The sequence below is a fragment of the Setaria viridis genome, chromosome 9 (assembly GCF_005286985.2).
Source record: "Setaria viridis chromosome 9, Setaria_viridis_v4.0, whole genome shotgun sequence".
Lineage (NCBI taxonomy): Eukaryota > Viridiplantae > Streptophyta > Magnoliopsida > Poales > Poaceae > Setaria > Setaria viridis.
In genome coordinates, this window is record NC_048271.2 from 52,683,282 (window position 1) to 52,744,922 (window position 61,641).

At 47.0% G+C, this 61,641-nt stretch overlaps 10 protein-coding genes across 15 annotated transcripts; 4 read left to right on the forward strand and 6 right to left on the reverse strand.

Annotated features, from left to right (window-relative positions):
* Positions 1–1,022: 1,022 nt before the first annotated feature.
* LOC140221346 (uncharacterized) lies at positions 1,023–3,236 on the reverse strand. Its single transcript, XM_072290866.1, has one exon. The coding sequence runs from the start codon at positions 3,171–3,173 to the stop codon at positions 1,101–1,103; it is 2,073 nt and encodes a 690-aa protein (XP_072146967.1). The 5' UTR covers positions 3,174–3,236; the 3' UTR covers positions 1,023–1,100.
* Positions 3,237–14,024: 10,788 nt separating this feature from the next.
* On the forward strand, positions 14,025–14,935 carry LOC117840081 (uncharacterized). Its single transcript, XM_034720537.2, has one exon. It carries the CDS (start codon positions 14,204–14,206, stop codon positions 14,576–14,578), a length of 375 nt encoding a protein of 124 aa, XP_034576428.1. The 5' UTR covers positions 14,025–14,203; the 3' UTR covers positions 14,579–14,935.
* A 1,284-nt stretch (positions 14,936–16,219) lies between these two features.
* Positions 16,220–17,215, forward strand: LOC117840778 (cysteine proteinase inhibitor 5). The gene has a single exon (XM_034721311.2). It carries the CDS (start codon positions 16,595–16,597, stop codon positions 16,964–16,966), a length of 372 nt encoding a protein of 123 aa, XP_034577202.1. The 5' UTR covers positions 16,220–16,594; the 3' UTR covers positions 16,967–17,215.
* An 8,035-nt stretch (positions 17,216–25,250) lies between these two features.
* Positions 25,251–26,408, forward strand: LOC140221343 (uncharacterized). Its single transcript, XM_072290857.1, has one exon. The coding sequence runs from the start codon at positions 25,352–25,354 to the stop codon at positions 26,153–26,155; it is 804 nt and encodes a 267-aa protein (XP_072146958.1). The 5' UTR covers positions 25,251–25,351; the 3' UTR covers positions 26,156–26,408.
* Positions 26,409–28,752: 2,344 nt separating this feature from the next.
* Positions 28,753–32,543, forward strand: LOC117840046 (putative MO25-like protein At5g47540). The gene is made up of 11 exons (XM_034720498.2): positions 28,753–29,483; positions 30,266–30,433; positions 30,554–30,672; positions 30,858–30,932; positions 31,006–31,099; positions 31,225–31,284; positions 31,429–31,500; positions 31,660–31,758; positions 31,903–31,947; positions 32,041–32,143; positions 32,248–32,543. The coding sequence occupies exons 1-11, from the start codon at positions 29,286–29,288 to the stop codon at positions 32,319–32,321; spliced, it is 1,107 nt and encodes a 368-aa protein (XP_034576389.1). The 5' UTR covers positions 28,753–29,285; the 3' UTR covers positions 32,322–32,543.
* A 349-nt stretch (positions 32,544–32,892) lies between these two features.
* Positions 32,893–33,500, reverse strand: LOC117839343 (uncharacterized). Its single transcript, XM_034719647.2, has one exon. It carries the CDS (start codon positions 33,301–33,303, stop codon positions 33,046–33,048), a length of 258 nt encoding a protein of 85 aa, XP_034575538.1. The 5' UTR covers positions 33,304–33,500; the 3' UTR covers positions 32,893–33,045.
* Positions 33,501–34,802: 1,302 nt separating this feature from the next.
* Positions 34,803–39,881, reverse strand: LOC117835957 (nuclear pore complex protein NUP96). Of its 2 annotated transcripts, none has more exons than XM_034715295.2 (6): positions 39,595–39,881; positions 36,582–39,139; positions 36,302–36,425; positions 35,862–36,007; positions 35,687–35,784; positions 34,803–35,385 (listed from the first exon to the last, which is right to left on the reverse strand). In XM_034715295.2, the coding sequence occupies exons 2-6, from the start codon at positions 39,042–39,044 to the stop codon at positions 35,199–35,201; spliced, it is 3,018 nt and encodes a 1,005-aa protein (XP_034571186.1). In that variant the 5' UTR covers positions 39,045–39,139; positions 39,595–39,881; the 3' UTR covers positions 34,803–35,198. The 2 variants fall into 2 exon arrangements, with proteins under 2 accessions (XP_034571186.1, XP_034571184.1); XM_034715293.2 differs by having other exon boundaries at positions 39,546–39,881.
* Positions 39,882–40,678: 797 nt separating this feature from the next.
* Positions 40,679–43,662, reverse strand: LOC117835958 (alanine--glyoxylate aminotransferase 2 homolog 1, mitochondrial). The gene is made up of 9 exons (XM_034715296.2): positions 43,339–43,662; positions 42,759–42,989; positions 42,496–42,666; positions 42,088–42,231; positions 41,808–41,987; positions 41,477–41,702; positions 41,238–41,351; positions 41,051–41,137; positions 40,679–40,959 (listed from the first exon to the last, which is right to left on the reverse strand). The coding sequence occupies exons 1-9, from the start codon at positions 43,567–43,569 to the stop codon at positions 40,916–40,918; spliced, it is 1,428 nt and encodes a 475-aa protein (XP_034571187.1). The 5' UTR covers positions 43,570–43,662; the 3' UTR covers positions 40,679–40,915.
* A 5,016-nt stretch (positions 43,663–48,678) lies between these two features.
* LOC117837965 (transcription factor ILI3) lies at positions 48,679–50,002 on the reverse strand. Its single transcript, XM_034717799.2, has 2 exons — positions 49,497–50,002; positions 48,679–49,344 (listed from the first exon to the last, which is right to left on the reverse strand). The coding sequence occupies exons 1-2, from the start codon at positions 49,599–49,601 to the stop codon at positions 49,192–49,194; spliced, it is 258 nt and encodes an 85-aa protein (XP_034573690.1). The 5' UTR covers positions 49,602–50,002; the 3' UTR covers positions 48,679–49,191.
* A 7,558-nt stretch (positions 50,003–57,560) lies between these two features.
* On the reverse strand, positions 57,561–60,115 carry LOC117837963 (F-box/kelch-repeat protein SKIP11). Of its 5 annotated transcripts, none has more exons than XM_034717796.2 (3): positions 59,625–60,115; positions 59,461–59,524; positions 57,561–59,302 (listed from the first exon to the last, which is right to left on the reverse strand). In XM_034717796.2, the coding sequence occupies exon 3, from the start codon at positions 59,228–59,230 to the stop codon at positions 57,944–57,946; it is 1,287 nt and encodes a 428-aa protein (XP_034573687.1). In that variant the 5' UTR covers positions 59,231–59,302; positions 59,461–59,524; positions 59,625–60,115; the 3' UTR covers positions 57,561–57,943. The 5 variants fall into 5 exon arrangements, with proteins under 5 accessions (XP_034573687.1, XP_034573685.1, XP_034573689.1 ...); XM_034717794.2 differs by having other exon boundaries at positions 57,561–59,354; XM_034717798.2 differs by lacking the exon at positions 59,461–59,524 and having other exon boundaries at positions 59,838–60,115.
* Between the last annotated feature and the right edge of the window lie 1,526 nt (positions 60,116–61,641).

Consider the following 61,641-nt stretch of genomic DNA (forward strand, 5'->3'; position numbering starts at 1 on the left):
TTTTTCAGTATCTGGATCTGACTAGCTGAGATATGTTGGTCGTTGCTCAAATTTGTGTTAAAAGTTCAGGAACTTGTTAGGTTAATTAACAAAGTTTCCGTATGCGAGATTTGTGTTAAATTTGTACACATGAAATTGGATAAATGAGATTAGGGCTGCATGCATGAAAAATAAATAATATGACTGGGCAATACTTTGAGATCGAACATGAATACTAAAAGAGACTAATTAATCATTTACCTCATCACAGAAGCAATTGGTACTAACCTGTAGATTAAGATTTAGTTGAACCGAATAAAAGTTATGTTGTATTTTCAGAGGATTCATCTAGTCCTTCATTTGCGTGGTTTGGCATGAAGCTGAGATTGTAACTTGTAACTCATGCAGAAAGTCGTTAAGTTTAAAAGGTAGTCACTGACACAATTTCATAAGCAACCTTTTTTCCAAAGAAAATAAAGGAGGATGTGGATTACATATGAAACTAACCAATATTAATTAACATAAGAATATAAGATTATCCAATATAATATATTCAATCATAAAACTCAAAAAATCCTGCCAAAACCATGGCCATATGCCCATATCAAAGGCAACCAACTAACCAAGTGTCAAAATCTGTTGGGATTAGGCGTATCTAGCCAAACAGGTTGACCCTTGCAGATGGATATGTAGTTACGCAAATGAAGAGGTATATGCCTGAACGGTATATAGGCATACAGCTACTCCTTTTATCAAAACATATATCCATTTAAAAGAGTACACTGATATTTGGTCATCAAGATCTAAGCATTTACCAATGGTGTCTACACTGGTACTCGGCAAATTATGTAAGGACGCGAGTGAGCAGATTAACATATGACCACCAAGACATGAAACGGAAGCATATTCCTCTTTTTAAGTATGAGAATATCAAGACCCCAACCAGTTACCATTTTCTCCATAGAAACCATAAAGAGTGTCATACTGATACTTGAACTCAAATTTTAGATATGCTAGATTAAATGGGTCTAAACAGCAACCAATTAAATTCGCCAACGCTGTCATAAGAAGATAGGATTCACACTTCCATAGGCATGTGAGAAGGTCAACAATGACCAGGATTAATATTCAAATAGCTGGACAATGTACATGAACGATACTCCAAATGCTTTCACTTTCAGTGCCTTCTTTGCAAGGTTAACAGCAACCACCCGTCCATTCTGACCACTCAATTTCAGATAGGACTTGAGGTAAAAAAGGTCATCACCACCCATGCTCAAGGTCGGCCAAGCTGAATACATGCTCCTGAATGTCAAGCTCCCAAGAGATCCATCCCTTTGGCCAGACAACAATAACGAATATGCTGACTCGTCGACCAAGATTTCATCAACATCAATAGCACATTCCTTGAACCAGCAGTTGGACTCTATCGCTCTAGTCCACATTACGGCCCTCCAACCATTCATCGACTGCAGCTTCTTGGGCTTCCTGTCCACGTGTTTTTGCTTTTGAGACATGATCAGGTCTGAATCATATAGCACATCCTTGAGGCTGGGGTCACTTGGCTTTTCAGTACTAATATCTCTAATCTCTCTTATGACAATGCGGTGTTCCATCTCAATAAACTTGATCGCACCGTTGGTACAGGTGAGATCCCTAAAGCACTTCAGGTCAGCTCTCCGTTGGGAGGATTCCAGTTTCTTTCTGTTTTCAGGCAAGAGCTCAGGCAGTGGGATGTAGCGTGCAGTAGGGGGCTCTTGAAGCAAGTTGCACACCAGCATGCCTTGCCGGAAATTGACCCAGCCTAGCACACCTTCTCCAAGCGTGATCACCTTGTCAAACAAAATCGTCTGGACCCCAGGCAATGGATTGAGCAGTTGCTTGGTCCTCCACCTTTCGTCCTCGGATGAGTAGACGCGAAGCTCACAGTCCAACGAGGCCCTGGCATCACAGAGGGCAGCCAGGTGATAATGGCCCCCGTTACCGAGGGGCACGATGCTGAACTCGATGGCTCCGAATAGATCATCATCATCGGGAGGCTTAATCAGATCGAGCGACGACGCCGACCCGCCGTCGCCGGCCCTGCACACGAAGTATTCGAACTCGCCGTGGCCGGAGGCGAATAGCGCGCGGAGGAGGACGAACTGACCCTCCGCGCCGACCACCTGAGGCTGGTTCTCGAATTCGGCGGCCGTGGATTTGGAGTCCGGGCAGTGGACGCTGAAATAGGACACGGCCGGCGGATCGGTGATCCAGAAGGAGACCTCGACGGTGCAGCCGTCGCTGGAGGCGGATGTAGCCGTGGTCCCGTTTCTCCGGTCGGTGATGTACACCTGCTGCCCGAGGAGGATCGATAGAGGTCGGCGGGTGGGCGGGCTGGGTGGGGAGGACGGACTGGAGGGCTCGCGGGGCAAGATCATCGATCTGGAGTTCTGGACGCCGTTGGCGGCGACGGCGTGCAAGCGGGGAACGACGTGCGACCGAACAGCACGAGCGCCAGATTGGATGGGCCTTGCGCCAGAACGGAACTCTCGCAAACAAATGGGCCCATTTTGAACTGGCTTTTGGTCCACGGAGAAGGACGCAGGCCCAGTATGAATCCGATCCAGTTTACAAGAGCCCAGATATTCGCTAAAAAAGAAAAGAAAAGAACACGAAAGAAAGACAGATCGCACAGGCAAGTTCATCTTCCCCAAATCGTCGGCTGCCTTCCTCATCAATCGGGAAAATCTAATCAATCCCCCAAACGCGACGTCAAACCCCAGAATCCACACCCTGATGGCGCCCGGATCTATCGACTCGGTTGATTCCCCTCGCGCTGCCGCCAGCAACTCCCGCCGTCTGGCCCCCATTCTCCTCGACCGGCAGCAGGCGCACTTCACAGACAGTAGGAACGAGACCACGGCCACGGCCAGATCGAAGGGCGGCCATACCATGGCTGTCTCCTTCTGGCTGGCCGACCCACCGGATGTCTCCTTCTCCGTCCACTGCTTGAAGCCCCCCAACCATGGGACGAAAGCATGGAGCACTAGGACGAAAGCATGGAGCACTAGGGCGAGTCGCCGTCGCTCGAATGGGTTCCTGTTCCCGCTGATGGTAATTATGGCAGTCTGGGGACGGTTAAGGAGTTCGGCATTGTGCCCCGTGACCACAGGGACCATTATCTCCTGGCCGCTCTCTGTGATGCCCATCATGGCTCATCGGATTATCTGCTTCAAATCTACTCGTCCGAGACGAAAGCATGGAACACTAGGACACTGCTCAATCCATGTCCGGGGCTACAGAAGATTATACCTGAGAAGGTGATCATGCTTGGAGAAGGCTTGCTAGGCTGGGTTGACTTCTCAAGAGGCTTGGTGGCATGTGACTTGCGTCATGACCCCCCTGGTGTGCATTTCATCCCGTTGCCCGAGCCATTGCCTGAAAACAGAGACAAACTAAAAGGATCCGTCCCAGGAGTTGCTGCAAGGTCGTTACGGGATCTAGCATGCGTCGATGGTGTGCTCAAGTTTATCGAGATGGAGCATCATGTGACTGAAAAGCCAGGTGACCCCAGTGACAAGGATTTTCTCTACGATTCAGACTTGATCATGTCACTCAAGCGCAAAGATAGGGACGAGAACCCCAAGCCGAGGGATGGTTGGAGGGCCGTGACATGGACTCGGACGTTTTCGTCCAATGGTTGGAGCAAGGAATGCACGGTTGGTGTTGCTGACATCTTGGTCGACGAGTCAACAAATGTGCCATCCTTGTCTGTACATAGGGGTGAAACTGTCGGGAAATTGACATTCAGGGACCTGTACTCAGCTTTCCCCACCTTGAGCATGGATGGTGACGATGTTCTTTACCTCAAATCCGTGGCAGCACCCAATGATCGAAATGGATGGGTGGTCGCTATTGACCTTAGAAACAAGACAGTGAAACCACTTGGAGCGTATTCCTTTGAAGGCCATGACCCTACCAAGCAAGCTTTCTCCTACTGTACACTGTCCCGTCACCTGAACATGACTGCAGGTATTGTAAATGTTAATCACCCTTATCATGTACATGCTATTCGCTGCTTACCATCCTTAATGTTCTTCTTATGATTTCCTTGGCAAATTAACCTGGGCGCTGTTTGGGCCCACCCTGCATCTTTGTTTGTCTAGTTTCCTCATCTTTGCCAGTACTGAAAACGTTTCCCATTTGTTAGTTGCTCACGAATATAGGTAGTGTTTGGTTGGCTCAAATGTAACGTAATCTGATTACTGAAGGTAATGAATCCCATTACATATGTTTGGTTGCGGTGGTTTGTAATCAATTGACACTGTAATCGAATCCCTTATCTAAATAATATCTATACAAGCTTGTTACCCCTCCTCCCCCACCGTAATCAGATATAGCACCCACACAGTAATCTGATTACGTTACCAGAGTGCAACCAAACAAAGAGGGCAATCACCTATTCCACCTCTAAATACACTGTAATCTGATTCCCTTTGCGTTTACATTACCTTAGCACGAACCAAACACTATCATAGTGGTTTCTGTAGGCATTGAAGTCTCTGCATGTCTCAAGATTACACAGGCGGGCAGCTATGTAAATGATCCAAACAATACTTCAGTGAGTATTTCGTATCGCTTTTTATTTCAAACAATTGCTGCCAACTAACTTTCTGTTCTGGTCAGGCCATTGGCTAAGGAAACTAACCATGGACAGCTTGAAGCTCAGAGTATTGCGCAGAATGATGATATTTCACTGCCTTTTCCTTTTCCAAGCAATCATGTAGAATCAATGAAGAAGATCCAAAGGCAAGTTTCTCAGTCTCTTATGGGACCTCTGTTCTGTACTTCTGTTACGGCATTTTTTGCACTAATGATCCTGTTTAGACCCGTTCAATCTATTTTGATACCTATACTGCTAATTAGGTTTACCTTATGTTGAGATATTTTGTTTATTGGACTACTATTCGCCAGGGTGATAGTGGCTGAGAAAATCAAGCGTGCACGAAATGAAGCTCAGAGTATTGTACAGATTGATGATATCTCACAGGTCAATCGTGTTCAAAATAATCTCATATGTTGTTTTCCATATGGCCTGGCCTATTTCCCATGCATCCATTTTCTCATTTCTATACAACAAGATTAACTAAAAGGTGACGTTCCAGCCAGCGCAGCAATGCTTCAACAAGCCGGATGGACCCTAACACCCAGGGGTGCTCCGTCGGCACCTGTACCTAACATCAAGTATGCACTGTGACAGTAGCCTGTAGCCCCCACCATCAAGGCAGCAGCTGATGCCTAGCAATGAGTTTGGACCTCATGAGGTAAAGCATCGGTGAAGCACCAAGGAGGCCTGGGTTCGACTCCACGTGGGAGCGAATTAAATGTATTTGGAATAAAAAAAATTATATAAAAAATATGTAGGGGCTTCCCCTTGCTGATTTCGGTAAAAAAAGCATCGGTGAAGCTTAATACTACAAAAAGCAGCTGCGTATAATTGAAAGCAAAGTAGCCCGTTAGTTGTATCCTAAAGAATTTCAATAAAAAAATAATGCCTTCATTACCCAATTAAACGTTATTTATGATTCCCTACTTTAAAGGCTTATTCACCTTGCTTCCAGGTAGATTTTCACCAAATGATGTACTTTCCAGGAATACTTATATCATCAATTGAGGTACTTAAAATTCTTTAAATTGACATTGTCAAAATCAGGTCTTTTATTTCAAAACAGTAATCGATCCTAAAGCTATGTTATAGAGAAACAATTTTCAATTAAAGAAAAAAAGGGTTTGACTTAAACTGCATGCTCGAACTGCTATTTCACACTCAAATCTAGGTATAATCAAGAAAACTCAGTAGATAGCTTATTTTGCAAAGAAGTTTTTTTTTTCTCTTTTTCAGGTAAGGATGGCGTGTTATGTTAAATAGTTGTTTTAATATTAATTGTACTGGTTGGTTGAGGTTCTTTTGGACATAAACATTGCTCTAATGGATTACTTTTGATCTGAATGTCATTCATGATAAGATTAGGTGAAATGGTAACCTGAATAAGTCTTGATCTGTTGCATGCATATGTTTTCAGTTTCAGTTTAGGTCATTGATGATGCCATGCATACGGTGCAAATTCAGCATTTGTTTTCAAATGAAGTTTTCAAATTGAGAGAAGATAGAAAATCTAAAGGGAGATAAGAGAGCTCGGGCACCAGTTTTAAGTTTGGAAATTTTGAATAGCTAACCTTTCTCCCACTGCTGATTTAATTAGTAAATGGCCATTATTTCCTCTCAAATTTTGTCAGGACATACAAACATGCATACTACTCATCTACAGACATGCACTTCAGATGTCCTGCCATTGTTGCTACAATTTTTTTTTAACAAAAGTAGGGCACATTACATTGTGGAATTGATTGACCGAGGAATTCTAAAACAGATAGTTGAGCTTGAGTAGAACTAGCCTGTATAAGTGTGTGACTAATTCTTACCCAATATACCATCATATGTTTACATCTACTTAAAAATTTCTATCTAAATAAAACAATTATTTCCAAATATTCAGTTCAGATTATTCTTTCTATGGTTACCTAATACACAAGAGATAGCTCTGATGGAGAGGACGTGAAATGGTAATTGCAGTAGGATTTCTTAGCTGAGAGTTGCAAAACAGCGCATGCATATATTTTCCAATTTATCTTTTATTTATTCCTGCGCAGACAAGCGCTTGTACCCCTTAGGATTTAAGACCACCGAATAAAATACTCTCCCTATTCGGTTTACATTGCAATAGAAACATAGATATGCAACTTCAAGTTTGCTGGATCTCAGTTCTTGTTCACTTTGCAGGATATCAACAATGTTTACATAGCAAAGTTCTTCACTTCCACTCATACTTGTAAGTTTCAGATATGTTCAAATTCTAAGGATGAACTATATTTTTGCAGCGTAAATTCCCTGCGAATGATCAACTGTTTCATGAATTGAATGTGCTAAAGAACATCTGAAGTTCCACTATACTTTTTCCAAGTGCACAGACTATACACTCCTAATGCAAGGAATGCAACTACCAATCGCACATGTGTATGATGGAGATTGACAAACAGATCGGTGACTCAAGGTAGGCGATCCATGTTGGCTAATTGCTCTGTTCCCTGGTTCATGCTGGTAGAAAATGCACATGTTCATGATATCTCCAGTAAAGACCGAAATGTGGAGATGGAGACTGATTCTATCATGCTGGTTCAAGCGACCAAGGGAGCAGATTACATACTTGCACCGACGGGATGAATTGTGCATGAAATCAAGAGTATGACAGATCCATTTTTTTTTGTATCTTTTAATCTAGGGCATTGTCCCCGTATCTGTATCTCAGTAGCCCATGCACCAACTTGCCGGCGATCTTGCCGTGCTTTCCGTTTGATGGAAGTTCATTCCTCTAAAAAAAGATAGTGCGAAATGTGCAAAAAGGAGAATTCCTGCAGCTACAACAATGCAAAGCGCGGTCAGATGCAGAGCAGACGGAAAAAGGGCCTAGAATCCTTTGAACGCATGAACGATTTTTGTTTATTTTTCCGAACAATATCGGGGTTAAGATCCCCACCTACTTTTTCGATTGATCGAAGAGATTGTTTACAATACACATTCCTGGCATACCAGGGGAGATTACAAGAGGCAGAGAGGGAGATGGGCCTCAGAATTTAGCAACGTGTGAAAAGAAAATCCCGCCAAGCAAGGATGTGCGGGCGTAGTTTCCTGTAGCGGCAGCTCCAGACTTCGACATCGCGTGCTGCCCGACGGATCACTTCTTGAGGTGTGAGTACGAGTTGCTCAAAAATTTTGGCATTACGAGCTTTCCAAATGTGCCAGAGAATTAGAATGGCAATGTCAGTGCGAATCTGATCAGGCAACGGTAGCGCGCAGCCCAGAAGCCAAGGCATGGTGTGGCCCCGCGGATCTACCGTGATTCCTAACCTCGCCCAAGAGTCCTGCGCTCGGGGACAGTTGACGAAAATGTGATCGTCTGTCTCCAAGGTTCCTGGACAGAACTCACAGTAGGACTCGTCGACCGAGCGGATTCGTTTGTGGTAAAGGTTGGCCCTGGTGTTTAGTCGCTCGTGGTAGAGCAGCCAACCAAAGAATTTAACCTTGACAGAGAGTTTGGTGTTCCAAATTCTGGCCGCATCGGGGTCTCGACTGTCGTTGGCATGGAGAGCAAGGTAGGCACCTCGACTGGTGAATTCAGTGTGAGGTTGGCCATCCAGGAAACGACGGTCATCCCTGTCACTGAGAGAGGTGAACTGCAGGCAACTGCAGAGAATCGCCTGTTCTTCGACGGCAGCTAGTGTCAGACGCGGCCTGAGGTGGCGAGAAATTGCGTAGGCTGATTCGCTCGTTTCAGTGTAGTGAGAGTACAAAGCAGGGAAAGTGTCAGCGATGGTTGTTCCCAGGAGCCACTTATCATGCCAGAACGAAGTGAGCTTCCCATCTCCTAGCTGAACCGAGGTCAAGGCGTGATACCGAGGCAACTCAGCCTCTACCAACCGCCCAAGATAGGAATCATCGTTGGCCGTGGCAGAGTGCCAAAGGAACCAGTCTTTCCAAGGCAGGGGAGAGGGATCATGAACGATTTTTGTGAACACCGAGATCATGTTTGCACACCCAAACCGTCGCTAGCTATTGTAGCTAGCACGTTCTACAAATCTACAGCTATCACATTGCCTATCCTGCTACTCGCCACCGTTTCCGTGGCGTCCAGGCCTGAGTCGCATTGCCGCCGCCGGACCCAACGGGGCACTGCTCGGGTGCTCCGGGGCGCTGGTGCGCCGCCTGAGCCTGCGCGGGCAGAATGCCAGGCTGATGCGCGTGCGCGTCGTCGGCGTGTCCAGGCAACTGGCCTGGGTAGCGCATGCCATGCCAAGCCAAGTTAGGCGCAGGGGCACCGTAATGGCCGTAGCCACCGGAGAAGTTGGCAGGGCCCCACTGGTTCTGGTAACCGGCTGCGTTCCAGTGATGCTGGTTGACACCGGGCGTGTATGAAGGGTCTTGGTAGCCGGCTACTTCGTTCCATGGCTGGGAGATGTTCTGCTGAGGCGGCCATGGCTGGTAACAACTTCCCGGCAATCTTATGGCATAGAGAGGATTGGGATTGTTTGTGTATGGGTGATTTTGGTAGCTGACTCGTTCCACTGGCTCACAGCTTGCTGGAATGGCTGTGGAGGAAAGCTTGTGCTGGTTAATCCTGTTCCTGTTGCGTGCATAGGATTGGCATCTTGTGCATTTGGATGGGTGCCTGCTCCGCTCCACTGGGCGTCTGGGCGACGTTTTGCGGCGGAGGCAGCATGGGAAGGCAGCCTCCGGTTGATATTGCTGCAGCATGGAGAGGATTCACGTCGTCGTGTGTATTTGAACCGTTGCCTGCTCCATTCAACTGGTTGGTGTCTGGCTGTGAAGGAGGTTGTGGAAGGCAACTTGCGCTTTCCGGCAGCGACAGGGCATTCGAATCACGGCATTCCTGATTGTTTTGGTCATTGAGATTATGTTCTTGAGCTTTTAGTGACACCTGCTCTAGGAGTCCAATCTTAGGTACATGTGCACATGAGGCTTCCTCGGCGTTTGACCTGAAGCACTCAGATTCATTCACAATAGTTAGTGGAGGTGAAGGAAAACTTGATTTCGCTATTGTAACAGTTTGGTGGCAACACTTCTTGAAATGGGAAAGAACAGAATTTACTTACTGTTTAATTATCAGAGGATCCATGGAGTCCTTTGCTTTCGTAGTTTGGCTTGAATCTGCTATAAGACATGTAGAAAGCAGTTAATTCAAACACAAACAAAGTCTCAGACAAAAAGAACATACTGATCGTAAGCAGGCAGTTAGCAGTGCATTAACAGCATAATTACGTTCATGGTAGGAGCAGCTCAAACAATTACCTGAAGCCATGTTCAGATAGTTGGACAGTGAACAAAGACGGAAAGCATAGACGCAGGGGTCAAGTTGTCGTGCAAAAGAATACGATCCAATAGCTGTCAGTGTCTTCTTTGCAAGGTCAAGAGCAACCACCCATCCATTTGTTTCGTTGGCTTTCACCGTAGACTTGAGGTAAACAAGATCATCAACGTCCGTGCTCAGGGTGGGGAAAGCTGAGTACATGTTCCTGAACTTTAAGCTCTTGTCATGTTCCTCCCCTAGCCCAGGCATCAACGACGAATAAATTGCGTCATCGACCGAAATTTCATCGATATCGATAACACAGCCCTTGTGCCAACAGTTGGACGAAATTGTCCGGCTCCATGTCACGGCCCTCCATCCATCCCCTTTGCGTATCTGCTTGGGCTTCTCGTCCACATCCTTGCATTTGCGCTCCATAATCAGGTCTGAATCGTAGAGGACATCCTTCTCGCTGGGGTCGATCGGCTTCGGCTTCTCCGGAACAATCGTCGTCACGATCCAACGATGCTCCACCTCGATGAACTTGATCACGCCATTGCTGAAGGTGACATCCCGGAGCTGCATCGCGGGATCTCCCAGGTGGAATTCTTTCAACCTCTCTCTGTTCTTAGGCAACGGCGAGGGCAACGGGATGAAACGGACATCAAAGGGCTCACGGAGCACGTCGCAGACCAAGACGCCTTTCCGGAAATCGACCTATCCTAGCACGCCTTCTCCAAGCGTGATCACCTTCTCCTCTGCAATGTGCTCTGCGCCAGGAGCATCTGGCAGTAACTTGATGCTCCATGCTTGATCTACTGACGAGTACATGTGAAGTTTATCCTCGCGTGGGACCAGCCTACCGAGAGTGCGAGCGACGAGGAGGTACTGGCCCTCGTCGCCGCGGGGCACGATGCCGAACTCCGTCACCCGGGGCAAACGGTGAGTGCGGGGGAGCGGGACCGGCTCGAGCGACGGGGTGTCCGGGTCGCCCCTGTACATGAAGTACCCGTCGCTTGAAGCCGAAGTCGTCCTCGGATTTGGCGGCGCAGGGGCAGTGGACGCACAGGTAGGACATGGCCGGCGGGTCGGCGGCCCAGAAGGAGACCTGGACGGTGTGGTCCTCGCTCGAGGTGGCCGTAGCCGTGGTCGTGTTGCTGCGATCCGGCGGGGATGGCGAGCGCGGGATTTGCGGTTGCGCGATTGGGGAACGGAAGAGTTTTATGTTCGAACTCGCGATACGATCTGGACTTCCTTTTCTTCTCCGATCAGAATTTGGGCCGTATCAGGATATACGTGGGCTTCATCGAGTTTTCCGCGTGGACCGAGCCCCGTATCTATTCGGGCCTCGCCCATGTCACCATCATGTGGAATGTAATTTTGTTGCCCATATCTTACTCCAAAAATGTGTCTTTATATAATTTTCAAGCAAAGCAGTATGTATGAGATCCCTATTTTCCTGAGAAACTAAGGTTACCACTGCACACAAAGTCGCAAAACCTTCCTTCCCGCCATTTCACTCTTCGCAGCCGCAGCTGTATAAAAGCCAACTCGCTAGGCCACCAAATCACCTCAGGCATAAACACACACCAACAGCTCGCTCGCGAGTAAATTTTTGTAGCTTTGCTAGTAGTTTTACTAGCTTAGCTATTCACACAACACCGCCGTAGCTTATAGTATCACCCAAAAAAAAAAGAACAAAAAAGATGAGGTCACCAGCTGCCGTCCTCTTCGTCGTCCTCGCTGCCCTCGTCGCCGGCGCGGCGTCGGCGAGGTCCGTGGTTCCGCATGCCACCGACGTGCCGATGGGCACCCACCCGCCTCAGATCGCGCGCTTCGCCGTGCTGGTGTACAGCATGAACCGGGGCGCCAAGCTCAAGTACGTCGGCGTGTCCGACAGCGACGTGCGCCCTCACCAGGGCGGCATGAGGTACAAGATGGTGGTCACGGCGGCGGACGCCGGCGGCGCCACCGCGCAGTACCACGTGCTGGTCTGGGGGGTCCCTGCGACTTACCAGTGGATGCTTCTGGAGTTCAAGAAGATCAAAATGAATTAAGGAGCAGGACATGCGTGCGTCGTGGCGGATGGTTTAAGCATAACCCGTATATGTTTGTATGCTAGAAAAGCAAATAAATTGTGCCCACGTCCGTGGAGAGGGAGGACTATTGTCTTATTGTCTAAGCGCGTATGCCAGAAAAGAGAGGCCAGTTAATAAGAAGAAAACTATTTACCATTTCGCTATCGATATTTATTGTCACTATATATATACTAGTGGTCCACGGTTCGTATTGTTTACTATTTTTCTTGAGTGCCGCCCCGACCATAATATTTCTAGCATAATTTTTTTTCCTCGTGACAGTAATAACAAACAATCTCATTTCACTAATACTTAGATATTTCACAAAATTACATATTTTTAGTCACATCCAAATAAAATCTATCGGGAAATTTTATTCAACATTTAGTCCTGTAGTTTACACACATTATTTTTATTAGTATCTGCTTTGCTCATTCAAAATTAGCACAAGTATTCATGTTAAGCGGCAGCAGTGGTGGAGGCAGAAACTCAAATTTTATTTTAGAGGGGGCAATAGTGTTAAAATTTTCCAAATTTAATAAAAATTTGAATCTCTATAGTACAAATTTGCATGCTGATTACAAAAATTAGGACCGAAAGTGCCACAATTTAGAAAGCCATGACTGCATTTTAGGCAGAGTTGACGACCTGGACCACATCGAGGAATAAATTAAAAACTAGCAGTGCATTTGACTCTACTGGGGTGCATATTTTTTAAATATCATAGTATATTATCAGGAAGAAGAAAAAGGGTCCAACTCATGCGTTTAATGCAGTAAGGCCATATCTTAATTGCATTTCAGAAGATTAGGAGCAGGGTTAGTTTTTAGAGAGAGTATGATCGATGTAGAAACATGTAACCGTTTAAAACACTCAGCTTGCATAGATACTTAAAACAACTTGTTTGAAAGAAGTCAAAAGGCAAAAAACCTAGGACCTACACACATGTACAATTCGGGCCACTATTGACCACCATTTGTCTTTGAAAAAAGCTTTACCAACATGACGAAGCTATGTTGACGTACCGCTGTTCCGTTTAGACACAACAATATCGATTGCATCCAGCTGTTGCATGCTTAATTACTTGTTGCCACTACACGTGTGGTTGCCATATAGTACACGAGATTAGCTATGAGACGCCATAAGGCAACTATACGTGTGGTTGCCGTACATGATACTAGAAGATTCATGATCACTGCGTCCATCTTGGGAGACCTCCAAGCTAGCTAGCTACATAGCTTGCTTTACCTCAATTGCACACTAAAGGAAAACAAAAGGGAACAAGTACGTACATTTATGGGTATTCCAAGACGCAAAGGGAAGCTGCAAAGATCACACATGATCTTCGTGGGAGTTCTCAAGCTCGTATTTTAGGACAATAACCAGCATTTTTTACTACTCATTTGATCACTTCTAAGCAAAAGAAATGTGCATATGCGGTTGAGAAACTCTCAAGTAAAGTGCACTTCAATAACGACAAAACGCTGTTGAGTTGACTCAGCTTCAAATCCCAATTTGTATTAGCAACTTGCATGAATGGACGCCCTAGATAATTGTAAACTTGTAATCATGATCAGGATCGAAGTCCCAAGATTTCTAGGACGTACAGTACAATTTTAGAAACGGCAAGCAAGGTCAGAGGCCTGGGGCGCCCCTTTCCAGGTAGGTGTGCATTGGTATACATCGAGATAGCCACTAAAGAAATGACTTGCAAAGAGTTTACAACCATATACACGCATGCTGACTCCAAATTGACTTGAATTGCCATTGCAGGGTTCTCATCAACCCTACAAAACCACGAGACCGCGTAAAAAAAAAAGAGCAAAAACGTGGCGACTCTCAGTCTCAGGTTCCCAACGCGCCCAAATGCCGCCTCCTGGAAGCAATAATTCAACCTCACCGCCCTCGCAATATCGAGGCCTCGTCATCGTCAAAGCCGGCCATGCTCGCATGCTGAATAATCATGCATGCACGAGCCATGTAAACAACAACCTCACCACACAAATTGACCTACTCCCTGAACCTTGCAGCTGTCTTTCTCTGTACCCGGCCGGTAGGACGCGAGCGTCGGCACTCGCTTCAGATGGGCGCGTCGCTTTACACTTTCCCCTCCCTATAAAGGTCACCGTGTCCTCGCCATGCATGGCAAGCAAAGGTTGACCAAGCAGCTCACTGGCACGAGAAAAAGCCCACAAAGCGACCAAGCTAGTGTCCTCACACCAGCTAGGTAGCTAAGCCACCATGAGGTCGGTGCTCCCACTGCTCGTGGCCACCCTCGTCGTCGCCGTGACGGCCTTCTCGGCGGGGGCGGACGCCGCCTGGACGCCGATCGCCAACCCGAGGAGCCTGGTGATCAGGCAGATCGGCAACTTCGCCGTGATCGTCTACAGCAACGCCGACCCCCGCAAGCTCCGGCCCCTGGCGCTCGTGAGCGTGGTGCGCGGCGAGACCCAGCCGGCAGGCACGGGCGTCACCGACTACCGGCTCGTGCTGAACGTGAGGAACACGGCCACCGGGAGCACGGGGCTGTACCAGTGCGTCGTGCGGGGCAGGCTCGGTTCGCGCGCCACCACGTGGGAGCTCCGCAGCTTCGTGGTGTACAAGCAGGCGATCTAGCACATCGTTGGGTCGGCTTAGGCGCTGCCTCGCGCCATGAAAGTTACATCCTCTTCTTCAACCTACAAGCTAGCGTTACGTACTTACGTACTATGCTCCAGCCAAGTGTTCCTGTCGTTTAGCCAACAGCGCAGGCGTATATGCTACCTACACATAAGTTACGTGTGTGCTTTTGTTGCATTAGGAATAAGATGTCTCTCTCTTCCTAAAGTACACCAGGAGAGAGGCGACTCCATTTTGTTACGATCAATATGATCTGTGAAGGAGTTTAACTTTTGTATCTCCGTATCATGCATCTGTTGATGCTAATGTAAAAGTATATGTTTATGGTTGATGGAATTGATCTTATTTGTGAAAGATGGCCTTGGGGTTTGATTGAATCGGAGGTTTTCTTTGACTACTCTTGTCTCTTGATATTTTACTTGAGAAGTTTATTAGTGAGCTCCCATCAATGTAAGTCACGATTATCTCACTAACTGCCATATAAGACTGACTCCACTCCACATGGGTACAGTGTGCTACTCCGAAGGGAGTAATGTTTATGGTTGCACTTCGGAAAAGCTTAATTAAAAATATATGGGCGTTTCTTCTCCTCTTGACACCTGATTTTTTCCCCTCCCTTCACACTCTATATTCACCGCGTTTTTCATCTCTTAAGAGAGTTCCACTTGTCGTCTTCTCTGTCTCCGGCCGGTCACGAGAAGATTCTCCAGAGCTATAGGGTAGGATTGAGATTTGGAGGTTAGGTGTTTGAAGGTTCGGTCTCCAACGAGGGTTTCTGCATTCCCAGGCTTAGAGTACATGAAGGTCATGGAGAAAAAGGACAGCCCATTGGTGGCTGGTGGGTGCCGGGTGGGCGAGGTGGTCAAACAGCGGAGATGCCACTTGCCAGGGTGGCAAAAGATGACGAGTGAGCAGGCTACGGGCAGCCTCCACGATAGCACAGTTGAAGACAAGTTAGCACAACGGGGTGCTGCTGCACTGCTGTGATAGATCAAGCGTCGAGGGCAGCAAGGAGAGGCCTCACTTTGAAACGAATGGAAGGACAAAGACAAGAAGTAGAACCAAAACCATTGGATTGGTGATCAATGGTTTTGTGGGAGTTTTTTTTGTTTAAGATGTTTTGCCCACTTAATCGATGATTTTATTATGTCAAATGTACTTGTTCCGTTTCTCACAGCATACTCACTCTCTACCCTTTACTTCCCTTTGGTAGTATTGTAGGGTCGTCGAGATCCCTACAATCAATGGGCGATCTTCGTGAAGCTAGCAAGATGGAGTTGAAGCTTCTCAAAGGCGATCTCGAGGTGGGGGCGTCGATCGACCTCACCAACTTGCACTCCTGGAGTGTGTGCTTCAACACTCAACGCGACGAGATTAAGGAAGACGGCTACCTCCCGCACTGAAATCCATACAGTAGCATGTCTCGTATTCACTTCATCATGCAAGTTGGCGTTTACGTGCTCTATTGGATACCGATTTCCATAGACGTGCGCGAACCATGAGTCTAATGGCTTTGACCGGCGTGCGACGTACTAGTACGGTTTGCTATCGATCATCGGATCTCCTTTACACTGCTCACGAGAGTCCAGAATGAACTAGTAGCTGGCAGCAGCAGATCAGAGAAATCCAGTGCCCGGCCCGGCCCCCGACGTGGCTTTCCAGCCTCTACGCCACAAAAACTAAACCAATCCAATTTACGTTACACCCAAAACATTCCCAGCCGTCGGCCCGGCGCGCGGGGCTAGTGGCAATGGCACCCTACCTCTCCGTCGAACTCGCCTCGCCCACGCCGCGCGCTCCAGCTGATGGAGTTGATCATTACGGTCTCATGGATCCACCGACGTGCACAGTGTATGTAACGTCAGGTGGACGCATAGCGATGTCCTTTTTCCTGCACTATAAAATCTCGCATCCGGTGCCCGTCCATGTCACGGCCACAACGATCGATCGAGAAGCCTCGCTCGCTCGTCACGTCATTGCTCCATCAATCCTATAGCCGCCACCGCCACCGCCATGAGATCGCCGCTAGCGGTGTTCCCGCTCGGGGTCGCGCTCCTCCTGCTGACCGCGGCCGCGCTCCCCGCGCCGTCGCGCGGCGAGTGGGCGCCGGTGGCGGACACGAACGACCTGGTGATCAGGCAGGTGGGGCAGTTCGCGCTGCTGGTGTACGGGCTGGCGCACCGCAGGGACCTGGCGTTCGCGGGCGTGGTGCGCGGCCAGACGCAGGACGCCGTGGGCGGCGGCACCAACTACCGCCTCGTCGTCGCCGCGGCCAGGCCCTCCGACGGCACCACCGCCGAGTACGACTGCCTGGTGTGGGGCGTGCCCGGGTCGCGCTCCGACACATGGAAGCTCCGCAGGTTCAGGAAGCTAGCTGGCTACTGATATTGCTCGATCTATCTTCTATCCATATCTATATAGACTATAGTGATAAGTAAGTATCATATGCCGCAGCTGGCGTTACACCTTTTTTTTTTTCATTTGCTCGTTGTAAGCGTCAGGAATAAGGTTTTTAGATCAAAATGATCAAGTTGCAAGGGTTGTTCTCCTTGTTTAGCAGGAGTCATGTAATTTTTTTTTCGCGACCGTGCTTAGCACGTATGGTTATAAAAAAAAATGTATGGTTATCACAGAGCTCTGTGTTGCCACATCAATAATGTCGTCCAAGTATACATGTGAAATATACCGTACGTATTACTGTTGCAGGAGCTACGTTCGTAGCAAAAATCTTGTAAGAAATGCTCTTCCAGTTCCGCCAAAAGCATTAGCTCCGTTCATTTCGCCGAGCATAAACAACAGGCCGAGAGAGTGGGCTGCACTGAGCGGATTTTGGGATGGGCCGCACTGAGGTTGGACTTGATAAACAGGCCGGAGAAGTAGTGTGTGATACTGGGTCCACACACTGCGTAGTGGTTTTCTCACCTTATTTTTTACAATCGAGCACCTCAACGTTTTCTTTTTACAATTTTGAGGACGTTTTCGTGTTTGGTCAACACGAGAAGTAAATTCCAATTTTTGCATGCATGCGTCGGCTTCCCAGACGAGAATAACTGCAGCGGGCCACGTCCCCTTCGTTTATTGGCGCCGGTTAGCCTTCCAAATTTGCATGCAGATCAGCCTGACGCTTCGTCGCCGGCGTTGTCCTTCCCAAACCGCCTCCCCAATTCCAATTTTTCCGTTTGCAGCCTCAATTCCAAATCGCGCGCGCCTTGCCAAAGAACTAAAACCCGGCGCCATGGATCAAAATTAGCTGGCGTCATGGATTAATTTTCACCCCACCGAGCCTTTGGCCGAGCCATGTCTATAAATTGCTCTGCGCATCAGTCTTCCTCATCTCCACTCTTCTTCAGAAGATGAGCTTAAGCCATGGCAGATGCAAGAGCCCGCCAAGATTTAGGCATCGATCTCAATGAGACAGTGCGAGATCATGATGTAGATGATTCCTGTTGTCGCACAAGAACAATTGGGTGCCTTTCAACTTTCATGATTCTTTTCCAGCAGTCCCGGCCCTTCTCACGATCCGTGTGCTGTTGTATGCTTTTAATTTAGTCATTGTGCGCTTATTAGCCTTGTGGGTACTCAATTTTTACTGATCCAGTGTCTACAGGTTTGGATGATGATGGTACCGATTCTCACCTTGATCCTTCTCAAGGCCAATGCAGCAGCTCGAGTAAGTTTGTGCAGCAAATTTTCGTTGCCAAAGTGTCCGAAAGATTAGAAGCTGACGCTTTCTATACTCTTGCTTCTTGCACAGGTGCAGTTGGTATTCGGAGAGCAAGGAAGCAATACAGTGATGACACAAAGCGAGCCGTATACGCGATGCTGTTAGAGGGATCTGTAGGAGGCTGTTTGCCGGATGGATTGTCGCTGCAAGTGTCTTTGGCTATGAATGTGTCCCGAAGATGTGTGCAAGGAACGTCCAAATTATCTCAGCTAAACCGGGTTATCATCCGTTGATCAATCTGACTTAATCAAAATAATCCCGATAGTCCCCGGTATGCGCCTCGAGCATCGCTCAGGAACAACTCGCATACTATTTATACATCATGGCAACTATCATAAGGAAACATATGAGAGCAAAATTTAAACTTTGATTTACAAGTCTTGATCATCTTACAAAAAATTCAGAAATTATAATTTGCAACATATAATAACTAGAACTTAAGAGTTTTCATCAATTAAAAGGGAGGTTCTTATTCAACTTAGATATAGCCAAGGTCCAGTGGCTATCCTATCATATTTTCTTAGATTAAGAGTTTAAATGCAACGGGAAGATATAAAGTAATAAGGTGCAACAATGATGTCCTTGCCCATAAGATACCACCTGCACAAGCTTAGAGCGACATCCACCATTCATTCACTTTGCCGGCTCCGGCGGGATGAATATGGCAATCACTTACAAGAAGGAAACCTGCAAAACAACTTAACGGTAGCACCGTAACCGTAAGTACATTGCGTACTTGCAGGACTTATCCATAATACTATACATTTAGTGGATGCATGAGGCTTGTCAAGTTTTAGCATTAGACCATAAAAATGCTAGCATAATTTATCAAGTGAATAAGCAAAAGACATGGCATCTACTTTATATATCAAGCACCAATACAATTGCATAAGTAGTAAAGTGATCATATATCATGAGCTCAATCTTCCATCAACTCCATTCGGTAACTCTACATTGGAGCAAACCTGAGCATGCTCAATGACTGAGAGCACGGCTATTGCAATAGATTAAAACCCTGCAGGGGTGCACAACTTTTCCGACATGAGGCGCAAGACCAATGACCATACCCTTGGCCTAGGATAAGTGTTGATTCATGCGCCCAACCATTCACATACTCACACCCGGCTATGAACGAATGGTCGAAAATGTATAGATGCACCGGACACAGCCAATCACACCTCATCCCATCTCGCGCCGAATCCGGTCAAGGTAAGGTGCGACTTATGCTACTTGGTTTAGCATTCCCATATTAAGTATGTGGTTTGTACGGAATAGTGCTCAAGAGACCGACGACCAAAGAGACGGGCCTTAATCGACTCAAGCAAGCCTAACCATTTGGATTCCACTCCCAACATGGTCCTACACACCTGCCCAAGTCTCGAATCATCATTCAAGGGTGCTCATCTTTTATACTTTCTCATCTACTCAAGCATAATTAAGCAATCCTCCAATTTCTCGTGAGTGGTGGTGACCTTGCCACCCCTCGACTTCTACCGAGAACTAAGCATGGCTAACAAATTATATTGAGATTTCTAGCAATTCATACTTTTACTAAATAAGTTGGGCTAATACCAAGAGTTGACATGTCTAGTAGGTTCTACACATTGCATATGTCTAGATAGAGCTAAACCCATGCACAACCATTAATAAATAATAGCATTTCGCATTTAAAAAATAGAGTTAAGATACATAGGTGCCTGCCTGAGATTGGTGCTCCAAGCACACGACACTCCGAAACGTCATCATCTACGAAATTAGATGAATGCATGAATTAGAAAAGATGTTATGAATGTGTATTTATGCATATGAGATGAAATGACTCATGAGAAGTAAAGGCTAAGATGATTTCAAGTCATCAAGCAAGCAAGCAATCAAATGTTAGAAATAGGGCACACAAGCATAATAGAGTAAAGGTGTCAAACAATAACTCATACATGTGCACATAACATTCTAAGACAAGTTGTAGTATGAGAAGATTATTAGCACTAGTTGTGCTACTTTTAGTTATCGTATGAACTAACATAATTAAATTGTTACAACATAAAGCATCAAACATGAAAATTATCTCACGATTTCTATCAATATTAAATAGTTGAGCATGCTCATGCAAGCTAGTTAGCCACACTAGTTAAACAAGTTTAGACAATTCAATAATTAATGGGTAGCTAGCACATCACATCTTTGTTAAGAATAGGAACATCACTTTTTAAATAAGGATCTAGCTTTGTACTTTATTAAGACAAGCATCATTATTCTAAGTTATATCATGGAGGTTCCTAATCATAAGAAGCATAGAACCTTTATCTTCAGCTAACAAAGGTGGGTTTATAGTTCATATGAGCACAATTGATTTACTAGGCATTTTACAAGCAAGCTAGTTCTAGAACAAGTATATAATTAAAGTTGTATCCTTACACAATCCTCTCATGAGGGCCGACAATTAAAAATAGCATATCATGATCATAGCATATATCTATATATAATTGATCATGTATTTAACAAGCTAAGAAAGATTATAATCCAACACATCATTAGTTTATATAAGTGTATGATCAATTCATAAGTCATATTAAGTTAAAACAACAGTTGATAGTTAAAGGAAGCTATCAAAGTTGGATCCATAATTTTAAAGCACATATGAGATTATTATGCATTTTACTAATTAACTAGGTTCAAACATATCTAAAATTGTACCAATCTACACACAAGTAGTGCAAACAAGTACTTCCATTGGATTATACATACCATAATTGAACTAGCAAAATTAGTTTCATAATTTTTGGACTAATAGAGAATTAACCGTGCAATTAACAAGATAAACACTCATATATTTAAATCAAATAATTAATTACTTATTTTGTGAGCAAACATATTTTTAACATACATCGTTAGGAAACCATCAAAATTTATTTCACATTAATCCGAGCTATATTCAATTTTATATGAATTATACAAGATGGTACATGTTTATGCATTCAAATAAACAGGGCTGACTAGGTTGGGTACCGTGTACCTACGACCGTCCGCTCATAGGGGTTGGACCGTTCTCCGGTCAAGTACGAGATGGTCTTTAGAAACGTACCGGGTCTGTGCAAACTTTGGAAATGTACTGCGGACCGTCCGCCGCACAAAGACGGGCCGACTGCCAATAAACGAATAGGTTCTATGTAGGTTTTTGGTACAAGTGGCGGACCGTCTGTGGATGACGAGCGGACCGTCTGCACTGCTATCGTGGCTCGCCGGTGAGTTCTCCGGCAGCAACTCCAGCATCGGTTTGGGGTGCATTTTGTTTCTATGAATTCCTGAGAGTGTCTAGAGTTCATCTAGAGAGATAGATTTGATATGCATTAAGGATCCAAAGCTCTAGACCATCAATGGTGATAGGCCAGGGATAGGCTACGGGGCTTGATTGAGGGCAAAAGGGAGAGGGGGAGCGGCGAGGGAGGCTCACCGGCAATGAGTAGAGCACGAGCAAGGGGCCGCTTGTTGGCGTAGGGCGGCGTTGGAGTATATCAGGCCGAGTTCATCCTTGAGGTGCTTGGAGAAGATGAAGTAGAGGAAGATGTTTGGGATGGCCTTCTCCTTGGTCTCCGGTGAGGAAGAGGTGGACGAGGTGGTGGAGAAGCTCGTCAGCGACGTCCTTCAGCAGTCCTTCGACCAACTCCTGTGATGGTGGTAGTGGATTTGGTGGGGAAGATAGGTTCTTCCTCCATGGTCCTGGTTGGGGAAGAAAGAAGGGAGGGAGGGAGCTTCTGGTACGTGTGAGGGAGGCAGCAGCAGGAGGAGGAGGCACAGGGGTGAGGTGGAGGGGTCGGGTGGGGTCAAGGGCACGTGACATTGCATCTCTGCGAGTGCGACACGCACAGGTGTGCTTCTCGTGGAGCGGAAAGTCCATAGAAGAAACTCACGTAACATCCACAGTTATGTATATAAACTTCCCTCTTTGCTCCATACTCCAAACTTGATCTTCTAAGGCTCCAAAAATTCCACCAAAATTATGTTGAAATAAAAAATTAAGAGCAACCCATTTTTCTTGAATCGGGAAGAAAATCTATGGTAGAATTGAAACAAAAATTCTTCTTGGAGTGCTATTTTTGGGTTTTCGGCTGAACTGTTGTTTGGCTTCAAGATGGATTCCTAAAATCCAGAAAAAATCACCTAAATTCATATTTGAGGAAGAAGTATTTTACCAAGTTATGATTGAAAAAGAAAGTTTCTTCACAAGGCATGCATTTTCACTTTATTCAATTATTCAAATTAAAAAGCAAAAGCATTTAACAAGCACAAAAATTTTATACTAGCAAACAATGATGCTCATGATGCAATGCTCAACAATGTAATTATATCTAGGTTGTTACAATGTGTGCAGCGGATATGGAATGAAGGACAACGAGGTGGGGGAATGCATGCGGTTGTAAACAAGAGGGCTAAGAATTGCGGCCATAAAAGAATTGAACTTAGTCATCACCGCCATACCGTTTAAAGATCGCACAACTTTAGAAGGTCTAGCAAGGGGTGTTGGGATGGCCAAGAGCACAGTTTTTAGGCGTCTGAAGGAAGGAAAAATTGAACGGAAAACCCTTTTTTGAGGAAAACAAGAGGACACCATGTTGATCAGAGGTAAAGAGAGCTACCAACAACTTTGTCATGTGATCCCTCCATCATGTAAGAAGCAATAGAGTACAAGAATGTTGATTAACATTCTTGTTTTTTTTCCTTTGTTGCCTATGTGTGATCTTGCAGCTTGCATATTTAATCAATTATGTAATCTCGTTTGCTCTCTGCCTGGTGGAGGAACTTGCCATCTCCTCGGCAAGCAGGAGCAGGACAGACGATGGAGTGAATCTGTACTACACACCCTTCTCCCAAGCTGGGGCCGGCCTGCAAACCCACCGCCAACGTCTAGGATGGGCTTTCTGCTACTGCCGAAAACATGGGCCGCACAGGTTGGAATTGCTAACAGGCGGGAGAAAAGGCCTTATTATATGGTTAAATTAGCAGTGTGTTATTGACTTATTGTTTAGTGCACGTTAAGCAGTTTCGAGGGCCACGACTTTCTTCCGTCCAATACTAGTTACTCAACGTTTCTCAAAAAAATACTAGTTACTCAACGGAGTCAAGCAGAAAATTTCAGTTTCTAAACAGTTTTTATCTACTACCTCGATGGTGATCGTCGTCGTTAGACTTCACTTAAACCAACGTAAATGAGAGATTCAAAAAAGACATCGAAGCGTGTTCGGCTTAATTTACTTGACGAGAAGAGGACACAATGCAAACCTCCCATTGTCTGGTCCCAAGCTGGTGCCGGCCCTGCAGTCTCAAGCATGCTCATCGCCGTCCCATCGGATCGAGCACAACGATGTTTATCAGTTCTGACTTGTGGCTCGAGTAGAATGCTAGCTCTATCGTGCTTGCCGACATCGTCAGATAGATGTGCTCAAATGCAGGTTCGAACTTCGAACAGCATGCATTGCATTTGAACGGAATCAGCTACACGACCCAGAAAAGGCAGCATTTGCTCTGGCAGATATATATAGTACTCCAACATGGACAGATATAGTAGCTGTTAAAGTGTTGACAGATGCAAAGGGCATCTGGCAATGAACTATATGTGCCATTAACAATTATCCACATGTATGTTAAAGTGTATAACTGTAGGGTCGTCTATGATGGAGTGCATTTCCCGGAAGTATTGGCCGCTGACCTGAAAGAGGAAGTCGTCGTCCCTCTACACGATCTGACCGGCGAGGCATGCAGTACTGCGTGGACTTTCGAACGGTGTGCATGAGCGTAATGGAGTGATGAGGTGCTGTTCGTCGAGTACTCGGGTGATGACCGGCCTTTTCTACATCCAACTGGGGTGATTGTCATTCGGCTTTGATAGATGAGGCGTAGACTGGCTGGCTCGTATCATAAACTCGAGTCATTGGCTAGTGTCAGATCTCATCCTAGTCAATAAAGTCTCGTTGACCCCGCAAAAAGAAAAAAAAATACAGGTCAGCTCTTTGCATTATGGTTCGACGAAGTCGTACACCGCTAAAAGCCCTTCAGTGTAATTCGAAGCTCTGCATGAGCAGGGATCAGGGGTGGTAATGGATCGTGACTCTCATTTTTCCTAGATAATCCAATTCAGTCCTATCCATTTTTAGTTATTATTACCTTACCCTTATGAAGATTGATTCTTAAATTTGCTAGACTAAATTCACAGGACATGATAAACGGCCTACAAGTCAAACAAACTAGCTAGAAATCGATCTCAACTCCGCGAGAGGCAATTTAAAACTCGTGTGACGATAGACATTAACGACGATCTTGGTAGATGCAAAGTTCATCATGGAGATAATACATCGTCATAACCTTTAAATTTCAACCCACAGAAATTCAGGTTCCGATACCCACCTATTCAAATGTTTGTAAGTTTAGCGGCCTTGTATAAACAATCCTACCGAGGATCGGAGTTGTTAAAGAGGCCACGAAGTTCCTTCATCATTCATCTAAAAAGATGGGATGAGTTGGAACCGAACCTGCGGGGTGCAAATTGTATAATCACAAATTGATCCCAAGCAAAACAAATGGCCATTCCCTTTTCTTTTCTTTTCTAAAACAGATCGATCCCTGCAATGCAAAGAACAAATGTTTTTCGAGATATGAAAAACATGTGGCTAATATAAAAAATACATGCAATGTATATTCGTGAATACAGTACATCTAAGTCAACCGCAATTTGTTTTCCCAATGCAGCTGGGTAATAAACAGCATGTGTACTACCGTGTTCACTCTCTTTGCCGGAGTGTACTCCACTTACTGCTACAGTTCTTGCAACATGACGCCATGCCGACCTCCCCAGCTGATGACTTCATGCCGATGGGCAGTCGGCACTCGGCATACAGACTAGCTAGCTGCACTATAAATAGACCATACGGCACACAGCTTTCTCACAAGTCACAGCTCTCAAGCACGCTCTAGCAATCAAGTTCAGCAGAGCACTGTGCACACGTTACACACACAAAGCTGCCGGCGGCCGACGAGCCCAGCTAGCGGTCGACATGGCCAGGGCGTCAGTCCTTGTCGTCCTTTCCCTCGTGCTCGCCACCTTGCTTGCCACTGCCAACGCCCAAGATTACACGGCGGCGGCACCGAGCCCATTACCGGACAGCCCGTCTCCTCCTCCGCCACCGCCACAGGATTATTCGCCTCCTCCTACGTCACAGCCACCGGTGTCATCCCCGCCTCCACCTTCACCGCCACCGCCGGAGTCATACCCACCTCCACCTTCGCCACCGCCGCCGGCGTCGTACCCGCCGCCTCCTTCACCACCTCCACCGGCGTCGTACCCGCCGCCACCACCGGCGTCATCCCCGCCTCCACCTTCACCGCCGCCGCCGGAGTCATACCCACCTCCACCTTCGCCACCGCCGCCGGCGTCGTACCCGCCGCCTCCTTCACCACCTCCACCGGCGTCGTACCCGCCTCCACCTTCGCCGCCACCACCGGCGTCATCCCCGCCTCCACCTTCACCGCCGCCACCGGCGCGATCCCCGCCGCCTCCTCCCCCTTCTCCTCCACCGCCGCCACCGGCGTCCAACTGGACTCCCGTGGCGAACGTGAACGACCCGGCGATCCAGCAGGTGGCGCAGTTCGCCGTGCGCATCTACGCGCTCAGCACCAAGGAGCTCAAGATGCAGCTGCTGAGCGTCATCAGCGGCGAGACCCAGCCGTGCGACGGCGGGTACAACTACCGGCTGGTCATCACAGTGACCGGCGGCAAGAAGACGCAGTACGACGCCTTCGTCTGGGGCATCCTGGGGACCATGTCGTGGAAGCTCTGGTCATTCACGCCCCATGTGTAAAATTAAACGAGCCCCATGGCACGCATGCTGACTTCATGCACGCATGCACACTGGCAAGGAGAAACCATGCATACCAGCATAACGTCTAGTTTGATCATTGCTTAGTTTCAGAGAATCCTTTTTTTCATCGTTATTTTGGTTAGTTTGTAGTAGAAGAGTTTTCTTATACTTTTGCTGTTCAGAATGCATCATGCATATTATTGTACTTCTCTCCTATCTTTTCCTCTAGCAATAAAATCACATATTTTGTGTATTATCCGGCTCAAAATCTCCTACTGTCTTGTAGAGATGTTTAATTACATGCATTACTTTTTTAAGAGAGAAATACGTGCACCACTCCAGGTATCATTTACTCACTCCATCCAAATTGTATTTTTTTTTCAAAATGAACCAGATAAGAGAGTTGTCGGTTATATTAAAAAGAAGAGAGTCCAGGACAAATACAAAGCACCAAGTGGTGTAAAGAGTAAACCTATACAATCCTTTGTATCTTTGTATTGAAAGTATTAACAACGGGCAAGTAAAACAGAAAGGTGCTTTGCTCCGGTCGTAGTCCACATTGCAGCATCGTCTTTAATTTTCTTGAACATCATGTTGACTGTAGATTCCTTTCGCTCAAAAATTCTCGAATTTTTCCCCCTCCATATAGTCCATGAGACAAGCATGATTAGGGAACGCATGCCTTTCATAGAGCAGCACGGCGTTGTTGCCCTCGCCGACCACCACTGATGTAAACTTTCCTTATGCTCCCACAACATTGGTTGAATCGTCACACAGGATATCCAATTCGCCACCATATCTCCATCCCAAATTGTAGATCATTTTGACTTTTTTAGGTGCATACTTTTTGCTATACACCTAAATATAGTGTATGTCTTGATGTATACAAACATTTATGAACCTAAAAAAGTTAAAACGGTCTACAATTTGAAACGGAGGGAGCATGGTTTTGTTGTTGTTTTATCTATTAGAACATCATACAACAATGTGCGTATCGTTTTCAGGTTCTCAAGCTAAAATTTGTGAAAATGCTATCATCTTTACTGCACTTACGTACTTCGAATTTTCTTGACATGATATTTCGAGAAGATCTCGCGTCTATATTGATTCTATCCAAGGGACAGTTGAGGTAAACCAGGACTGGACACAATCTTTCCCATCGCTAGCCTAACATGCTGCAACTGTTATTCCATCACCTCTAAACTCTATTGGATCTCAACGTAGTTTATTCAAGTGACGATCATGAGCGTGAACAAGTTGTGCTGGTTCGTTGTGCAGTGAGGTTCAAGCCTTTTCTCTCCAACCGTGGATGTCACACAATTTCGACGCGATGCTCGTCGTTCCGAGCTCATCCAGGAGTTACCATGTTCATCAAATCATCAGTTCTGAGTCCTTGACTTCTGAAAGCCGGGAGGTGTAAATCACGTAATAGTAATGTAATACTTAAATTGCTCGGTCGTATTAGTTGCCGACAACACTCATTGGTGGACTTTTTTTGTTATAATATGACTGTAGCTGCTAAATAATTAGTCTTGTCTTCATTAAGAATTAGCTCGCGTATGGAAATGGCCTGGGTTCGAACAACATGTACCTGTATCTATCTAAACACAAGAAGCATCCGGGAGTACAGTAGCTGGCCTTATACATATCACGTACTAGATCTAGATGTGCTCCAACATGTAAACGGATACACTGGAGCTATGTTAATTTTATTTACATAATGGAATCGAAGCTTTTAGAATAAAAGCTGATAAATGCGGACTATTAAGTGTATACGGGACTGATCGATTGTTCACATGTAACCATATGGTTGACATATAATATATATACCTCCCGTTCTAAAAAAATATATATATACCTCCAATCAAAAATACCAATTGTATTGGACATGGCACGGTTTATATAACAAGTAACTTTTGATTACTTTATTTTATCTCAAAACAAATCTAATTATCCATATTACATGCGTTTTCAAGCTAAACATCAAAAGTTTTTGGTTGTTGTACCTCTAAAAATTTGATCAGACTTTTTTTTTTCTGAAACGCATCAAAAAAGACATGCATGGCAGTGTGCATTTCTGGAAAAACGTCAAGTCGTCGGCCTGCAGCAGAAGTCGTCTCCCAAGCCGGCTATGGCAATATGTAGATTTTCGAACGTATGCACGAGCGTACTGGAGATGCTACCTGTCGGGTGTCTGTATGTGACCGCTTCTTCTCCACTGTGCGGCACAAATTCATTATTGTCACATGGCAACAGTGTTTTTATTTTGTGAATTGTGATGTCCATTGCAAATTACTCTCCAAAGGGTGAAGGTAATAATAAATAAATAATCTATGGTGCATTAGAGGTGACAGTAGTGCAGCTAGAAGCTAGGTTGTCTCGTAATTACTTATATAATTTATTAATTTGTGTATAGAAAAAATATTATGAATCGCAAGGCACACAACTGAAATAATGGTGTAGTAGTGTGGTTTTATAGTCCTAAAAATTTACCTTATTAAGGTAGGAGTAGTTATGAACGAAATAACCACATCAGCAAAGGTCAAGCAAACACTCGGGCCAACAAAGAAAAAAAAAAGCTAAGACGCACGTGCGAGAGACACATCAAAGCCCAAACGACAGTGCACACGGCCCAACTCCCAATTATCTCATCAACTCGATAATATCTTGGCTTGCGTTACTGATCTCGGGCACGATATGAACACGACGTGTATCTCTGCATGCAGAGATGCAGTAGGCCATCGCAATAACAGAATCGAATCCAATCCCGTCGAGCCGGTGAGCCCATCCGATCCCTCCCCGATCCCATCGTCCAGCGGGAGCGCCCGGAGCGGAGGCCACGCCGCAACCACATCTCGCCCTCCTCTCGCCTCGCCTAGATCGCCGTCGTCTCCTCGATCTCCTCGGATCCTTCCCAACCTAGCTAGCCTCTCCATCCCGCCCCCGCCGCCATCTCTCCCCAGCTCGCCACACGCGCGTCCTTCCCTCACGATCCGCGTTGAAAGCAATGATCGCAGATAACTTATAGGGCTGGGATACGACGTGCGTCGTCGCCAACGGCGGCGGTCTCGTCGCGAAGCGGAATCTAGTTGTCGGTCGAGCCCGATCCGCTCGATCGATCGAGATCGAGATGGCTGGGTGCCTGTGGCCATGTGCGACACCGGAGGTTGCTGGGGTTGGGGCTGGGCACAAGAAAGGAGGGTTGTTCCGCACCAAGCCTAGAACTCCTCCGGAGGTGGTGCAGTACGTTGCCGAGCTACTCACCTACATCCTCAACCACAAAGAAGGTTTCAGCGGCGGCAAGCGCGACTCCAAGCTTGAGCTCAAGGTAAACACGTGCCTTTCCTGGGGTGTTATCCATATATACTTGTTATTTTCTCCTCAGAAAAGTGATTGCGAATATACGTTACAACTTGATGTGATATGTACGGTGGATACTCAGTGGGGATTTAGTCGTCTATCTTTTCTGTTCTTGCAAGCTCTTTTGCTGCTAGCGTCAGTAACAACCTGTATGGGAGCAGTTCCACTCATGAAGATTATTTCACGTTTACAACGGGGACATCTCATAAGGAGAAATGTTTATATCTCTCTTTTCTTTTCTTTTCTACACATGTGGAGGTATACATATTTCACGGTTGTTTGAATTGGACTTCTATAGACTAACAAGATGAACACCAACAATTAATATAGGGAAAAAGACATGTTCATCTTTTATGTATATTTTTGTTTGTCGAGCCATGATTAAAATCATAAATGTTTGATCTTAGCATGCTTCAAAAAGTTAGAAGTGAGACCTTTGAGTATTTACCAAAATGGTTGTATACAATCCTTTATAAAAGGGCATTATATGTGGAGTAGCATATAACTTCATAGATCTAATAACGAAGTTGAACATGCAGTTCATTAAGTATATTTATCCTAATGCATCGTTTGAGGATGATTATAGGGGTTTAACCTTTTATGCAAATTGAAATAACTACTTTTGCTTTTACCTTGTCTGTTGTTAGTTGAAATATCAAAACTTGAAGTTTCATCATCATAATAATAAATGACATTTGATTCTCAAAGTATTGAACAAGCTATTAAATTCACATTTTTACTGGCCTGCAGACGATAGAACTAAGCAAAAGTATCAAGGAGATGAAAACCATTCTCTACGGTAATGGTGAAGAAGATCCTTGCGATGAAGCTTGCAAGCAATTGACTAAGGAGTTTTTCAAGAAGAACAATGACATGTTTCGTCATATAATTATTTGCCTTCCACACTTGGACTTGGAAGTAAGCCAATATACATATGTTTTGAAAAATATTGCAATTGATTCTTTCTAGTCAACTGCACCAATAATTAATGACATTATATATGTAGTTACTTCTAAAATAGTTTTACTTTTTCTTCAGACACAAAAGGATGTTACTCAAGTAATTGCAAATTTGCAAAGGCAAAGGGTTGATTCAAGATTGGTTGCCTCTGAGTACTTGGAAGCTAACTCGGATCTTCTAGATATTTTGATGTCTCGGTAAGGATATAGTTAACTCATTATCACCTCAATGACTTTAAAACTTTTTATGATTGAGTATCAAACAACTATAGTATTAAAATCATATATAATGTATTGGATCATTTAGATATTATATATGTGTGTTTATTTATGTTTATCATATTTTAAAATAATAATATGAAGTTGATTGAACATGCTTGAAGGTACGATAATATGGACATTGCAATACATTATAGTACTCTCTTAAGAGATTGCATACGCCACCAAGTTGCGGCAAGGTAGGTGCAATAATATTCAATGGTAGTATATGTTTTAGTCTTTGTTTAATATTTATCAATGATTATTTTGTAGGTACGTTTTGGAATCTAAGCATGTCAGGAGTTTCTTTGATTATATACAGTTTCCAGACTTTAATGTGCAATCAGATGTCTTTAAAACTTTTAAAGTGAGTATGTGTATACCTTTCAGATTAAAAATTAATATTGTTTAGGTTTTACATTTTCTAAGAATGTTACAATTTTATTAAACTTCATGTTGTATTTGATGTGGATTGTATTTGTTTTTTAACAGGAACTCATAACACGGCACAAATCAACTGTTGCAGATTTCTTTTCCAAGAATTATGATTGGGTAAGTGCATTATCATTGGTTGTGTTTCTTTGTGTATAATGTAACATAAAGCGGAGTGTATATCAGTATATGTGACTTGACTTAGCTAAGAATATTTGTATTACAATTAATTGTGATATCTTACTCAAACTATATATCTATCAGTTCTTTGCGGAATTCAACTCGAAATTGATATTACCTGCTTCCAACTATATAATCCGAAGGCAAGCTATTCAGGTATGTTTCTTTCATCTTATTATTTAGCATCATATATTTACTTTTGATATTTCTTGCCATCATATTCAGTTAGCACACATAAATTGATATTCTGTTCTACTTTGATTTTTTTTCACATTATTCTATTGATCTCATCCTATTTGTTCTGTGCATATTCAGCTCTTGCGAGACATTCTTCTAGAAAGGTCAAATGCAGCAGTAATGGTGCGCTATGTTAGTTCAAAAGAGAACCTCATGATTCTAATGAACCTTCTAAGAGTAAGGTTTATCTTGGTTTTTTAAGTTAGCTGCTCAACCGCTAGCATTCTTAGTACTTTGCGTGTACCTAAATGTGCTCTCCCAATTTAGAATTTGAAGCTTGTATACTTATCTGACCTAGCCTATTATGTTTCTCATTGCAAGGATCAAAGCAAAGCTATTCAAGTAGAGGCTTTCCATGTCTTCAAGGTACAACATAAGTCGACTTCCCTGTCTTTCCTTACATACTGGTGTAAGCTTTTATTTTCATTGGCTAAGTTAAAAAAAAATGTTTGCTATTAGTTGTTCGTCCTCAACAAGGAAAAGCCACCTGAGATCTCCGCTATAATGCACACTAACAGAAACAAGCTCCTGAGGTTCTTGAAAGACTTCACTGTTGACAAAGGTAAATCTGCCCCCACCATTGTTTTTCTGCACCTGATGAACCAAACAAACCATGTTCTGTATATATACTAATCCACGAGCAATTTCATCTGTTGTTGGATGCAGAGGATAAGAAGTTCGAGGCCGATAAAGGCAGGGTCATCTCAGATATCCTAACGCTGGCATTGAAAAGCAGATAGATACTTGGACGCGTCGTCGACATGCAAAGTAGCTAGTGACTCTCCTTCCGTATGTTTCTTCATAATTTAGAATTGTTTGAAGCTGCTGATGCCTCCCAGCTCGTTGATTTCTTTGGGCTGCTGCGTGCATGTGACCGCGCAGCACGTGCAGTGCAGCGCAGCTTGTTTCTTCCCACTGTCATATTTTACTTGTACTAGACCTGTTGTGGCGTTTGCTGTTAACTGCCTCTTGTGTCTGTCATGCGTGTGTGCTGTTAATCCGTCATGCACACAGTGATTTGCCTTCGGCTGTGGGCCGCCGGCCTGCTCTGCGGCGGGCGAAAGCGCACAGATTATCAACGGGCCGGCCCATCAACGTTCACAGGTAGCAAACGTAATTGAGAATCTACTGCACAAATATCTCACCATTCGGCCTTTTTGATGGCTTTGTGCTCATAATAAATTTAAAATGATAGCCATGTGGGTCATTGCTCATTAAGTACAATCCGATCTGCTCGAAATAAGCACCTGAAGAATTCTGACCAGCCGGCGATTTTTTAGTTTGGCACATGATAGTTCGCACACAGCTTGGTGAAAATGGAGACTGGAGAGATTATATTTGATTTCAGATTATGAATGTACAGGTTACACCGGCATATGATCCATTTTGATTGATCACTCCGGGGGGAAGAGGCATTCATAACACTACTCTTCCGCCGAATCAAAAGATAGTAGAGACTACTAATTAAGCGGAGAAGAGGCCGTCGACGGCGGCCAGGCCGAGCCCGGTCTTGGGCTCCAGCTCCCTGAGCTGCACGGCGACGTTGACCCTCACCCCGGACGCGGCGGCCGAGGCGGACTCCACCCACGAGCTCCACACCTTGGCCACGGCCCCGAAGTTCCTCCTCTCGCCGCTACCGTCCGCCTCGCCGCTGGCGCCGGGGGCTCCCCGCTTCACCCTCTTCTCGAACTCCTCCGCCACCAGCAACGCGATGTCCGCCATGGCACCTCTTACTACTGATGAACGCTTGGAAACACTTGCTGCTTTGCTTTGCTGTGGATGCTGTGATGAGTGGCTCGGCGGGCCGGGTTTTTATAGCGTGGGCGCGGTGGTGAACAGGCAGGCAGGCGATTGTTGCCTTGGCTTGCCGGGAGCTCCGTCCGGATAAGCATCGCCTCGTTTCTTTTTGCCCTTTTTGAATGCTGCTGTCGCGTCGCCGGTTTCAATTCTAATGGTGGTGGGGGCGCGCGCGACGCTGGTTTTGTTTAGGACGGAGGAGGAAGAGACCGTTTGTTTTCGCGGTGATTCGCGGCCCTGTCTCTTTCTGTGGGTCTCCCATTTCAATCCGGTTGGCCGGCGGTAAGGCAAGGCGGCAGCGACGTGCAAGAGAGGGGGGGGGGGGGGGGGGGGGGGGGGGGGGGGGGCGCACTGCCGCTGCGTGTTGCACGTTCTGTAGCACCACCTCCTCCTGTGTCAGCAATTTTTTTTCTTTCTTTTTGACGGGGTCTGTCTCAGCAGTCAGCATAACACTTTATCGGTACCCTGTCAACGATGAAAGCAGGGGTGATAATTTGCCACGCTTGGTTACGGTCTATGAAAACGGGAAGATATTCATCAGGGAAGAAGTGAAAGAGATTTCGGGGAAGATATCCTTTCACGTCCTGGCGAGGAGACGTCTCCATCTTGTGATGATGCGATGCGATGCGAAGGTAAACAAACAGTCACATGTAACATGTTGCATGTCCGCGCGCGTCACGGTATCTTTCTCTTGGAATCTGCACATGCTCGTGCTCCCTGTGTGCGTTTCCGCGGCGCGGATGAGCGACCGCGAGCAGTCGGCTTGCGTGATTGATGCTGCCGATCTTCCTCTTTCTAGACTGTTCCTAAGCTAGAAACCGAGGGGCGGTGCTGGGACACCTCACTTGGGTGCCTGTCGGTGCTTTCAACCATAAGGTACACGGTACTAGTATTATAGGGGACTTGGTTGAGGTTTTCTTTCATAAGCACGGCCTACTTAGGTCATCAAGATGACAAATCCAGACCTTAGCTGAGTCATCAACTCATCATCTTATCATTTCTCTCGGACGGCTGGGCTACCGAGCTGCATCGTTGAGATTATTCTAAACCATCGGCATTCGGCAGGAAAGACGACCCAACTTCTCGAGTTAACCGTCCACAGAAACAGCGAATCTCATAGCTGAATTGCAGAGTAAACGACCCCGCAATTCAGGGGGTGCAGTGTGCAGTGACGTGTGATCAGGAGGGGATTTGCGGCCTGATGCCATAAAGATGCCATCTTTTCCTCCCGCACCACAAAAGCCAGAAAACCATGTGTGCCGCGTTGCCATCCGTCCCCGGTATTCGGCCACGGCAGCGGGTCTCTGTTTCGTAAGCGAAGCCAGAAGCTTAACAAAGTTTCTGCTATAATTAAGCAGATTTGGTTCACTCCAACAGCGTGACCTTTATCATCAAGCGTGCACGCCAGAACAACAACACTCTACTTGGGAGAGAGAACTGCACGGATTCTTCAATTTTCAACGTACCCGTACAAAGGTCGCTGTAAGCTGTTCTTTTCGTAATCACAAAAAAAGAAACCGAGGAAGCACGTTGATGGGCACAGCCTCACAAGTCAACAGTTTACAAGACCTGATACTCTATGCAAACAAAAAAAAGAACCCGCTGCATGTCTTCAGGGGTTTACACGGTATGCCAATTCACCGGGGAGATTATACATTTCTACCACACGTGCCTGGGAAGCTCTTCGGTGTATTGTAGGCTTCAGAGGTAACCTTCACCCAGGTTCCGAAACTGATCTGAACAGGAGCCATGTCTAAACACTGCAGATCATAAAGAAGGGTCCCAGACAGCCTACAGAAACGATGGAACGGATACTTCTCTCATGAATCACTGCACAGAATTTCGGTGAAGAGAGTGACTGCCTCCTGCAGGTACGATGACTTGCGGTCATCAGGGACTGGAGCGTTCAGCATCGTCTGGAAACATCCCATGTGTAGATTCATTGCTTCGCCTGGGGCGTTCATGAAAAGCTCACATAGCTCCTCTGCCATCTTCGAGTAGCATGCCCTGCCATTATCGACACTGTCAGCAAGCCCGGCGTGAAAATATTCCGAAAGAAAACCTAAAAGGATTGCAAACACTGTGCTGATGAATTCAAAATAGAGTTAACCAGCCGAACTTTGAATAGTTAATATAATAAAAGTGGATTTCCTCAGGTAGCTTGAGTTTGCATAAGCTTATATGGAATTCAGTTGCAACAAAGGGACCAATTCCATTAAAACATGAACAGAAGCAAATGATAAAGCGGAGATTGGTTCTTAGTTTCTTCGGTGGTGGATCTGTTGTATATTGAAGAATCAAATGTTACCTTGATTCGACAGGTAATTTGCTTCCCCATACTAGTAATGAATCATTTAATCGGCCGAAGAAACTTTTGCATGATTCATTTTTCTTCTCAAGTGGATCCTGAAAGATGAAGTAATGCTGCTTTCATTCACATATCTTCAAAGAAATGTTACAGTAGCTGAAGAAAGGGTTCATACCAAATCATCCATTGCACTTTCTTCTTGCATTGAGTTCTTTAGAATGTAGAAATCAATATATATTCCGGCACCAAGGTCCCAGTCAGCAATTTCAGATTTATGATTCTCCAAGGCACTTGTGATCTCCCAGATCTCCTGATGGTTTGCTGAACCAAATATGGAGAAATAAATTGATTTCATACTAATATCGCAGCACCAAGAATGACATGTTTATATTGAAAAAAAAACAGAAGGGAAATGAAAAGGACACCTCCACCAAGCATATAAACAAATAGATAATGAAGAGAAAAGGAATAGTAAATTTATTGAACAAGCTCAATTTCTGGTAAAGTACATTTATGCAAGTTTTCAAAAAAAAAAGCACAGTTATGCACAGGAAATATATTGAATCAAGGTATTCACTAAAATATTTGTTCAGTGCACTGTAAAGGAAAACTTACATGACAGAAACATAGTATGAGCAACAGAGGTCATGAAAATAGTATGAGCCTTCTTCCAATTGCCACACCGAATATAATTCTCCAGTGCACCCTGACGATCTCCATAGTATTCATGATAAAGAGCCTGTATATAGAGCTCATTAGCTAAACATGCTTCATGTGTAATGTTTCTATTTTTAACCAACTGGCATCACAAAATATTTGCAATGCTTTTTAAGGGCCACATACTCAGCAAATATGAGCATTACATAATTTGTGATAAGCCAAAAAAAACACTCACCAGAGCTTCATGCATCCATTCTTCTGGTATACCAAGTTCCACAATGTATTGCCTTTGAGCGTCATCTTTACTCCATGACTCACAATACTGTGACAAAACTTCCCTGATTAACTTCTCATGGATGTATGGGGCGTCATCAAGATATGGCATGTGTAGAATGACATAGATAGCCCAATGGCACTTCCCAAGACAAAGTAATTGATAAACAAAACTCAAATCCAGCAAGTGAAGATCATCTGAACTGAAAGCACCAATAGCTTCCAAAATTGAACGTTGATGCCATATCATATGATAGTCCAAGGGATCGTATGAAGATGAGAATGCACTGAACATAGTTTTTAGCAGCCCAAACTTCTCATCTTGATTGGCATGAAGAAGCATTAGGTAAAAAGAGATATCAAAACGGTCACCTGGGGACCACTGAAGTGCTTCATCAAGTGGTCCTTCATCTATATATACAGGAACAGGGTAGGGAACTTTGCCCTCAGTAAGGAGATGGTAATAGGAATGAATTATAATATCAAGGGATGTATCAGGCTGTAATTGATACCACATGATCAAACCAAGGTACCTTTTCCAGTCGATTGGTGAATCTAGGAAAGCAGCCTGTATGTTACCAGCAAGCAACTCATATACCTTCAACCTGTCTTCCTCGATATAATTAAAATCCAGGCCATTCATTTTCCATAGATCCAGTTGTTGAGAAAGGTCAGATCGATTTGACATTGATCCACCTGCCTGACTTAGCAAGATAGCCAACCGGACATCACCCCTTGAGGCAGCAACTTCTGCAGCTGAGTCCAATTGTCGACCAGTCAAAAGAAGAAGAATAAGCTCCAAGTACCTGGCATCACTTAAGGAACCCACCTCGCCTTGCACCCGATGGCAAACACTGTCCTGCAACCAATTGCTAAAGTCTGCTCTCCTAACCAAAGGGAGTGCTTCAAGATCTATGTTGACAGAACCTTCTTTCCTGTCTAAAACCATGCCTTCCTGACCATCATCTCTTGTGGGCTCCAACTGGTTTCCATTTGCTCTTTCTGAGAACAAGACCCTAATTAACTCCCAGACTGTAACTTGATGCATTAACAGCACGCGCGAAGACATAGATAAATCACTGATTTCGAGCTGCCTTTCAATGATGTCAATATATGACCTGCAGATGTCTGGCAAAACCAAACGATTTGCCACAACTTTCTGAAGCTTTAGTCTGAACAAGTCAGATTCAGTCTCCAGAAATTCATGATCAAGACTCTTGTGGAGGTCCATTGGATCAGAGAAGACTAGTTCTGCTAGGTCCTCCTTAATCTTGTTCTTATCATCACGCACAACTTTGTCACTTGCAACTTTCTCTATGTGAATAACCGAAGATAGGCCAGTTCTTGGACTATTGACCAGACTACCTGAATGAACAAGCATACCATTTGGTCCCCAACCAACACGAAACGATCTACCCATTAATAAAGCAGCATCCACTACACAATTAGTATACATTTTTCCAGCAACAGGAGTTTCTTGCTCAGCTTGAAGCTTAAAGCCTTTAACCTTGGTCATTTTCACTGGAAATCCTTTGTTTTGCCCAGACATAAGCATACCCTGAGTCGATGGACCAAGCTCTGAAGAATTCATACTGTATTCCAAAAGAGCGAGTGGTTCTTTCCGAGCAGGCATAGACCTCCTGCCAACCTTCTGAGAAGACATGTGCAAGGGTGAGACAGACCTTAACCTTGAACCTTTACCACTTGAAGTGGGTGAATCAACATTCATCCTTTCTCTGCTAAGGTACCTCTCATCAGATGGGAACCCATCCTCCATATATTCATCATCTTCCTCGTTGTAAAACATAGCCATCCTCATTTCTTGCATCTTTGCAGGGTCAAGCCCAAGATGAGCAGGCAATGAATGTGAAAGCTCCATTTCGTAACCATTTGAAGGCAGGTCTCTTTCTCTTAGTTCGGCAATTGGCTGCCGAACAGCTGCCTCATCCATCACAGCATCTTCTTCCTCCTCGTCCACAAGCCCAAATCTACTAAAATGATCAACCTCAAATTTCCATTTACCATTCACTGGATTGAACGAGAGAAACCTAGAACCTTGCTTTCTTGCACGACACCTTAGCACTTCAACAAGGATACTGGGCTCCGGAAGATCCTTTAGATTCAGCAGCAATGACACTTCCGCTGCTTTATTTAGGCCATGCCCTACAGGCGGCTTACCAGTTTCATCCTCATAAACCACCACAGAATGTTTGTCAAACCTGACAATATCATTCAGGTCAATCCCCCTCACATCAGTGTTGCCCAGGAACCTAACCTGCCCATATCCAGCCCTCCCGATGACAAAGTTCGGAACCCTGCTGCAGTAGCCAGGATCAGCCTCCTCCCTCTCAACCAGCTCATCGATCGACGGCCTTGTGAAGTACTCGGAGGAGCGCAGAACAGGGAACACAGTACCGGCGGCCATGGGTGATGATGAGGTGATAACCCAGAGTCAGCAGCCGTGAGTGAGGGATCCCTGCCGTGCTCCCAAGTACTTCATTGCTCCATGCCCAACTAGCCCTGCTCCACAAAAATGGTTCATGGTGAGATCAGAGCACATGCCAGGGCCTACTGAGTGTCAATGCTAGAAATAGAGCCAGGGAGTGCTAAGTAATGACAAGCTAAAAGTTTCACAGGATTCCAGTTAAGCTATATACAGGAATCACTACTCCAACAAACCAATGCAGAAGTGACATACACAGATGACACGAAAGAGGGGAACTCAAATGGCTTCCAAAACCCCGGATTAGCAAGAACACCATCCATACTGAGCTCAATATGCTGTCTTATTTGCTCAAATCAGTTGACTTTAGTCGCTAACTTTTCTCAGAGCCAGAGGCACATATTGAACAGCATGTCTCCAACTAACTGAAATCCTAATTTGTTACTCGTGCAGAAATAGCTGTTGCGAGCTCGTATTACGAACCGTGGGCGTCGCCGCGTCGGCCGGCGAGAGGGGGAAACAGGGGAGGTACCGAGGGAGGACGCGGCAGCGTAGATAAGGCACCGGCGACGGCGAGTCGGCGACCGCGGGACGAGCCGAGGACGTACTTGCGGTCTGCAACCGACCTCAAAGAGGGGAGGTCAGCGAGATCCCAGTAGCGGCGGCGGCGGCGGCGGCGGCGGTGGTGACGAGGACGCACGGGTGGCGGAGGGACCCGATCTAGGGTTTAAGGAGGAAGGAGCCAGGGAGGGGGTACGAACGGGAGAGTGGCCGAGCAGAGGCTGCGATGCGCAGCGGGAACGCCGACGAGAGACCCACCGGGAGGATGCGCTTCCAATGCCGACGACAGACCGGGAAGATGGGCTTCCAATGCATGAGGCTTGGGCTGACTTTTTTTTTTGAGATATCGGGCTGACTGTCTGGTTGCGGTATGAGATAATTGGGCCAGCCCGTAACCCACATATCCAGCACCGGGCCTGAGTCCAACTTCTGTTTAAATCGAACCAGAACATTTTTTAGAATGGCACTTTTTACCTCTAAAAAGAAATATTTTTAGAGCGATTCTAACGAATGAATTTTGATTTTGAGACGAGAAGACAGCAGGTTTGAAGAACGAGCTAAGTGACGAAAATCACTCTTGGAAAAAGGGAAACATTACAGTTTGATGCCAAGTGTTCTCTAACAAGTACTCCCTCCGTTGTCAATTTGCTATACACGCAGGTATTACTGGACTTTGCTAGCCGTAAATACTGGAAAATGCAATTATACTAATGGGTAACAAGCTCGCTTGCTCGCTACTCCCTCCTCCAAATTATAAATCATTTTAATTTTTTTTAAAAGTCAAACCAAAATTATAGAGAGGATCACAGAAGTTTATGGCACCGGATAAATATATTATTTAAAAGTCAAACCAAAATTATAGAGAGGATCACAGAAATTTATAGCACCGGATAAATATATTATGAAAATATATTTAATGAAGAAACTAATGATACTTATTGATATCATGAATGTTAATGTTAGTATTTTATTGTATAAATTTGGTCAAATTTGATATGCTTTAACCCTCCAAGAAAGTTGAAATGACTTATAATTAGGAACGGAGGGAGTTGTAATTAGGAACGGAGGGAGGGAGTATTATTTATTAACTAATTCAAGCCGGACAATACATTCTGAATTTCTGATATTTTCTTCCCCTTCATTCATTTATTACTGGGGGTTTCTATTTCGCCATGACACCACCAGAAGCACGTCAACCAGGAACTTGCCCATCAAATCACTCGCCTTTCGGTATCAGGCCATGCATCTTGCGGTCGCAGGAAGTGTTGGTTCGACGCAGAAGCATTCTCAATTCAGAGACCTGACATTGCGTAGTCCATGGCGTCCACCAAGAAGTCTGCGATAAACAACGTTTCTGTCAGTTTCGTAGTTTGTACGCACAATGCAGTAACTGAAAGTTTTTTTAACGACTGGAGAACGGTTCGAACCTGCATCATCCTTTGAAAAGCACATTGGTGGTTTTATTCTGAAAACGTTACCATGCAGACCGCCTTTCCCAACTAGTATCCCGAGATCTGGTTAACAAAAAATTACGGAGGGAAAAAACTGTCAGGTCATGTGGTTATCAATATACAACCATGGGTCCATGGCTATAGAGAGAGTAAGAGCTGGCACCTTTGAGTTTCTCAAACAGTTCGGTAGTTTCCGCCTTGGCAGGGGTCTTCTCCTTTCTGTCGGTAACGAGTTCCACACCAAGCATGAGTCCCCTTCCTCTAACATCACCTATGACTGACACCAACAAGACGAATTGTAGCTCAGTAAGAAAAGTTCAAATTTTCAGAACAAATGGTTAGCAGAAAAGGTTGGACCAGAGAAAGACTAGATGAACAGAAACGGAGATTTGAAAATTTTACTTTCGTGCTTCTCTTGAAGTGATTTTAGACGCTCCACCAAGTGAGCTCCAACATCAGCACAATGTGCCTGGCGTTTCTCCTTGTCAAGAACCTTAAGCACAGCTAACCCACCAGCAGAACAAACAGGGTTTCCACCAAATGTGTTAAATTGGATTTTTTGAGACAACACACTTGCAATCTCAGGAGTTGTTACAACAGCTCCCAATGGTAGACCATTGCCGATTCCCTGAAACATTGGAAACAACAGAAAAGGCACATTACTATCTGGAAATATAGTTTTTTTTCCCAAGTGTCTAAAGGGGCATGCTTGCATGTCAGAGTACTTGATAACCTTTGCCATTGTTACAATGTCTGGAATGACACCTTGTGTCTGGAATCCCCAGTAATGACTTCCAGTACGACCGAAACCACTCTGAACTTCATCAGCAATACAAACGCCACCAGCCTTCCGCACAATGTCATAAGCTAGCTTTAGGTATCCTGGAGCTAGTTCAACAGCTCCTCCAACACCCTACATCCATGACAAGGAATCAACAAGATTTTTGACATGCACAAGTTATTTTGGAGTAATACCCAAAGACTCCTATGAATGGACTGTTCAAAGTTTATACCTGAAATGTTTCTGCAATGAAGCCTGCGACCCTTCCTGAACTTCCATAAGTTATATGTTCTTCGACTTCCTTGGCATAAGCTGCAGCATCAGACCCAAAAGTCCCCCGGTAAGGATCAGGGTTCATGACATGATGTATTTCACCCTGCAAAGTTTAGATGAGACTCTGATCATTAATGAAATAACAAGGGAGAGACAAATTACTAATGACTAAGAATCACCTTCTGAAACCACAGTGACTATTTTGTCTCGTTCTCATTATGACAGCAGTTGTTCATATAAAAAAGGCAATTTAACCAAGCTAGATGAGGCGTATGATGAAATTTTGATCTAATAAGCATTGTGATGGAGTCAATTCTAGTAGTAGACCATCTCTAAAGTGCATTAACTGATTATGCAGTACACAAACCTGAGGAATGGGATACTTCCACGTCTGCAAACCAGTCAATCCTATAGTTCCAGCACTTCCACCATGATATGCATTTCTGAGCGCAACCATACTGAGATTCCCACTATACAGCCGGGCCATCAACATTGCCAATTCATTCGCTTCAGTCCCAGAATTGACAAAGTATGCAACCTGTGGCATCCCAAAGATGAAGCAGTCTCCCACTATTAGATATGTAACTGAAATGATGTTCGTTATGACCACACCCAGAGACAGTACTTTACCTTTAGATTGCCGGGCATTTTGGAGGTGAGCGCCTCTGCAAACTCAACAATGGCATGATGCAAGTATATGGTGGTTGTGTGCTGGAGCAACTTGGTCTGCTCCACCACAGCATTGACAATATCCGGATGGCAATGGCCGCACGACACTGTCACGATACCCCCAAAGCAATCGAGGTATCTCTTCCCATGCTCATCATACAGATACTGCATTTTCCCCTCCACAATGTTGAGCTGTCAACACAATGAAATGAATTATTCAGTCACCGTGTCATTTAACTGTCATCCTGTCACTGTCTCATCGTCTACAGAACAAGACTACGCGGTGGTTGTTGTGCTGCCAGAGTTCTTGGCGTGATCAGTTACATGGTGAAGCTAACACATGGAACAAAAAATTTCTCCTAGAGATTAGTAAATTGGTAACGTGCCAACAGGACACTGCTGTGATCAAAGATCAACCCATGTTCAACGCAACTCCCAACTTTTTGGAACATCAATTTCATCGCACGCGGAAAAACAACAGTTCCAAAGAAGAACAGCTCGCACTGAGACAGACACGATCAACATCTAGAGGAGCTTTTACCGGCTTCTGGTAGTAGTGGAAGAGCGACGGGCCGAGGACGGCCTTCCTCTTCTCGAAGATCTCTGCGCCGCCCATCCCGGCGTACGGGCGTGGCTGGTGGTCGAACGGCGGCATCTCCGGCGGCGTCCGCGACGGCGCCCTCTCGGGCGCCGCCTCCGACGAGACCAGCCGCCGCAGCACCTCCGCCGGGCACCGCCGGCGGCCTGCGGCGCGAAGCAGCGAGGCGGCCATGGACGAACAAGAACAACCGGGAATGGAATCCGAACTCTGAATTCGCCGGGCTGGTTGGTTGGATGAGGAGATAGGGGGGCAATGCGAGTGGGATCAGCACGCGAGGGGGGAGGGAAGGATTAGTGGGTGGCCGCCGCCGCCGCCCCCGCCGCAGTGGCAGTGACGTGGCAAAGGTCCAGATTCCGATAGGGACGCATCTGGCGGGATCTTTATCTCCCTGACGTGTCGAGGCGTGTACTCCGTCACTGGCAGGTGCGGCCACTGCGCCGGGGAACAGGGTTGGTGGTGGCGTGTAGGAGTAGGAGAGTTGTTCGAAGTGGTGAGTCACGTCGTGGACCGTGACGAGAGCCTCTTTCGGTCTTTCCCCGTGGCGTGAGGATGTTTTTTCCTTAAAGAATGTTATCTTGGTACGGCTCCTAATCCCTGCCGGGCAGTTATTCAGGCCGGCTCCTGATCCCTGCCGGGCAATTATTCAGGGCCTGCTTGCTGCAACCCGTTAAAGTTTAACATCCGTCATATCGGATGTTTATATACTAATTAGAAGTATCAAATATAGACTAATTACAAAACTAATTGCACAGTTGGAATGTAATTCGCGAGACGAATCTATTAAGCCTAATTAGTCCATGATTTGACAATGTGATGCTACAGTAACCATTTGCTAATGGTGGATTAATTAGGCTTAATAGATTCATCTCACGAATTAGCACAAGATTCTGCAATTAATTTTATAATTATCTCATATTTAGTTCTTCTAATTAGCATCCGAACATCCGATGTGATACTGTTAAAGTTTAGCACCGCATATTCAAACACCCCCTCAATCGGTGATGGCTCACGCACGCTTGGATGGTTCGTATGCTTGGATCCGCCTTGCTCGTTCTCTCACGCACTTGAAGATTACGCCTTTGACGAAGCCAATTGCCTACATGAGCTCCCCGCGTCCCTTCCGTCTTCTAGGGATGTTTGGATACGAAGTGCTAAACTTTAACAGTGTCACATCGGATGTTCAGATGCTAATTAGAAGGACTAAACATGAACTAATTACAAAACTAATTGCAGAACCTTGTGCTAATTCGCGAGACGAATCTATTAAGCCTAATTAATCCATCATTAGTAAATGGTTACTGTAGCACCACATTATCAAATCATGGACTAATTAGACTTAATAGATTCGTCTCGCGAATTACACTCCATCTGTGCAATTAGTTTTGTAATTAACGTATGTTTAATACTCCTAATTAGCATCAAACATCCGATGTGACGGGTGTTAAACTTTAACACCAAACGGGCCCTTCAGGTCTCCGATGTCTCGCGGTGGCGTACTACTACGAGCTCGTTTGGATCTTCAGCGATGCTGATGCATTACGACTTGGACGATGCTGGAAGCCAGTTCCCGTTACTCCGTTAGCTGCTGCCTTTCGGCAGTTCAGAGTCACTTGAGTCAGTTTGGATTTTGCTGAGCATGGATCCTCCGTGGCTCTGTTTGGATATTGGAACCTCGATGGATTGCTAAGTTGGATGCGGGTGGAGTTATCCTGCAGACAAGCTGAGGCATCAGGTAAGATGAATCTCTCAACTGTCAAGCAGCACAGTGAAAGATGATACATCAGGCGTCGCATGCACACGGTCCCTGCACGCGCCTGTGAGGTTGTGAATGTTCAGAGAACTCGGTGCGTCAGCTGTCGCCGAAGTTCTTCAGAGAGTAACGCGCGGCCATGAACGCTAGACATCTTTCCCGAACCAAAATGTCTGGCATCTACATTTGTCCATAGAGACAGCAGACAAATCAGGTGATTTATGTCACTGCTTATCTGTTTCATACATTCAGGCGTTGGGATCCCTTAGGCATTAGTCAATGCAAAAGCTGATGTTCTGAAACAGGCGTCCAGACTGCAGACTCTGGAAAACCACGCACGGGGTTGTGAAGTCTGTACTGAAGCATTGTTGCAGTACAATTTTTTCTACGAGCTAGCAAGCATGGTGGTGCTGGACGTAAAGCACAGCAGCGAAGCATCTGTCCCTGCGCGACCTCCCGTGTGGTTTCAGTAGCATGGATTAGGCAGATTTGGAGATGCGGCTGCCAGCCTGCCTCTCTCTCTCCTCTCCCTCCAAAGAGACAGTTGGATCGGTTTCTGAAAATAGAATCACGCGACCCATCAGGAATTGGGCTACTTGGACACGTATTTGGGCCCAACGAGAGTATCGGGCGGCCCGTGCACACGGGCTCGGTCGCGGGGGGCTAGCTAGGTCCCGGCCGGCTCAATCATTCAAACGCGGCCCCATCCATCTCCCGCGGCCCGGGCCATGTCGCGCGCCGGTCGCAGCAGCGGCAGCCGCCGGCGCGGGGGGCTAGATCCGACCGCGATTCGACCACCCGTGCTCTCCCTCTCCCCGCGGCCCCGGCCCGATCGGGCAACGCGCGGTGGCGTCGCGCGCCGTACAAACACCCTCCGCTCCCCTGCCCGCTCGGCGTCGCTCGTTCAGTCCTTCTCTTGCCGACTAGCAGCTGCTGCGCCCCGGATCGTTCCTTCCGGAAACAGGGCCGTCGTCCTGCGGTGTCCCGCGCTGCCTCGGCACCCCGGGCAGGCGAGAGGACCGAGCGCCAGTGCCACAGGCACCCGCGCGAAAAGTTCGGTGGAGCAGGGCACCCAGCGCCTTTTCGTTTCTGCGATCTGCGGCGGGTGAGCCCATGGAAGCTGGCGGGTGCCTGGTGGCTCCTCCTCCTTCCGTGCGGTGGACGCGGGCCTGAGCCGGGTCGCTGTAGTGGTCCAGTGCCTGCGCGGGAGCGGCGCGTGGGATCGATCTGTACGTTGCGTTTTGCGATGGGGGGAAGGGGTGGGGAGGACCATCTTATCGGCAGGCAGCGCGTGCCCGCGCCTGCCCGGCCTACAGGAGGCTGGGACTCGCTTTCGTGCCGGTAACTGCCGCCCCGGATCGCGGTGCCCCGATCCAACGGCAGCGCCTCGCGGCACCGACAGCGACGCGCCACTATCATGCCAACGCCGGCCGGCGATCCCCCTACTGTCCGGCAAGTGGATGGATCGGCGTGCTTAGTTAGCTACCTTCTCATTACAAGTCACTCCCTTTCAAGATACACTACTGCAAAAACAAATAGTATACGAGAGTCGACCAATCGAGCACGTGGCATGCATGTATTGCAGACTAATGCTAACAATCAATGCAAACTATTAGTATTAATACGCCGTGCATTTGTTTGTCGTCATTGAAGAAGAGGAGGAGTACGATTAAGTGGTTGATGAGGGACGGAATCCTGGCTCTGTGCTACCAGTACGCAGCTGCCTGTCCTAGTATAGTGGTTGCTTGGACTTGGGAGTGGCGGATCGGAGCTCGCCGTTTGACTGACAAGACAAGTGAAGCACATTTCTAGGGCGCGCCAGGACAGGGTCCTCATTATGTGGGCACCGGCCTGCCCGCCCGACTACCTCACCGGCCCTTCACATCGCAGACAGAAAGCTTGCTCCCTCCTCAAATCGCTCCGAAAACATCATTTCCTCCCAGTCTCGGCGACACCTTGGGCTGGGTGGATCCTGATCTCGGCTTTCCATCCCGTCCCATCCGTCCAGGGTTTCGGAACTCATAAACAAACGCTTTTCTCTCCGACTGAGGTAGCCTGTCCCAGTTTCCCTCCTCTCAGACTCTCCAAGAGCCGGTCTGGTCTACCACAACAAGAAATGGCTTCTTCTGTGCACGCTCTCCTGTCCGGGTCTCTTCTTGAACTGCGAGTGATGAGCCATTTCCTAAGCGCTTGTGGTTTAGTAAACTATGCACACTAAACTATCTGCCAATATCTTGAAACGGGGGGGTCGAGTAATCTGTCCTGTTGGATGGAAGGTTTTGGACGCATCTGCACTGCACAAGTGCACAGCCCCTGAGACCTGACTGGATGCTGAGAGCAAAGCCCGGATACTCCTGCACAGTCGTTGAGATCTCGGCAGGTGCTGGGGGGCAAATCGGTACGTCCAGTCGAGCTCGACTCGGTAGCTAGGGACAAAAAGGTCCCCTGTTGGCTTGATTTGGCACGCGAGTATGGAAGTCGACAACTGCACACCGCCCGGATCTCCATCTCCTGCCCTTGAAAGACTGATAGAAAATAAAGTCGTCATGGTCATCCAATGCAAGAGCCGTTCGTTCAGCCTCATCAGCCAGCCACTTCAATCTCGATCATGAATGGCTCGTTATTAATCCAGATGTCTAATCGTCGAATCTCGCGGGACTTGGACTGAGCTTGGAAGCCGGTTTTCGTCATGTCTTAAGAGCGGCGTACTTGCTTGTCCCTGTATCTCGGACACAAGCCTTGATTCCTGATGGCAATGGAGCTAGCTCCGCGACCAACTGGTGCCAACTGCCAAGTAGTCCGGTAGGGAGCGGCGATCCGACGCGACGCCACCATGTCTGGAGAGATCTTGCAGCGATTGACACCTGATGGGTCCCCATGTCTGTGACTGTGTGTCCAAGATACGACTACTCCCTGAGAATCCAAGTCCGATGCATGACGGGCCAGGTCCCAGGCTAAGCCAAAAAGTTTGACCCTCTAGGAACTGGCTGGGGCCAGCCCTAGCTAGTTTCGACCTCGCTTTGGAAACCTAATTAAAAATTAACAAACTTGGAAAAAGCACCCTGTTTTTGAACTCCTAAACCACGTTGCGGTTTGTTTAACCATATCGATCGCTGCGTCTCTTCTCTCCCTCTTGTCGGCCTGTTTATTTCCTCTCCGGCCATCTGCCGTCGGCCGGCATGCATCGGGCTGCTGGAACTCGAACCATTTCCACGTTATCTGCGCACGTACGTTGGCGCGCGGCCGCACGAGGGGCCTTCGTTTTCATATTGATTGCACATCAGTCGAGCCGTTTGCCGTATCTGTGTTGGGCATCGCCACGTGAAGCCCTCAAGTGCTCTCTCCATCCATCATTCTATGGCGTAGAGTGTTCTTCGAAAATGGATTTCCGACCTCTGGTTTCCGCTTCCTCTCGATATATTCTCAAAAACGATTTACTACCTTTCTTTACCAAAAAAAAAGAAGATACAGTTTTTTTGCAGGAAAAAAAACAAGTAACGGATGGAGTGCATTATCGAGTTACATCAGGATGAAAAGACAGGGGAAACACACATGGTAGTATATATATTTTTGTCTCCAGAGTGGTCGTCGTTAAGACGTTAAGCTTGTCCGCCCATTGGCAAGGACAGAGACAAGAGCAACAGGCAATCTACACAGCAACAACTCTTACTCAAGGATGCATCTGCAACTTAACTCTGAACAGCTGCTACAGTCTACTACAGATATGGTGATGTGCTACAAGCTACCAGCAGTACCTTGCTTAGTCGGTTAATAGATGTCCATATAATCTCTACTAACCCCCTGGTCTGGTACACGAGAAGAGAGCCCTTCGTTGCCTTCTGAACACGAGGGCCCTCGGATTAATAAGAGACACCGAAAACAAGCAAACACACAAACCTGAAGAGGAAGAAGAAGAAAACCAAAGAACATAAGGTCGTAGCAGGCGAGCGAGCAAGCTCCTTCGTCTTCACTACTACTTCAGCTGCGCTGGCCGCCGCAGCTATGGCTAGATATAGCAGGCAGGCAGGAGAGGGCCCGGCCGGTCACCGGAGTAGGCTCCGGATTATCTCGGCCTGGGGGCTGTCGTTGTCCATGGTCGACATGAGCCCCGACAGCCGCTCCGAGAGGTCGTCCACCTCCCGGTGGAGGCTCTTAATGTAGCTGCACGTCTCCTTCAGGAGCTTCGACGCCGACGACTGCATGTATACACGGCCCGGCCGGCATCAGACAACAGAGACCGAGAGTAATAATCCATGTCGGGCTTTGCTGCTGCTGCACCGACGAAATGGGGCTGCGGCGGGATGTGCATTTGGAGAACGTAACGAAACGAAGTGAGCTGTGAACATACCCGGCTCGCGTTCCGGCGGCGTGAGGACTCCGGGAGGAGTGCCTGGAGCTTGGAGATGAGCTCGTTGATCTCGTCGTCGCTGATCCTGCCGCGGCGGCCCGACATCTCTCCGGCGGCGGCTGTTGTGTCCTAGCTCAGCTCAGAGAGTACTTTCAAGCTACAGCACCTGGTTGCTGATTCTCGTCGTCGTCTCTGCCTCGGCCTCCCTCGCAGAGCTCGCGAATATATGTAGTACGTGTGCGAGCTCGGGCGGTCAAGCGCAAGCGTGCAAACGGAAATAGCAGTGAAGGGAAGAAAAAGAAAAGGTGAAAGGGACCTGAAAAGGATAGGGTTTTAATGCCTTAAACCTAGCAGCTGTTACTCCGGGGAGCGTTTGTTACTGTGTGCGAGAGGACGAGCACTGGCAGAATAGGGAGAGAGGTGAGTGGACGGAGGCAGCTGGTGGGGAGCGAGGTAGAAGCTTGCGATTGCAAGTAGGAGGAGCCAGTGGGTTGTTCCGAAAGAGATGGGGAGGGAGCGCGTATTAATAGGGGAGAGGGACTGTCACTGCGCTGAGAGGGGGAGGTGGGCCCACCGCAGGTGAAGTCCGGCCCGGATGACCTCATGGGCTGCCCTGGCCCGGCCCATGGGCTCCAGGTACAAGGCCTAAAAGGGATGTGACAGTGGTACTATACCAACCGACACGTACTTGTGACAGACAACGCCAGTGTTGATCGTGTAATTAGTATCACTGGTACTGGCTTCCTACAAAGCGAGCAGCGATCTAGAGCATTTGCTCTCCATCGTAAGACAAATGCGTTAGTGAAGCAATCAAGACCACGTAAGCTTAAGTTATATCATCTTCTCCCTATCTCGCCTGTAGCAAGTTGATGCTGGTGACAATGAGGCGGATGACTAGGGCAGTCTTTAGGAGATGCAACGTCGTATTAAAAGGGGTATTCTTGCTGATGCAGATAACCGTCGAGCCACACTGGAGGTCGAACAAGAGCCATGTCGAACGTGCCAGTGCCACTAGGGGATGTGAAAACGCATACTCCCTTCATCTCTAAAAGAAAGTGAGATCTTGTGATTCAGAATTTGTCCCACAGTGCTAATAATAAATAGGGACTGACAATGTCATTTTATATTTTCATTAATCTGCCTAAGTTTTGCTATAATGACTTTCATTTTAGGGACGATGGAGTGAGTAAAACCAAACTAAATATCTTTATAGATAATTGCAAGTTTGAAACCACCTAAATTACATATGCCTTTTCTGTAGATTTTCGAAAAAGAAAAAAAACAAAATCAGTAATACGAAACCGTGTAGGCTTTTAGTACGCAATTAATTGACGGCAAATGGTGACTTCGCGGCGCCACATGCAAGGACCAGCTGATCGATCGATCAACGGAGAGTCGGAGAAGGTACTACTAGCGTGCAGTGCTGTCCAGATAAATAGAGGTAATAGTCGAGCTATCTCCATGCATGCACTCTAGGAGTAGACGAAAGGATGGAGGTTTTGGCGTTGGTCCGGACACGGAGAAGGACGTGCCTCCCCGTGTGGGGACGAGGCCCGAGATCGCGTGTATCTTTGGGATCGCCCCGTTTGAGGCGGTCCGGCGTGGTCCTTAATTCCGTGAGATCTTTTTCCCGCGCGATATGACCTTCATAACTCGCCGGGAACATGACACCCGCATACGGACCCACGTACATTTCATTTGGCGCCCCCGGGTGGATGTGTACGTAGTGGTCGAAGAAGATTATTCAGCCATCCATCCATCCATCGGTCGGTGTCCGCCATGTCCCTGCTGCGGGCATATTTTCCAGGCTCAAGTACCACTCAGACATGTATGAGAAAGCTGACCGCACCCCTGCCTTCTCCTCTCCCTGTTCCCACTGCATGCACACGGGTAGCTGATTCTGATTGCAATGGCCTTGGCCGGAGACCCCTTCCCGGTCATGTGGGCCGCCGTGCTAGTCTGTTACCGATACTATATGTCCCAACCGGCCTCCGTCAGTAAACTCACTCACCACGGACGTACGACGAGCCGCGCGGCTGCTAACTGGGAGGTGGTTTAATCGCTGTGCAGCGGGGCACGCCAGCCGGGAGGCCCTGGTCCGGGGGACCCGCTTGCCTCCCGGATAGGGATTCGCGGGCTTCGGAGCCCCGAGCCCCGGGGACCCCATGGCCGCGCGCGGGGCAGCACGGAGCGGAGACCTGCCCGCCGTGTGCCGCCTTCACGGCAGATACGAGCGGACTTCAGCGACGATACGATATGGACACGCACACTTGTCGACCGGTCAGATGTGACCATGGATGAGAGATCATCAGACCAGATGCCTCCATGGACATGTGACGCAGGTCGCACCACTTGGCATCACCAATCGGCACACCAGATGCCATTCATTCATACGTGCCCCTATATATGAACGGAACTGCTGTCTGCTCGAGGAAGCTGAATTATGATGTTCTCGTATCATACAGGCGTGCAGTGTTGCAGGTGCAGCCTGCTATCCCTGATGCCAATAGGATCTCTGCTCCTAGTATTTCGATCTTTACTTGGTTTCAGATTGCGCGGCTGCACATGTATGCACTGCGGTGACAAAAAGGTGATGCATGCCATTTACTAGTCTATTGATCGATGGCAATCGTTGCCCCGAGTAAGCTAAAAAGACGGCCCGATCTAATTTGAATGGTAAGAAAGCACGGCGGCGCGTGCCGTGGAAATTGAACAAGATGCTCCGTGCCCGGCGGCGGGAAATCAATCGCTGTCAGTAAACCTGCCCCCCTGCGCGCCCCTGACAGTTTCACATGGCGGCCAGACCAGCGAGCAGAGATCAGACCAGAAAATCAGTGGTGCTGCGAGTGCCGGAGCCCGGAGGCCGGCGAGAATAGCAGTGAGTAGGGTGTATGATTTGGCGTGCGATTCGCTGGGAGCCCGTCAATGATTGCGCCATGATGACGCCGATCGTGCAGCGTGGTAGGCGCCGATCCCGGCACCGCGACGTGGATACAGGGGCCGCTGCCAGTCTGTTGTGCTGCCGATCGCGCCGGCCCCGGCCCCGGCCCTGAGCGAGCGATCTCAAGGGAAGCCATGGAGCAGCACGCTACCACATGGCAGGAATCGATCAGGACCGTGCAGCAGTGCGATTGCGATCTCATTCGCGCTTTCCTAGTAGTACTTGTCACGAGCTTTAGCGTATGACTAGCGGCGTTCTCCCCAGCTGCCAGCAGTCTTGAGAAGCCGGAGCTTGTTGGTCTCCGCCGATCGTGATCCGGAGGTGGGTGGCCGCGCGGCGGGCAAACCATTTTGCGTGGGCTGTTCGTTTGAACTTTGACGAGCGGGCGAGGACAGAAAGCACGCTGCAGGCGCATGTGCCCTTGTCGACCTGAACCTAGCATTCAGCAATGTGCCTCACGACGGGCGGCCACCGGTCATAAAAGGCTTGACGATGGGAGTACGTTCTGCCTGGAACAGAGAGCGAGCCTTCCAGACACTGGAACCTGCATTGCCGGTGGATGGAAGGCCAAGGCCTTGTAGACCCTAGAGTGCAGCCGTGACCTGAGATGGAGTGGTAAGCAGCAAGTAGTAGTAGGCTAGGTTGGTGGTTGGCTCTGAGCCAGGTTCGTCCGACGGTCCGAGCCATCCGCGTCCTCCTCGTGCCGCGACCGCGACCGCGATGCGACCGGTGTGGGCAGTCAGTTAAATTCGTCGGAAGGGGCTCAGGGAGGGCTCCGCTGCTTGGGCTCCCGTCCCATCCAACGATACAATGCAGAGTGCAGCAGGGCCACAAGAAGCAGGAACAGTCTCCAGTCTACTAGCAGTGTACCGGCGGTGGTGGTGGCCACCAACAACCAACAACCCACTGGCAGTGCTAGAGGCCTCTGGCTACCTGTGGCAGAGCGTACGAGCGACCAGAGGTGCTCACTCGCATCACATCGCCGCTCTGCAGCCTCGGCTGCTGCTGCTGCTGCTCTGCGCGACTGCGCCACGGTCACATGCATCTGGGCCGGCCAGGCTCACGGTTGCGGCTGTCTGCTGGCGGCCTCGGGAAAACAAGACGAGGACGACGCGCGAGAGGACAAAGCACGCGCCGTCGTACCAGGCGTCACGAGCTAGTACCATCTATACAAGCACTCTAAGGCACCGGGAATATATGGGTGTACCCGTGGTTCTAAGGTGGGATCCAACAATGATTTGATATCACATGTTATATTATCTCCAATGTATAGAATCAGGTTGAATTTATGAATATGGGATCCGCAACCCTCCATCCCTCTCTTCTCTCTCCCATTTTCCCTATATTATATTGTATGAGACCTGGTTTCATATAGAATCAGCCTCACAGTGTATAGGACCTAGTTTCATAAGAGAGAGAAAAACATAAGACCAGCTAAGAACCACACGTTGGAGAGGCCCTAAGAGGCAACACTTCCAATAATCTAACTTTTAGTACATAACTCATAATATGAATGACTCATACGTTATCCTCATATAATCTTAAAGTACGTGTGTACGAGACTATCGATCCTTTCTGTTATTAAAATATGAGAAAATATTCTTTGAAATAGCTAAACAGTAACTATTGGAGGAGGCCCTAGGCGACCCTTTCTGTTGTACGTGGTACCTGCATACTGTCCTGCAAATCAGAACACTTTGGCATCTGCCGCCACTGCGAGGCCAGCCATGAATTTTGAAAAAAAGTGTCACCCGGCCCTGATTTTTGCCGCGGGGAAAAAATTTAATTTCCCAACGAGAAAGCACGGTTCATTATTTTTACTAAGTGGAACATGGCGTTTTCTTAAGCACCGAGTCTGTAAGGAATATCTCACTGCAAGTTTTTTTTTTTTGTAGAGGAATCTCACTGCAAGCTAAACAGAGGAGCACGAGCTTGGGCCGGATTAGTAGCGTCCAGAGCCCATTAATCTCCGGGCCTCTACACCAGAGCACACAGGGCCGCAATTAGCAGCCCACATCGCGAAAGAAGAGCAGCAAAGCAAGCGGCCACTGATTAATTCCAGTGGTTCATTTCAATCAGACTTCAGTTCCTCAAAAAAAAAGAAGAGGAAAATTCAATCAGACTTCAAACTGCAAGACATAGACCCCACACCGTATAGCCACGTGCGGATACGCGAGAAACCGCGTACACGCAGCCGTACTGGATCGATGGGCGTGCCGTATATTTCGGGCTCGGCGGTACTCCATAATCTCACGAGCCGTAAGCGAGGACCGGAAGCCCGGTCAACTGCGTTGAAGCAGCATGGGGGCGCATGCCGCGACCATACGGTCTCGGGCGACCCACAGCTAGCCAGACGCCGCCGCCGCCACTGTCAAGTTCACGCACGCAGGCGCGTGCGTTATCGAGCACTGGGACGCGGCACCGGGAACAGCGGCGGCGACGGCGACCGGCGAGACTGACGGGTCCGGGAAGAAACGGCCGGGGGGCTTAGCTTGTTGTTGCGTGAACGGCATCGGCAGGCGCCATGATTTCCCTCCGTCCATGCACCGCGCGCACCAAACGCGGGGGGGGGGGGGGGGGGGGGGGGGGGGGGGGGGGGGGGGGGGGGGAAGGCGAAAATGAGGTGTTCGCGAATAAAGGGGATTTAGGCATAATATATACGTTGAGCACTGACCGTTTCCCTAGAGATATATATTCTGTTATTCTCCACTGAGGTTTTATATTCTCTCCAGCTACGAATTATACAGCGTGTAAAATGGACCTTTTTTTTTTGCAGTGGATGATTCGGTGGTGGCAGCATTACGCTTGAAGCGCGTCTGGCGCAAAAGGCTTGTTCAATTCTTGCTGGCCATAAGCAGGCATGACAACAGAGAACTACTGCTTCACTCGCAAGATGTAATTCGGCAGCAGCCGGCTGATACCATCAGGCGTTTCAGAGCACAGATCAAGCAAAATTGTTGGGGAAAAACAAAAGTTGAAGCTCCCAAATTGAACATTAAGAACTACTCCACGGCTACTAGGGAACATGTACTGGTGGTAAAGCACAAAAGGAAAAAAAAAATCTGAACATGCCCTGGCAAGCAACCAGCTATATCCCGAACGGGATAGAAAGACAGGCAGGGAGGATAAGGCTCTGCCAAGCGAGGCATGTATGCAGTGGCCGCACGGCACGACCCGATACCAGAACAGCGAGCACAACAGCGACGTACATCAAAATTATTGTGTCACGAACAAGAAGGCCGCCAAGAAGCAGCGTCTGTCTTCAGGAGCGCTGCGCGAGACGTCAGGTTTGTGGATTAGCTGAACCGAATGCCAAGACTTGTGAGTAGTGGTTTGGGCTGGAAAGCTGAATAAGGCCAAGTAGCGAAGGAGAGCCAAGAGGGCCGTGAGCTCTGACGGTGGCTACTTAACCACCCGTCATCTCCTGTAAGAGACTATGAAATGTAATCCGGAACTTTGAATCGTGTGTCTCCCCCGCGGACCGCGGTTCAGCTGCGTTCTTCCATTCCCTATCCCAAATTCTTGCTCTATACCCGAAATTCCCCTTCCAATCCTGTTGAGATCATAACATATTGCGATCCTATTCCGAACGCAACGCATTCCATCCCAATTCCCATATTCCCCCCATCCCATGGAATCATTGCGGCCAGGCGACGAAGAAAAGGCGAGCCCGGCCGTGCTGTAAAGCGCCGCGGCCAACGTAGCCACAGGGAAACCCCCGACGCCACCTGTGCGTGAGGTCGATAGAGAGATAGTACACCGGCAGCTCCAGGAGTCAAAGGAACAAAGCTTCACGCAACACACCAAGAACAATTTGCTAGCTGCTACTCTCCGCACGCAAGTTCATTGGTCCCATCCGTGGACTGACTATTAAGTCACCTGCTGTGCTAAATTTATCAAGAGTTTAATCAGGTTGGAATACCTGTTATGGAAAGGCGCCAGATCATACAAGATTAAGCCAGGCTTTGTTGACCTTCTAAACCTATAGTACAAATGTAAGCAAGGCTCAGTCAAGATTCAGAATTACCAGCGCAGATTTTTTTTTTTTTGGTATGCGCTTCTGCACCACAAGGCAGAGAAACATGCAGGGAACCAATAAATTCTAGTTAAGAAGCAAAGCTTGAAATAGATGCAAAGTTTATATTCTTAGTATCCAACTCTACTGAAAGGAAAAACAGAATGCTTCCTTTTAGCAAATCACACTTGCTTAGCATATATATGCTAAACAGAATGTTACAAACAGTTTGAATGAAAATAGTTCACTGGTAATTCTAGTTTGTACAAGAAGCTCTGCCCCAAGTTACGAATCCCACATTAGTAGCAGAGGTGACAGTAAGGCAAAATTTAGACACACTGCCAACCGATCAAATGTATGGTTATGCCCAAGATATGTCAAGCACAATAACCTCCACACTTTAGGCAAGTTGCAGCAGAAAGAATTGTATCTGACTTTGGAAATACGGCAATAAACAGAATGCTAGAACAATGAAACTACTCATTCCAGCCTATAAGCAAATGCTGTTGTAGCTAGATAAATTAAGTAGCACACAAGCATTTCCCTTTCCTGCCTGCTTTACACAGCTTATGTTCAAGAGCCCTAGATCAAAGGGCATCTTCCTGTTCTACACTAGACAGCAAGACTTTCATTTTGACAAGTCATGGACGTGTAAGGCTGGCAAATGGCATCGACAGGTAACACAACCATTTAGTTGGAATTTCTTCATAGGTGCGCAACATATGTTTCGCAATTAGCATCAGTTATCCAAATGAATTCTGTAGTCTCATGTTTCCAAATACTGTTCAAGCATCTCAAGCAAGCAGAAGAGCACAGCAAAAGGATAGAGAACAAATGTAAATTACTATCGAAGATTCTAATGGAATCCTCATATTCTCTTATTGCAGCTACTAATTGATAATGATATCTAGCAGGCAAAATTACTAAAACGAACCAAGCAAATGAAACAGCTTCGAGGTTGTCAGGGATCATTTTATTATCAATTGAGCCAAATGGATCGAGCATAAGCCACATGAAAATTAACAACCAGCAGTTCGCATATATCATCACCAAGTACCAACATGGTAGCTCAAAACATCAAGATATGCACATTACGAAACAGGCGAGATGGATGAAAATGAATTAGCATTTGTTGCAGCTACAGGCGAATCCAGTATTTCTTAACAGGTTCCTCATCAATAGATAAAACAACCCTCTGGAAGTTTTTTCTAGATTATTAATATGACATTTTTTTGCATAGTCTCGTATCTTTGAAATCACGAGCAGTTGATCCAAATGCAAATGTAGAAATGGATTAGCAGGGAAACAGAAGTATTAGAACTCAAGGGTTACATGAGACTGCTGACAATCAGCTGATGTCCAGTTAATTGCGAAACTGGGCAGAAGGCAGAAATCGCTACGAAGAATAAGGGCTGAAGCAATTGGATAGGCTGCCTCTGTGCATACCATCCTTCATAAATATCCACTGCACTTATCTTTTATTCAGTGGACTCAGCAACTCATCACGGCGCAGTTATACACGAAGTTCCCAGAAGGCCGTCTGGCAATCAAATTCCACACAGGCGGCCGATCATTTGGGATCCATGAGTTGAGCTCAATAGTACCACCAGTATAGGTCCTTGGGCCTCCGATGACAATCAACCGGTCGCCACATGCTCGGAAAGCAAGCCCCCACCCATTCATTGACACAGACCGTTCAGGAAGTTTTCCAAGAGTGATCCACTTATTGTTCTTCTTGTCATACTTCTTGAGATCCTTCTCACTGTAGTCAGCAGCATACAGCTCATTGTTGACAACTGCAATAAGGGGAGGAGCGCCAGTCACTCCTTTGAGGCCTTCAGACATGTTCTCGATGATCCTCCAAGAACACCTCTTCAGGTCATACTCCTCCCCACAAGTCAGTACTTTGTTGTTGTTGGCCACACCACCTATCACATAGAACTTGCCATCCATGAAAACCCCAGAACACATCTTCCTTGCCCTATTCATGCTGGGGAGGAGTGTCCAGGTATGATTCTCAGAGTCATACATCTCTGCAGAGCTCAGTATGGTGCCCAAAGAATCGGTGCCTCCAGCAACGAAGGCCTTCTCCCCAACACTCGTTGACCCAAACAGGCAGCGGGGATAGTTCATTGCATCAGCCCTGGACCATGAATTGGTTAGGATGCTGTATCTGAACACAATGCGCGCCATCCCAAACACAAGCAGTTCAGTGCCAACTGCAAGTGATTCCTTGTCAGAGCACATGAAGCATTCATCCGGCGGCATCTTGGGCACCCGGATCCAGCGGTCTCGATATGGGTCATATGCATCCCACTCAAGAACATTGCAAGAGAAATAGACCCAATGCTCCGCCACCCCATTCTGGCGCCGCAGGCGGTAGATCTCCCCGCTACGCACCAGGGAGCGGAAGTCGCGGCTGAGGGAGGCCACCGAGCCGTAGTCCGACCGGGATAGCCGGAGGAGGCAATTGATGGTCAGGTCACGGCCGATAGAATGAATGGGGTTGCTCCCAGTGGCCTGCTGCTCTTTGCCACCGGAGGCATGGCGGCTGGAGCCGTGGCCCTCGGTGATGTCCGGCGTGTGCGGCTGCGGAGACGGCGGCTTGCTGCGCTTGCCGCCGCCGTCAGCTTCGTCGAGGCCTTCGACCCCGACATCTTCCGGCGCCGGGCGCTTGCCGCTGAGGACCTCGTTCGCTAGGTACGCCCACTCCGTCTCCGCCTCGCAGGAGCTCGGCACGGAGCGCGACACGAGGTAGGACTTCCCTTCCAGCATCATGCCTTCTCCCTTGCTCACCCCCGAAATTCTTCCTCTTGCTGCTTTATTTGCTCCTCTTCTTTTACGATTGATCTAGAAAAAGGAAATCTTAGCTTGCTTAGCAATCGAGACTCGTTGCTGCGATCTGCAGGTGCAAAAATCGAACGAAAAAAAATAAGCAGGGACGAAATCAAGCAGAGCAAAGGGATCAAGAACAGAGTGGGAAGACTTGAGATCTGAGGAGGCCGGACCTCGCGAATAAAACAGGCGCAAAAATCGAATCTCGCGGCGAGAACCCGGCCGATCTCCCCAAACCTATGAACAAGAGAACCAAATCTCTGAGCGCCACACCAACTCAGCTACCACGAATCCGAGCCAAGCAAACAAGACGCCAAAACAAGGAAAAGGAACGCACCTAAACCGAATCCATGGCAGATCGCAGGCACCAAATCTGCGCTCAGAGATCGCCCCCGGAAGCCCCCCAATCAGGTCCTCCCGGCCACTCCGCCCCCGAGAAATCCCCCACCGCCGGTCCTCCCCCACACTAGGTAGTTGGCCTGGTGGCGGCCGCTGCCCGTCCCCTCCTCCCCACCTTCTCGCCCTCCTACCGATGCGTGAGGATTTATACCTGTAGAGCTAGATAGATGGATGGATAGATGGCTGGCTCTATCTACTGATGCCACTTGGTTACCACTGCCGCTTCTAATGCTTCTGGCCTCTGCTGCAGCCCCTGCTGCCCCCTCCCTTCCCCTCTCCCTCTCTCCTCTCTCTCGTAGTGTGCTGGGCTGCAGCTGCTGGCCGGCTCTGCTCCTCCTCCCACCACGCCTCTCTCTCTCTCTCTCGCGTAGTACTTGGGGAAATGGGACTCTCCCCTCCCCCTCACTTTATTTCTTACCCTTTTTATTCCCCCTCCGTTTCTCTCTCCTCCGCCTTCCCTTTCGCTTTGTGTGTGCGCGTCCGTCTGTTTGGCTCGTCGTAATTGGAAACCGCGCAGGCCTCAGAAATAGAAAAGGCCGCAAGCGGCCACCGGCCAGCTCACCTGAAAGCTGAGGTGGATTCTCTCTCCCCGCTCCGCTGAGCTCTACTGTACACGCGGCGGCGTACGTCGTTCACGTTTCCTTTCAATTTTCTTTTCACCCGATGCTGATTGGCAGCAGTACAACTTCTTTTTCTCTTATAATCACAGTAGAACTTTTTATTATCAACTGTGCTAAAATAAACATACGATGTATTCTTTATTCCCTCGTCACTGTCTTGGTTATTCGTCTCCGTCGCAGGCTATGCATGTATACTATATATGCAACCACCGGCTTAAAGTCAATTCAACCACTATTCCTATTTAAAATGTGTACAGATAACCAGTGCATTGATTATGAGTATGAGGAATTAATAAAGTGGCCCTGCAAAGAAGTAATCCCTTTCTTTTGCGTATGGTAGTAGTAGCAGCACGTTAGGTTTCATTAGTGTTTGGATGCAGATCAGCACTTCAACGCATATGTTTTCATCCTCATTTGTGCAGAGGCCACTTGATGCATTCAGGTCCAAAACTAATTGCTATGCGTGGAAAAAAATGGATTTCCATTTAAACAGCTGAGGCTAGCATTGCGATCGGTCCTGTCTTTGCCCGACGGACAATTTTTTTGTCGCAAAGTTAATGTCATTATATTCTCGTTTCAAAAAAAATGTCATTATATTCTTGATTCAAAAGAACCTTTCTCTGAAGTAAACTTTTATATCGCATAAATGAAATATTAATAGAATAATTGTTTGTCAAATGCTTTGTCCTAAAGAAGTGAAATACATCTCACTATAATTTAAAACGGATAGAGTAATTTTTAACGGCCATGAACCGTCGTGGAGAAAGCGGGAGTTACGATATTAACTGCTCTCCATAAATACTTTCCATTGCGTAAAATGCAATGCCTCTTGTCGTAGGGGAACAAGCAAGAATTAATTTGGTGAATTAAACACTCATTAAGGATCAAGAAGATTGTGCTGGAAAATGTTAGCAAGACTCAACTTGAGATCATACTACATGAACCGCAAAAGGTATTTTTAACTAATTACAAAGTTGGGTGTAGTAGGTGGGTTTGCTTTTTGTACTATGAGTCCAGCTCCCTAAGATCTTAATTCTTGTGCGATCAAACTGACACTCGTCACCCCTCATCACTAGATCATCCAATGTAATGTCATTTTGGAGGAGTTGGAGCTGTGGGTACACTAGAAGTCATTGGGTGAGCTATTTGTTATTACCTTGGACTAAAAACATTGGCCTAAATCGTTTTATTTTACCTTTACCGATTCGTATCAAGATCGAAGTCATACGGACTGTCCAATTAAGAGGAAGGTGATATGCCATCACATATTCACATTGATGATTGTGTTAGAAAGTGGAAAAATAAAAGTGATATAATGGAATGGTTCATTGATTG

Bases quoted from the DNA above. Each gene is read 5' to 3' on its own strand.
- LOC140221346 (XM_072290866.1), bottom strand. From the start codon at position 3,173: ATGATGGGCATCACAGAGAGCGGCCAGGAGATAATGGTCCCTGTGGTC.
- LOC117840081 (XM_034720537.2), top strand. From the start codon at position 14,204: ATGAGGTCGGTGCTCCCACTGCTCGTGGCCACCCTCGTCGTCGCCGTG.
- LOC117840778 (XM_034721311.2), top strand. From the start codon at position 16,595: ATGAGATCGCCGCTAGCGGTGTTCCCGCTCGGGGTCGCGCTCCTCCTG.
- LOC140221343 (XM_072290857.1), top strand. From the start codon at position 25,352: ATGGCCAGGGCGTCAGTCCTTGTCGTCCTTTCCCTCGTGCTCGCCACC.
- LOC117840046 (XM_034720498.2), top strand. From the start codon at position 29,286: ATGGCTGGGTGCCTGTGGCCATGTGCGACACCGGAGGTTGCTGGGGTT. The intron at 29,484-30,265 runs GTAAACACGTGC...ACTGGCCTGCAG, and splicing joins ACTCCAAGCTTGAGCTCAAG to ACGATAGAACTAAGCAAAAG. The intron at 30,673-30,857 runs GTAAGGATATAG...ACATGCTTGAAG, and splicing joins CTAGATATTTTGATGTCTCG to GTACGATAATATGGACATTG.
- LOC117839343 (XM_034719647.2), bottom strand. From the start codon at position 33,303: ATGGCGGACATCGCGTTGCTGGTGGCGGAGGAGTTCGAGAAGAGGGTG.
- LOC117835957 (XM_034715295.2), bottom strand. From the start codon at position 39,044: ATGGCCGCCGGTACTGTGTTCCCTGTTCTGCGCTCCTCCGAGTACTTC. The intron at 36,008-36,301 runs GTAAGTTTTCCT...TATTTGGTTCAG, and splicing joins TCATACTATGTTTCTGTCAT to CAAACCATCAGGAGATCTGG. The intron at 35,785-35,861 runs GTATGAACCCTT...TTCATCTTTCAG, and splicing joins AAAGTGCAATGGATGATTTG to GATCCACTTGAGAAGAAAAA.
- LOC117835958 (XM_034715296.2), bottom strand. From the start codon at position 43,569: ATGGCCGCCTCGCTGCTTCGCGCCGCAGGCCGCCGGCGGTGCCCGGCG. The intron at 41,988-42,087 runs GTATAAACTTTG...TCATGGATGTAG, and splicing joins TCATTGCAGAAACATTTCAG to GGTGTTGGAGGAGCTGTTGA. The intron at 41,138-41,237 runs GTGCCAGCTCTT...TTTGTTAACCAG, and splicing joins ACTGTTTGAGAAACTCAAAG to ATCTCGGGATACTAGTTGGG.
- LOC117837965 (XM_034717799.2), bottom strand. From the start codon at position 49,601: ATGTCGGGCCGCCGCGGCAGGATCAGCGACGACGAGATCAACGAGCTC. The intron at 49,345-49,496 runs GTATGTTCACAG...GTATACATGCAG, and splicing joins GCCGCCGGAACGCGAGCCGG to TCGTCGGCGTCGAAGCTCCT.
- LOC117837963 (XM_034717798.2), bottom strand. From the start codon at position 59,230: ATGATGCTGGAAGGGAAGTCCTACCTCGTGTCGCGCTCCGTGCCGAGC.